Source organism: Zea mays, chromosome 1 (assembly GCF_902167145.1).
Source record: "Zea mays cultivar B73 chromosome 1, Zm-B73-REFERENCE-NAM-5.0, whole genome shotgun sequence".
Lineage (NCBI taxonomy): Eukaryota > Viridiplantae > Streptophyta > Magnoliopsida > Poales > Poaceae > Zea > Zea mays.
Genome location: NC_050096.1, coordinates 174,854,979 through 174,924,921, shown reverse-complemented (window position 1 = coordinate 174,924,921; position 69,943 = coordinate 174,854,979). Strand labels below are relative to the sequence as shown.

General features: G+C 50.4%; 3 protein-coding genes across 6 annotated transcripts; 2 read left to right on the top strand and 1 right to left on the bottom strand.

The window, feature by feature from the left end:
• The first annotated feature begins 28,040 nt into the window (after positions 1-28,040).
• LOC103640577 (serine/threonine-protein kinase Nek2) lies at positions 28,041-32,970 on the top strand. 2 transcript variants are annotated; one of them, XM_008663711.3, is made up of 15 exons: positions 28,041-28,446; positions 29,128-29,276; positions 29,413-29,479; positions 29,745-29,810; positions 29,914-29,960; positions 30,043-30,088; positions 30,182-30,262; positions 30,364-30,406; positions 30,498-30,547; positions 30,627-30,708; positions 30,808-30,857; positions 31,193-31,266; positions 31,370-31,421; positions 31,524-31,997; positions 32,080-32,970. In XM_008663711.3, the coding sequence occupies exons 2-15, from the start codon at positions 29,191-29,193 to the stop codon at positions 32,683-32,685; spliced, it is 1,824 nt and encodes a 607-aa protein (XP_008661933.1). In that variant the 5' UTR covers positions 28,041-28,446; positions 29,128-29,190; the 3' UTR covers positions 32,686-32,970. The 2 variants fall into 2 exon arrangements, with proteins under 2 accessions (XP_008661933.1, XP_035820027.1); XM_035964134.1 differs by having other exon boundaries at positions 28,059-28,446; positions 29,133-29,276; positions 32,080-32,968.
• A 730-nt stretch (positions 32,971-33,700) lies between these two features.
• On the bottom strand, positions 33,701-57,457 carry LOC103645055 (protein ROOT HAIR DEFECTIVE 3 homolog 1). 3 transcript variants are annotated; one of them, XM_020546528.3, is made up of 23 exons: positions 57,095-57,439; positions 55,424-55,490; positions 55,133-55,235; positions 43,049-43,119; positions 42,872-42,935; positions 42,706-42,771; positions 42,534-42,581; positions 42,383-42,445; positions 42,248-42,304; positions 41,961-42,119; positions 38,923-38,991; positions 38,754-38,845; positions 36,972-37,050; positions 36,557-36,722; positions 36,002-36,126; positions 35,624-35,886; positions 35,438-35,534; positions 35,201-35,359; positions 35,010-35,114; positions 34,796-34,890; positions 34,611-34,707; positions 34,036-34,467; positions 33,701-33,957 (listed from the first exon to the last, which is right to left on the bottom strand). In XM_020546528.3, the coding sequence occupies exons 1-22, from the start codon at positions 57,252-57,254 to the stop codon at positions 34,084-34,086; spliced, it is 2,589 nt and encodes an 862-aa protein (XP_020402117.1). In that variant the 5' UTR covers positions 57,255-57,439; the 3' UTR covers positions 33,701-33,957; positions 34,036-34,083. The 3 variants fall into 3 exon arrangements, with proteins under 3 accessions (XP_020402117.1, XP_020402116.1, XP_020402118.1); XM_020546529.2 differs by having other exon boundaries at positions 33,714-33,954; XM_020546527.3 differs by having other exon boundaries at positions 33,701-34,467; positions 57,095-57,457.
• LOC100304353 (uncharacterized) lies at positions 39,220-41,286 on the top strand. Its single transcript, XM_020546530.2, has one exon. The coding sequence runs from the start codon at positions 39,736-39,738 to the stop codon at positions 40,234-40,236; it is 501 nt and encodes a 166-aa protein (XP_020402119.1). The 5' UTR covers positions 39,220-39,735; the 3' UTR covers positions 40,237-41,286.
• Positions 57,458-69,943: the final 12,486 nt, after the last annotated feature.

Sequence of the window (69,943 nt, the reverse complement as noted above, 5' to 3'; positions counted from 1 at the left end):
AATCTACAAGTCGGGTTAGCATTAGAAATAAAAGCGAGTCCGAAAGAGAGGGCGAAAACAAATCACAAGCAAATAAAGAGTGTGACACGGTGATTTGTTTTACCAAGGTTCGGTTCTTGCAAACCTACTCCCTGTTGAGGTGGTCACAAAGACCGAGTCTCTTTCAACCCTTTCCCTCTCTCTCAAACAATCACCTAGACCGAGTGAGCTTTTCTCCTTAATCAATTGGGACACTTAGTCCCCACAAGGACCATCATACAATTGGTGTCTCTTGCTTTGATTACAAAGGTGTTAAGAACAAGAATGGGGAAGAAGAAAAGTGATCCAAGAACAAGAGCTCAAAGAACACGAGCAAAAACTCTCTCTCTAGTCACTATTTGCTTGGAGTGGAAATGGGACTTGGAGAGGCTTTGATTCTATTGGATTTGTGTCTTGTATTGATTGCGCTAGCTCTTGTATTGAATGTGAAGTCCGAAAAACTTGGATGCCTTGGAGTGGTGGTGGTTGGGGGGTATTTATAGCCCCAACCACCAAAGTGGCCGTTGGGGAGGCTGGCTGTCGATGGGCGCACCGGACAGTGTCACTGTCCGGTGCGCCAGACACGTCACCCAACCGTTAGGGTTCGACCGTTGGAGCTCTGACAAGTGGGGCCACCAGATAGTCCGGTGGTGCACCGGACAGTCACTGTTCACTGTCCGGTGCGCCTTCTGGCGCCTGCTCTGACTCTGTGCGAACTGTCCGCGCACTGTAGCGTTGTCAGGCGACCGTTAAACTCGACCGTTGCGCTGGCGACCGTTGCTCCGCTTGGCACAATGGACAGTCCGGTATCACACCGGACAATCCGGTGAATTATAGCGGAGTGGCATTTCCAAAAACCCGAAGCTAAGCAGTTCGAGTTGATCCACCCTGGCACACCGGACACTGTCCGGTGGCACACCGGACAGTCCGATGCGCCAGACCAGGGCAGCCTTTGGTTTCCTTTTGCTCCATTCTTTTGAACCCTTTCTTGGACTTTTTATTGGTTTGTGTTGAACCTTTGGCACCTGTAGAACTTATAATCTAGAGCAAACTAGTTAGTCCAGTTATTTGTGTTGGGCAATTCAACCACCAAAATTATTTAGGAAAAGGTTTGAGCCTATTTCCCTTTCAATCTCCCCCTTTTTGGTGATTGATGCCAACACAAACCAAAGCAAATATATAAGTGCATAATTGAACTAGTTTGCATAAGGTAAGTGCAAAGGTTGCTTGGAATTAAACCAATTAAACTTTCATAAGATATGCATGGATTGCTTTCTTCTTATTTAACATTTTGGACCACGCTTGCACCACTTGTTTTGTTTTTGCAAATTCTTTTGGAAATTCTTTTCAAAGTCTTTTTGCAAATAGTCAAAGGTATATGAATAAGATTTTGAGAAGCATTTTCAAGATTTGAAATTTTCTCCCCCTGTTTCAAATGCTTTTCCTTTGACTAAACAAAACTCCCCCTTAATGAAATTCTCCTCTTAGTGTTCAAGAGGGTTTTTCTTTTTGAAAGAAGATCAAATATTTTAGATACTTATTTTGAAAAACTCCTCCTTTAAAAAGATAGATACCAATGAGATAGAATTTCTTAGAGGAATACTACTTTCAAAGATACCAATTTAAGAACATTTAAAAACTTAAATTTATTTCGAAAAATTTGAAATTGGCGTGGTGCTGGGGTCCTTTTGCTTTGGGCTAATACTCTCTCCCCCTTTGGCATTAATCGCCAAAAACGGAGTCTTTAGAGCCCTTTTCAAGCTTTCTCCCCCTTTGGCAAATAATATATGAGTGAAGGATTATACCCAAGTGGAGAGCGACGTGGAGTGACGGCGAAGGGTAAATAATACGATGGAGTGGAGTGGAAGCCTTGTCTTCGCCGAAGACTCCATTTCCCTTTCAATCTATGACTTAGCATGAAATACTCTTGAAAAGCACATTAGTCATAGCAAATGAAAGAGATATGATCAAAGGTACATAAGTGAGCTATGTGTGCAAAGTATCAATCAAAGTTCCTAGAATCAAGAATGTTTAGCTCATTCCTAAGTTTGGTAAAAGTTTTCTCATCTAATGGTTTGGTATAGATATCGGCTAATTGTTCTTTGGTGCTAACATAAGCAATCTCGATATCCCCCTTTGTTGGTGATCCCTTGGGGTACCAAAGACCAAACTTAGGCGTATGAACTAAATATCTCAAGATTCTTTTCACGGCCCTAAGGTGAACCTCCTTAGGATCGGCTTGGAATCTTGCACACATGCATACAGAAAGCATAATATCCAGTCGAGATGCACATAAATAAAGTAAAGATCCTATCATCGACCGGTATACCTTTTGATCTACGGATTTACCTCCCGTGTCAAGGTCGAGATGCCCATTGGTTCCCATGGCTGTCTTGATGGGCTTGGCATCCTTCATTTCAAACTTGGTGAGTATGTCTTGAATGTACTTCGTTTGGATGATGAAGGTGTCTTCTTGAAGTTGCTTGACTTGAAATCCTAAGAAATACTTCAACTCCCCCATCATAGACATCTCAAATTTTTGAATCATTATCCTACTAACTCTTCACAGGTAGATTTGTTAGTAGACCCAAATATGATATCATCAACATAAATTTGGCTTACAAACAAATCATTTGCAATTGTTTTAGTAAAGACTGTAGGATCGGCTTTGCCGACTTTGAAGCCATTAGTGATAAGAAAATCTCTTAGTGATAAGAAAGCGCCTTAGAGAGTTTATACACATGGTTAGGGTACTCACTATCTTCAAAGCCGGGAGGTTGCTCAACATAGACCTCCTCCTTGATTGGTCCATTGAAGAAGGCACTTTCACGTCCATTTGATAGAGCTTAAAGCTATGGTAAGTAGCATAGGCAAGTAATATACGAATTGACTCAAGCCTAGCTATGGGTGCATAGGTTTCACCGAAATCCAAACCTTCGACTTGTGAATATCCTTTGGCTACAAGTCGGGCTTTGTTCCTTGTCACAACACCATGCTCATCTTGCTTGTTGCGGAAGACCCACTTGGTTCCTACAACATTTTGATTAGGACGTGGAACAAGATGCCATTCCTCATTCCTCGTGAAGTTGTTGAGTTCCTCTTGCATTGCCAACACCCAATCCGAATCCCTTAATGCGTCTTCCACCCTGTATGGCTCAATAGAAGACACAAAGGAGTAATTGTCGGTGTTTTGGACCCACGAGGACCCTCAACCGATGAGTGAATTTGATGCTGCGTGTCCCTGCCCGGATGGATTGATGCAAGATGGAACACAAGAGGGAGGATGAGGCTTATATTATCTTGCATCGGGGTGCTTGTAGTAGGGGTTACAAGCTTCGCGAGAGAGGGAACAGATCCTAGGTCTCCTGAGAGGTCTCATGTTGTGGAGAGAAGGTTTTGTGCCTTGGAGTAAGCCGTCTGAGTTAGCCTTTTTAGCGTGCCGTGGGAAGGCCCTGGGCATCTCCTTTCATAGATACAAGGAGGTGATCCAGCTGTACATATGGGGGTGTAGCTATGTGCTAACGTGGCCGGCGGAGAAGTGCTTGAGCCCTATTGAAGCGTAGCTGGCGGTGCGGCCCCGGGTCCTGCTGACGTTTCTTTGCCTTCGTAGAGAGCTGAGGGCGGTCGACGTCATGGGTGCATGCAGGGAATCATCATTACCTGCTATTGGAGTAATTTGATGTGACACCGATCTTGTTCCTTCATAGCCTGAGGTGGCTAGCTAGGGGAAGGATAGTGTTGTCATCCTGGCTTGCGTTGCTGGCTCGAGGTCATTTCGGGCGAGGTGAAGATCTCCTTCCGAGGCCGAGGCTGAGGCCGAGGCCTAGGTCGGGCGGAGCGAAGACCTCCTCCCGAGGCTAAGGTTGAGGCCTAGGTCGGGCGAAGCGAAGACCTCCTCCTGAGGCCGAGTCTGAGGCCGAGGCCTGGGTCGGGCGTGGCGGTGATTCTTTCCGAGCCCGAGGCTGGGGTCGGGCGAGGCGGAACTTCCTGCTACGTCCGAGGCTGATCTCGGGAGAGGCGGTGACTTACTGTTGTCAGTCTTACCCCGGTGGTTGGCACAGTGGTCTGAACGGGGTAAATAGTGTTGTCATCTGTCAGAACGATCAATAAGAAGGGTGAAGTGATTGCGGTCATTTCGACCTTGCCCACTGAGGCGCGTGTGTTAGGATAAGGTGTCAGGTGATCCCCACATTAAATGAGCACGTGATACGGTCGGTGGTAAGGCGATTTGGCCGAGGTTGCTATACGATAAAGTTTGCCCGAGCTTTTCCTCGGGCGAGCCGGGGGTGCGCTCACTGCCTGAGGGGACCCTCAGGCGAGCCGTGAATCCGTTAAGGACTACTGTTCTTGCCCGAGGCTGGGCTCGGGTGAGACGGGATTGCGTCCCTTGGTAGATGAGGCCTTAACTTTGAGCCGCGCTTACCAGTCTTTATGGTTTGTTTTAAAGATGTTTTCCAGCCATGCTTAGGAGTATTGGGGGTACCCCTAATTATGGTACCCGACAGTAGCCCATGAGCCTCAAAGGGAGTGTAGGCACTCGCTTGGAGGTTCTACCGGATTTTTGCAAGGGGACTGGCCTCTTTCAGTTATATTTTGTTCCGATGGGTGCGCGCGAGCGCACCCGTCGGGTGTAGCCCCCGAGGCCTCGGCGGAGTGGTTTGACTCCTCTGAGGTCTTTAACGTTCTTCTTGTTATCCCTCGGTCGGCTTTGTTGTTCTTTTATGTGGCCTGGCCGCAGTCTAGGTGCATAGTCAGGCTCCGAGTTTTTTTAAGTTAGTTTGTTGACGTGGTCAACAATTTGGCCATAGCCTGGTGCGAGAGCAGCCCCCGAGCCTCTGCACAGAGCGAGAGGACAATCAAGGACTGTCTCGGCTCTTTATTGTACGCCCCTTCGTCGCCTTTCCGCAAGGAGGAAGGGGGGAACGCACCATGTTACCCTCGGTCGGTGCTGAACACGGTGTTTCCAGTGAGTTGCTATCGGGTAATCCGAGCGGACGCCGGAGCCCCGTTCGATAAGGGTCGGCTAGTGGCCCAGAGGCGCGTTCCAAAAGTGCCTGCGGGTGATTTGCTGGACCCAGACCCATTTGATAGGGTCCGAGGGCTCGGTGCCTCCCTTCGGTGGGATTCTATTACAAACTGTTCCCGCTGGTCCCAGAAATGTCTTAGGGTACCTCGGGAGTGTAGCCCGAGCCTTGGCCATGTAACGGACGTACTTAGGGTCATCCCTGACTCTGCATGCTCTGGGGCGGCTGTCGAATCCCTCCGAGGGGCCAGCCTTCGAACCCCTGATCAGTAAAGGGCTCGGAGCCCGAGTGCTCTGGGGCGGTTACCAAACCCCGCAGGGCGCAACCTTTGAACCCCTAATCAGTAGGAGGGCTCGAGGCCCGTTTCCTTTGCTGAGAAGGACTCCTTCAAAATGTCTTCTTTCTCGATCCCTTTTTTCGAGGCGGTCATCATGACGGAGGCGAAACGGCGCCCGCCCGCCTGCCAAAGGAGACGTGTGTCCTGCCAGAGAGTTAATGCGATGGGACGGGCGACTCGCGGGTATCTGTTGCGCGTGCGCAAGTCGTTCGAGGAACGAAAAAACCATTTTGCCTTCAAATTTAAAATTCACGAGGGGTTCGGGCGAAGTTTTGGGTGGATTTCGCCCGGGCCTTTATATTCCTGGAAGAGGGGCCGGCAGTGGTTCTTTACCCTACCACTTGCGCTTGCCTTCCGCTTTTGCTTTCGCAATTTGAGAGTGTAGACAGAGAGAAGAGAAGACCACGCACCTCGTCCCCTCCGCTTCCACCGCTTTCGCTCAGCGATGGCTGACAAGGCGACCGTCATTCCGCCGTGCGACCCGTGGCCCTTCTCCACCGTCACTATGGAGGATCTGCAAGCCCTCGTCGCCGAGGGTTTGCTCCGTCCTCTCTCCGGCGAGCCGTAGCCCGAGTGGTTGGCCCCCGGTAGCGAGGCCGACCCGACTCTGCCACCGGGGTACGTGGTCAGCTTCACCCCCTTTCATGAGCGGGGGTTTGGGATGCCGGTGAGCCGCTTCATGCGGGCGCTCCCGCATTACTATGGGGTGGAGCTTCACAACTTCAACCCCAACTCCATCGCGCAGGTGGCCATTTTCGTGGCGGTTTGCGAGGGTTTTTTGGGGATTGACCCCCACTAGGACCTGTGGACCCATCTCTTCTCCGCGAAATTCTTCGCCGCGTCGACGGACGTGAAGAAGGTCCGTATGGCGGTGCGGGCCGACGCCTGCACCCTCCAGCTGAGATCGGGGCGCGCACAGCAGTACCTCCCTGCCTCCCTTGTGTCTTCGAACAAGGGGTGGCAGAATCGGTGGTTTTATCTTTGGAATGACGACGGGATGCTGCCGCCCTTTTCTCAACGAGTGGTGACCGCCGCCGGTGATAACTGGCGCTGGGGGGCCACACGCGAGAACCAGGAGAAGCTCCAGCCCATTCTTCGTGCCCTGCAGAAGCTCCAAGCCGAAGGCCTTACCGCAGCGGGGGTCGTCGCTGCTATCCACCGCCGGAGGTGCTCCCATTGGCAGAGCGGAGGTTGCGGCTTTCTAAAATGAAGCCGGGGGTTGACTTGGAGGGTTCACAGATGTCCCCGACCCCCCTCTCCACCGACGACCTCCTCAGACGGATAGCGAGCATGGTAGGGAGGCTGGACGCTAGCATCCTTAACCAGCCCCCGATGCGTCCTGACCACGGATATGTGTCTCTAGTAAGTATCCGACCCTTCTCTTGTTTTGTGTCATGTTCTTTACGTTTTTAGTCCTTACCCTTGGGATTTTCGTTCGTCCCCAGGGGTTGAGGAATTTTAAAATCTCCCGGCCACCGGTCCCGGAGGACGTGGCGGGCCGAACCGCACGTAGGCTTGCCGCGGAGAAGGATAAGGAGAAGAAAGACGCGGAAAAGGCCCGAGGTCGCGAGAGGATGCGGGCTCGGAAAGCCTTAGAGAAGCGTCGTCAGAGGCAAGCAAGGGATGGGCTCCCGTTGGAGCCGTCGCCGGACACGCCCAACGACAACGATGATGATGATGATGATGATGACGAGGACGACGACATGGCGGTCCGGCTTGGCCTCAGTCCGGATCCGAGGCTGGGCCAGAGGTCGTCAAGCCAGCCTTCAGGTGGGTCGGCGCCACCAGCGTTTGGGGTCGGGACGCCGGGGTCCCGGTCCGAGGAGCGGAGGTGGGCTGAGGGGGTACTTGGCCCCTTGGCCGAGATAATTGGGGCGACTCCGGGGGGTCTGGTCGAACCGCACGCCCCCCAAGAGCAAGTGCCCATGCCTGCCGTAAGGGAAGTTGGTCCCTCGGCTGTCGTGACATCGCCCGGGCAGGCTGCCCCCTCGGCGCCTCGGGTGTCCGAGGCAGAAGCGGCGTCAAAGCCAGCTGCGGGACAACCCTCGGCAGCGTCTGCGGAGACCGGGGCCCAAGAGGTCTCCCCGCAGGCACGATTGGCCTTGCCCCGGAGCGGGTAAGTATCTGAGGGTACCCCTGTTTCAGTCATTTTTCTGTGTGTGTTGATTTTGCCTTCTCTTCCTTTCAGCAAGCGGAGGCAGGGCTCGGCTGGTTTGGCCCCCATGAAGGCCCTTAAGACGGGGCCGGCCTCTTCAGTCGGAGTTGTGGCGCGCCATGCTGGTTGGTTGGCCTCCGCGCAAGGCGCCCTCCGGCGGGGGGCCCAGGAGGCACGGGCCGTCATGGGGCAAGCTTCCCAGGTCGACCCCCCTGTTGGAGCGGCCATCATGTCGGGGGAGGCCGTTGACGTGGTCGTGGCCTCGAGCCCGCCTGCCTTGTTGCCGGCGCTGACTTTGATTCCTGCCGGGGCCGTCGCTGTTTCGCCCGCGGAGCCGCCCGTTGCCGCCGATGTTGAGATGGCTGAGGTGCCTCCGCCCCCGGCTCCTTCGGTCCTGGTCATCCCCAATCACCCCATTTTCGACCATGAGGAGGGGGCGGCCGTTGTTGTCGAGGTCGGTGAGCGAAGGCTTGTCACCTTGGCCGAGGAGAGGCCCGATGCGTCGACTGCAGGGGGACCGATGCCTCGACCGCGGAGGGACCCGATGCCTCGGCCGCAGGGCGCGCAGAACCATGGCCCGTCGTGGGGAGCAGCGGCCTTATCCCCACGCAGCTCAATCCCAATGAGTGGGGAGGGCAGCCGCTCGTGTTCTGGGCCCGCGATACCTCGGAGCCTCTCCTCGCCCTCAATGATGAGTTGGAGGAAAAGTTGCGGGATAATTTCCGTGAGTATAACGAGGTGGCGATGAGGTCGCTTCGAATGGTCATGGAAATTCTTTCTAAAGACGTTCCCAGGGTCTTCCAGGTAAGGATTTAGATGTACACCTCGTGTGATCAGGGCATTCTTTGCGACATTCTATTTTCCTTTTCAGGAGCTCGCGGACATGAGCACCGCTAAGTCATTGTTCATCCGTCGCGAGAGCGGCGTTTGGGAATCGCTGCGGTCCCAGTGGGTTGCGCTTACCGAGGCCAATGAGCGCCTCGCCCAACAGAGCGCCGAGGCGGCGGACCTTCGGCTGCTCTGTGAGGAGCTGAGGTCGGAGGCAGCGGCGACGCGGACAGAGGCAGCGTCGGCACGGACGAAGGCTTCGTCGGCTCGGGAGCAGGTGGCTTCCCAGGCCGAGGAGATGCAGCAGCGGCAGCTGGAGCTTGGCCAGGTCACCAGCGAGCGGGACCAATTCTGGAGGCAAGCTGCCGAGGCCGTGAGCCGGGCTGAGGCCCTTAGGGGACAGCTAGCTAAGGTTACGGAGCGGCTAGCCGAGGCGACCGCTCGGGCCGGGACCCTTTTGGAGGGCCTGACCGTGGCCGTCGGGTCTGCCTGGTCCGCCCAAGCCATGGCTTCACAGCAGCATGCCCGGGCCAAAGGTATGTTTTGCCTGCTTTGTGATTTTGCTTCAGCTTAACTCTTCTCCTCGTGTTTGAAGAATATTGTCCGGCTATCTTCAGGGTTTGAGACGGCTCTTAACGAGTCCGTCAAGAACTGCAAGGCGCTTGCCCATGCGGCCGAGCAGAAGGAGGCGGACCGCATGGCCATGTCCGAGGCCATCTCGGCCTTCTGCCGGACCTTTGGCCTCAACGATGTCCCCTCGGGCAGCTCCCCCCAGAGCCGCCTGCGGGCCTTGGGAGGCCACGTGCGCAGTAGACTCCGCGGGGCGCCAACGAAGAGGAGGTCGCCCTGGTCGAGGCCCAAAGGCTTGATGCGGCTGCCGAGGGTCCAGGCGCGGTGCTGGCTTCCTTCTTTGAGGTGGAGATCCTTCCGCCTGTGTCGCCGTCTGAGGCCGAGCCACATCCTGCCGCGGGTGGAAACGATGCCGAGGGTGCTACTCCTCCCCCTGCCGACACTTGAGCCTATGGGGAACAATTATTTTAAGTGTGTGTATGTTTCCTGCGACTGTTGAGGCCTAAACATTTTGGGTGTCAGAGTATAAAGATGTGTTTCTTTCCTCTTGTTTCGAGCGTTAGGACTTATTCGGTAGCAGAATCACTTATCCGAGCGCGAGTTACTTTTCGCGGAAGGTGATGAGTGAGGTATCTATATCCTAGAGGCGTAGGAGTCCCTTGGCTCGGTCGGTCTTGCCGTTTGAGGTCTCTCTCGCTCGTTTTTAGGATTCCGTTATCGATATAGTCGAAAGGCACGAAAGTCGTTTTGGTAGAAAACTTTTCAGAGGAAAATTTTGACGCAGAGGGGGTTCCCCCCTTCTAGCCCCCGAGGGAGGGTCGGTTCTTGCTGAGGCTAGGCCGATCCTCCCTTGACGGTTAGAATTTTTTATTTATACATGTAAAGGGACCGAGATACATGAACGACTTGAAACATTTTAAGGGTAAAAGCGACGTAGCTGTTCGATGTTCCAAGCGTTGCTGTAGACCTCGCCTTGATCGTTGGCCAGGTTGTATGTTCCGGGCTTCAATATTTTGGCGATGATGAATGGCCCTTCCCAGGGGGGAGTGAGCTTGTGGCGCCCTCGGGTGTCTTGTCGTAGCCGAAGCACCAAGTCTCCCACTTGGAAGCCTCGGGGCCGAATCCTTCGGGCGTGATAGCGTCACAGGGACTGCTGATACCGTGCTGAGTGTAGTAAGGCTACGTACCGAGCCTCTTCTAGCTGGTCCAATGAATCCTCGCGGCTGGTCTGGTTGTTTTGGTCGTCGTATGCCTTTGTCCTTGGGGAACCATATTCTAAGTCCGTGGGTAGGATGGCCTCGGCCCCATAGACTAGAAAAAATAGCGAGAAACCCGTGGCTCGGCTTGGTGTTGTCCTTAGACTCCAAACCACCGAGGGTAGCTCTTTTATCCACCGCTTGCCAAACTTGTTGAGGTCGTTGTAGATCCTCGGTTTTAGTCCCTGTAAAATCATGCCATTGGCGTGCTCCACCTGCCCATTTGTCATTGGGTGAGCTACGGCGGCCCAGTCCACACGGATGTGGCGGCCTTCGCAGAAGTCTAGGAACTTCTTCCCAGTGAACTGCGTGCCATTGTCGGTGATGATAGAGTTTGGGATCCCAAAGCGGTGGATGATATTTGTAAAGAACGCCACCGCCTGCTCGGACCCGATGCTGGTTAAGGGTCGGACTTCGATCCACTTGAAGAATTTGTCGATGGCGACCAACAGGTGCGTGAAGCCCCCGGGTGCTTTCTGCAAGGGACCGACGAGGTCTAGACCCCACACAGCAAACGACCAAGTGATAGGTATTGTCTGTAGGGCCTGAGCAGGCAGGTGTGTCCGTCTTGCGTAGAATTGACACCCTCGGCAGGAGCGTACAATCCGAGGATTCCTGTGCTCGACAGCAGCGACGAGATCTGCGTCAACGGCGTTGCGTTTTGCTTGCGCCTTCTTCTTGGTCTTCTTCTTCGTGCCACGCTGGACGAACGCCTCGGGGACGACTTCCTTCTGCTTTCCCTAAGGCTGCTTGTCTTTCCGGAAGATGGCTTCGACCGCCTCCTGACCAGAGGCGAACTTGGTGGCTATGTCCATCAATTCGCTTGCCTTGGTGGGAGTCTTGCGTCCCAGTTTGCTGACCAGGTCCCGGCAAGTGGTGCCGGCGAGGAATGCTCTGATGACGTCCGAGTCAGTGATGTTAGGCAACTCGGTGCACTGTTTTGAAAACCGCCGGATGTACTCTCGCAGGGATTCCCCTGGCTGCTGGCGGCAGCTCCGGAGATCCCACGAGTTCCCAGGGCGCACGTACGTACCTTGGAAATTTCCAGCAAAGGCCTTGACTAGGTCATCCCAGTCGAAGATCTGCGCAGGAGACAGATGCTCCAGCCAGGCTCGGGCAGCGTCGGAGAGGAAGAGGGGGAGGTTGCGGATGATGAGGTTGTCGTCATCCATCCCTCCCAACTGGCACGCCAGCAGGTAATCTGTGAGCCATAACTCCGACCTCGTCTCCCCTGAGTACTTGGTGATGGTAGTCGGGGCTCGGAACCGGGCCGGGAACGGCGCCCGTTATATGGCCCAGCTGAAGACTCGCGGGCCTGGTGGTTCGGGTGAGGGGCTCCGATCCTCCTCACTGTCGTAGCGTCCTCCACGTCTGGGGTGGTAGCCTCGGTGCACCCTTTCCTCGAGGCGGGCTCGACGGTCACGACGGTGTTGCTCGTTGCCGAGGCGGTCCAGGGCTGCGGGGGTCCTGTCTCCTATGTGCTCGGTATGGACCGAGGCTTCTCGCATGTGTCGGGAGGACGCGGCGTGATGCTCCGAGGGGCATCCTCGCCTTCAGGAGGCAGAGCTCTCGGCTTGTCGGACTGCGGCATTTTCCAGGATGTTCTTGAGTTTGCCCTGGATACGTCGCCCCTCGGTGGTGGATGGCTCCAGCATTGTTCAGAGTAACATCGCCGCTGTAGCTAGGTTCTGGCCGGCCCCGTTGAAGGTCGGGGGCAGCCCTGCCCTGGCGTCGTCAATAATATGGCGCTGGACGTCCCGGGCTCGATGACGCGCTCCTCCGGCGAGTGCTCGGCCTGCCCACTCTTGCTCGAGGTTTTGTCGGAGCTGCATAAGTCGCACTGTTTCTTCGTCGAGCTTGGCCTGCATTTCGTGGAGTTGTTCAAGCTGCGTGCACTGACCCCCCGCAGGGGCCCGGGCCTCAGCTAGCTCCCGCGGGATCTCAACGCGAGACGCAGGCGCAGGGGCGTCGTCGTTTCTTGGCATGCCGAGGTGGTTGTCTTCGTCGTGATCCTCCTGATCGATGTGGAAGCACTCGCGAGATGGGTCGTAACCCTCGTCGTCAAGGTTGTGTCCATCGCCAGAGTAGCCGGAGAGGCAGTGGTCACATGCGGACACGAAGTCTCGCATGGCCCTGGGATCACGGAGTTCAGAGAAATCCCAACTGAAGTCAGGGTCGTCGTCTTCCTCAGAACCCGCGGGTCTGGAGGCAGAGGCGACCGTCAGAAGGTCCCAAGTTTACCACATGTGGTACCCCGGTAGGTCAGGATATGCCCTTGCGAAAGCGCTTGCCGAAGTGGGGTCGCTTGGCGGATCGAAGCTGAATCTAAAGGGAACAGGATGGAAAACTGATGGTACCTCCTGGTTGGTGGATGGTGGTGAAGTTGCATTGGAGATGGAGCGTGTCGCTATCTCAGGCGCGAGACTAGTGCCCGACAATTCCCTCGCAAGGGTGCTAGCATCATCAGTCCGCCTGGGGTTGGCACGTTCCTGGGAAGCGACACCCGTCGTTGTCCCAGGTGCGAAGATGACACCCGACATGTCCCCCGCAGGGGTGCCGGCGTTGTCGACTCGCTCTGGTCTGACAGCCGATGAGGTGCTGCCCCTTGCCTGGCCATGGTTGCTCCGTCTCCCCCTCCTACGGCGAGGAGGGTGGCAGGGCGAACCCGGGTGTTCCTCTTCGGCCCCGGGGAGATGTCGTCGTCGGGTTCGCCTCCGCCGGGCGAGACGACGACCGTCGTTGCTGTCGTGCTGCGGGGGGAGGAGTACAATGTCGTAGCTGCCGTCGGGGGACATGAACTCGAGACTCCCAAAGCGGAGCACCGTCCCGGGCTGAAGAGGCTGTTGAAGATTGTCCATCTGGAACTTAACTAGAAAGTATTGTCAACACGCAGCGAGCCCCTACCTGGCGCGCCAACTGTCGGTGTTTTGGACCCACGAGGACCCTCAACCGATGAGTGAATTTGATGCTGCGTGTCCCTGCCCAGATGGATTGATGCAAGATGGAACACAAGAGGGAGGATGAGGCTTATATTATCTTGCACCGGGGTGCTTGTAGTAGGGGTTACAAGCTTCGCGAGAGAGGGAACGGATCCTAGGTCTCCTGAGAGGTCTCGTGTTGTGGAGAGAAGGTTTTGTGCCTTGGAGTAAGCCGTCTGAGTTAGCCTTTTTAGCGTGCCGTGGGAAGGCCCTGGCCATCTCCTTTTATAGATACAAGGAGGTGATCCAGCTGTACATATGGGGGTGTAGCTATGTGCTAACGTGGTCGGCGGAGAAGTGCTTGAGCCCTATAGAAGCGTAGCTGGCGGTGCGGCACCGGGACCTACTGACGTTTCTTTGCCTTCGTAGAGAGCTGAGGGCGGCCGACGTCATGGGTGCATGCCGGGAATCATCATTACCTGCTATTGGAGTAATTTGATGTGACACTGGTCTTGTTCCTTCGTAGCCTGAGGTGGCTAGCTAGGGGGAAGGATAGTGTTGTCATCCTGGCTTGCGTAGCTGGCTCGAGGTCGTCTCAGGCGAGGCGAAGATCTCCTCCCGAGGCCGAGGCTGAGGCCGAGGCCTAGGTCGGGCAGAGCGAAGACCTCCTCTCGAGGCCGAGGCCGAGGCCGAGGCCTAGGTCGGGCGAAGCGAAGACCTCCTCTCGAGGCCGAGGCTGAGGCCGAGGCCTGGGTCGGGCGTGGCGGTGATTCTTTCCGAGCCCGAGGCTGGGGTCGGGCGAGGCGGAACTTCCTGCTACGTCCGAGGCTGATCTCGAGAGAGGCGGTGACTTACTGTTGTCAGTCTTACCCCGGTGGTTGGCACAGTGGTCTGAACGTGGTAAATAGTGTTGTCATCCTGTCAGAACGATCAATAAGAAGGGTGAAGTGATTGTGGTCATTTCGACCTTGCCCACTGAGGCACGCGTGTCAGGATAAGGTATCAGGTGATCCCCACATTAAATGCACACGTGATACGGTCGATGGCAAGGCGATTTGGCCGAGGTTGCTATACGAGAAAGTTTGCCCGAGCTTTGCCTCGAGCGAGCCGGGGGTGCGCTCACTGCCTGAGGGGACCCTCAGGCGAGCCGTGAATCCGTTAGGGACTACTATTCTTGCTCGAGGCTGGGCTCGGGTGAGACGGGATTGCGTCCCTTGGTAGATGAGGCCTTAACTTTGAGCCGCGCTTACCAGTCTTTATGGTTTGTTTTAAAGATGTTTTCCAGCCATGCTTAGGAGTATTGGGGGTACCCCTAATTATGGTACCCGACAGTAATGTTCACAAAAATGAGTGGCACGAGATCGAGTGGTTACCCCCTTATGAATATCACCGAGGATGGAGTTCACGGGGTGATCTCGTTGAATCGCTTGGTGGACTCTTGGGTGTGGCGGTCTTGGACCCTCATCATCTTCCTTGTCTTGATCATTGGCATCTCCCCCTTGATCATTGTCCTCCTCTTGAGGTGGCTCCTCTTGATCTTCAGTTTCATCATCTTGAGCTTGATCCTCATCTTGGGTTGGTGGAGATGCTTGCATGGAAGATGAAGGTTGATCTTGTGCTTGTGGAGGCTCTTCGGATTCCTTAGGACACACATCCCCGATGGACATGTTCCTTAGTGCGACACATGGAGCCTCTTCATCATCTAGCTCATCAAGATCAACTTGCTCTACTTGAGAGTCGTTAGTCTCATCAAACACAATGTCACAAGAAACTTCAACTAGTCCAGTGGACTTGTTAAGGACTCTATATGCTCTTGTGTTTGAGTCATAACCAAGTAAAAAGCCTTCTACAGCCTTAGGAGCAAATTTAGATTTTCGATCTCTTTTAACAAGAATAAAACATTTGCTGCCAAAGACTCTAAAATATGAAACATTAGGCTTTTTATCGGTTAGGAGTTCATAGGATGTCTTCTTGAGGATTCGGTGAAGGTAGAGACGGTTGATGGCGTAGTAAACGGTGTTGATTGCTTCCGCCCAAAACCGGTCCGAAGTCTTGTACTCATCAAGCATGGTCCTCGCCATGTCAAGTAGAGTTCTATTCTTCCTCTCCACTACACCATTTTGTTAAGGTGTGTAGGGAGAAGTGAACTCATGCTTGATGCCCTCGTCCTCAAGAAAGCCTTCAATTTGAGAGTTCTTGAACTCCGTTCCATTGTCGCTTCTAATCTTTTTGATCCTTAAGCCAAACTCATTTTGAGCCTATCTCAAGAATCCCTTTAAGGTCTCTTGGGTTTGAGATTTATCCTGCAAAAAGAACACCCAAGTGAAGCGAGAATAATCATCCACAATTACAAGACAATACTTACTCCCGCCGATGCTTATATAAGCGATCGGGCCGAATAGATCCATGTGGAGTAGCTCAAGCGGCTTGTCGGTCGTCATGATGTTCTTGTGTGGATGATGAGCACCAACTTGCTTCCCTGCTTGGCATGCGCTACAAACTCTGTCTTTCTCAAAATGAACATTGGTTAGTCCCAAAATGTGTTCTACCTTTAGAAGCTTGTGAAGATTCTTCATCCCAACATGGGCTAGTTGGCGATGCTAGAGCCAACCCATATTAGTCTTAGCAATTAAGCAAGTATCGAGTTTAGCTCTATTAAAATCAACTAAGTATAGCTGACCCTCGAGTACTCCCTTAAATGCTACCAAATCATCACTTCTTCTAAAGACAGTAACACCTATATCCGTAAAAAGACAATTGTAGCCCATTTTGCATAATTGAGAAACTGAAAGCAAATTGTAATCTAAAGAATCTACAAGAAAAACATTGGAAATAGAATGGTCAGGTGATATAGCAATTTTACCAAGTCCTTTGACCAAACCTTGATTTCCATCCTCGAATGTGATAGCTCTTTGGGGATCATGGTTTTTCTCATAGGAGGAGAACATCATTTTCTCCCCAGTCATGTGGTTTGTGCACCCGCTATCAATGATCCAACTTGAGCCCCTGGATGCATAAACCTACAAAACAAGTTTAGGCCTTGTTCTTAGGTACCCAAACAGTCTTGGGTCCTTTGACATTAGAAACAAGCACCTTGGGTACCCAAACACAAGTCTTTGACCCCTTGTGTTTGCCCCCAACATATTTGGCAACTACTTTGCCTGATTTGTTAGTTAAAACATAGGAAGCATCAAAAGTCTTAAATGAAACATTAGGTTCATTTGATGCAATAGGAGATTTCTTTTTAGGCAATTTAACATGGGTTGATTGCCTAGAGCTAGATGCCTCATTTTTATACATAAAAGCATGATGTGAAACATTATGAGGTTTCCTAGCATGAATTCTCCTAATTTTGTGCTCAGGATAACCAGCAGGATATAAAATGTAACCCTCGTTATCATGTGCCATTGGAGCCTTACCCTTAACAAAATAAGACAATCTTTTAGGGGCATTAAGCTTGACATTGTCTCCCTTTTGGAAGCCAATGCCATCCTTAATGCTAGGGCATCTCCCACTATAGAGCATACTTCTAGCAAATTTAATTTTTTCATTTTCTAAGACATGCTCATTAATTTTAGCACTAAGTTGAGCTATGTGATCATTTTGTTGTTTAATTAAAGCTAGGTGATCATGGATAGCATCAATATTAATGTCTCTACATCTAGTACAAATAGTAACATGATCAACACTAGATGTAGAGGGTTTGCATGCATTTAATTCATCAATCTTAGCATTTAAAATAGCATTTTCATTTCTAAGATTGGAAATGGAAACATTGCAAACATTTAAATCTTTAGCCTTAGACATTAATTTATCATTCTCAATCTTAAGGCTAGAAAGTGATTCATTCAACTTGTCAATTTTAGAAATCAAACTAACATTATCATTTTTTAGTTTGACAAGAGAATCATCACAAACATTTAACTTCTCAACCTTAGTAATTAATTTAGCATTCTCATTTCTAAGGTTGGAAATAGTGTCATGGCAAATGCTAAGCTCACTAGTTAATTTTTCACATTTTTCTACTTCCTGAGCATAAGCATTTTTAACTTTAACATGCTTCTTGTTTTCCTTAATAAGGAAGTCCTCTTGGCTATCCAAGAGTTCATCCTTCTCATCGCTGCCCTTCTTCTTGTAGTATCTCTTCTTTTCCCTCCTCTTTCCCTTCTTGTTGTCGCCCCTGTCACTATCATTAGATAATGGACATTTAGCAATAAAATGACCGGACTTACCACACTTGTAGCAAACCTTCTTGGACGGGGTTTGTAGTCTCTCCCCTTCCTTTGCTTGAGGATTTGGCGGAAACTCTTGATGATGAGTGTCATCTCCTCATTGTCGAGCTTGGAGGCGTCGATGGGGAGCCTACTTGATGTAGACTCTTCTTTCTTCTCCTCCGTCGCTTTGAATGCGACGGGTTGCACCTCGGGTGTGGAGGTGGCGCCTCGCTCAATGATTTGTTTGGAGCCTTTGATCATCAACTCAAAGCTCACAAACTTCCCTATAACCTCCTCGGGAGACATTAGCTTATATCTAGGATCACCACGAATTAATTGAACTTGTGTAGGGTTAAGAAAAACAAGTGATCTTAGAATAACCTTGACCATTTCATGGTCATCCCATTTTGTGCTCCCGAGGTTGCGCACTTGGTTTACCAAGGTCTTGAGCCGGTTGTACATGGCTTGTGGCTCCTCTCCTTGGTTGAGTATAAATCGACCGAGCTCCCCCTTGATCGTTTCCCGCTTGGTGATCTTGGTCACCTCATCTCCTTCGTGCGCGGTTTTGAGCACGTCCCAAATCTCTTTGGCACTCTTCAACCCTTGCACCTTGTTATACTCCTCTCGACTTAGAGAGGCGAGGAGTATAGTAGTGGCTTGGGAGTTGAAGTGCCGGATTTGTTCGACCTCCTCAGAATCATAATCCTTGTCCCCTTCCTTTGGTACCTGCGCTCCATACTCAACAATATCCCATATGCTTTTGTGGAGTGAGGTTAGGTGATGCCTCATTTTATCACTCCACATACAATAATCTTCACCGTCAAAAACCGGCGGTTTGCCTAATGGAATGGAAAGTAATGGAGTGTTTTTTGAAATGCGAGGATAGCGGAGGGGCATCTTACTATACTTCTTGCGCTCATGGCGCTTAGAAGCGGCGATGCCGATTCAGAGCTGGAGGTGGAGGGTGACGAAGAGTCGGTCTCGTAGTAGACCACTTTCTTCTTCATCTTCTTCTTCTTGTCACCTCTCCATTGGGACTTGATGGAGGAAGAGGATTCCTCCTTGTGCTTGTGGGCAGACTCCCTCGAATGGGTTCTCCCCGAGCTTGCGGACTTATCGCCGCCGGTCCCGATCTCCCTCATGGCGGATGCTCCTGACATCACTTCGAGTGGTTAGACTCTAATGAAGTATCGGGCTCTAATACCGATTGAAAGTCGCCTAGAGGGGGTGAATAGGCAAATCTGAAATTTATGAACTTTAAGCACAATCTACAAGTCGGGTTAGCGTTAGAAATAAAAGTGAGTCCGAAAGATAGGGCGAAAACAAATCACAAGCAAATGAAGAGTGTGACACGGTGATTTATTTTACCAAGGTTTGGTTCTTGCAAACCTACTCCCCGTTGAGGTGGTCACAAAGACCGGATCTCTTTCAACCCTTTTCCCTCTCTCAAACGGTCACCTAGACCGAGTGAGCTTTTCTCCTTAATCAATTGGGACACTTAGTCCCCACAAGGACCACCATACAATTGGTGTCTCTTGCTTTGATTACAAAGGTGTTAAGAACAAGAATGGGGAAGAAGAAAAGCGATCCAAGAACAAGAGCTCAAAGAACACGAGCAAAAACTCTCTCTCTAGTCACTATTTGCTTGGAGTGGAAATGGGACTTGGAGAGGCTTTGATTCTATTGGATTTGTGTCTTGTATTGATTGCACTAGCTCTTGTATTGAATGTGAAGTCTGAAAAACTTGGATGCCTTGAAGTGGTGGTGGTTGGGGGGGTATTTATAGCTCCAACCACCAAAGTGGCCGTTGGGGAGGTTGTCTGTCGATGGGCGCACCGGACAGTCCGGTGCGCCACCGGACACTGTCCGGTGCGCTAGCCACGTCACCCAACCGTTAGGGTTCGACCGTTGGAGCTCTGACAAGTGGGGCCACCGGACAGTCCGGTGGTGCACCGGACAGTCACTGTTCACTATCTGGTGCGCCTTCTAGCGCCTGCTCTGACTCTGCGCGAACTGCCCGCGCACTGTAGCGTTGTCAGCCGACCGTTGAACTCGACCGTTGCGCTGGCGACCGTTGCTCCGCTTGGCACACCAGACAGTCCAGTGAATTATAGCAGAGTGGCATTTCCAGAAACCCGAAGCTAAGCAGTTCGAGTTGATCCACCCTGGTGCAATGGACACTGTCCGGTGCGCCAGACCAGGGCAGCCTTCGGTTTCCTTTTGCTCCTTTATTTTGAACCCTTTCTTGGACTTTTTATTGGTTTGTGTTGAACCTTTGGCACCTGTAGAACTTATAATCTAGAGCAAACTAGTTAGTCCAATTATTTGTGTTGGGCAATTCAACCACCAAAATTATTTAGGAAAAGGTTTGAGCCTATTTCCCTTTCAATTTCTGATATGATTGCCCCCCACGCACCATGCTTACTCCGAGCTTATCTTGGAACGCCCCGGCTATTTCCTCCTTCACTATATCGATCGCAGCCGGTGCGAGACCACCGACTCTTTGGTTAAACATAGGTGGGATTGGCTAGATATTAGCATGTTGTCTTTCCCCCATTGGTTTGAGCTATGTGGTGCATTGCCATTTGCCCTATATGGCTCATAGAATTGATCGTTCCTTTCCGGCCTTTTAGGCGGGGCCGGAAAACTTTCCTGGGCTCTGGATTTTGAATTAATGGGCTGATGCATTGCATAGTGTGATGGGAAGTGTTGCTGGGACGGGTGAGGATTCAAGTAACAATCCTCCTCAAAAAGGTCATGCGCGGACTGTCCGGACATTGGTCCGGACCGTCCGTGATTATATGCGGACTGTCCGTCGTTGTATGCGGACCGTCCGACTGGTTAGTTTAGATTCTGTGTCATATGTTGTGGCTCAGGTGCATGTCTAGGTAACTCTTTAAAAATGGGCCCGGCCGTTGCTGGCCCGGACGGTCCGCGCTCACGTGCGTACTGTCCGGGCATGTGCAGATCGACTGATTTACTGCCGATTTGCGGTTGCTCAGGGTATGTGTCCATCGGCATCCCATAAAGGGGTTGTGACTGGTCATGACAACCTATAGCCGATGTATTACGCGTGTTACCCCCTAATTCAACCTCGTGCGAAGGGAAATTTGCAATACTAGATTTATCAAATGCACGTACTAGTCTCCTATAATAGTTTTGCATACCTCCTATGATATTTTGCATTTGTTCTCGCTGTTCATCTACATAATTCTTAAGAGACTGTAGCTCGTCTTTATTATTTACATTGGGGATATCTGGTGTGGGTCGGAGCAAAGCCGGATCCGTCGCCCGTTGTCGAACGACTTTATTGTTCCTGTCCACCTTGAAGTTGGGTAGGAACTTCGCCCTTGCCTCTTGAATCAGCTGCTCCTTATGCTCCTCGAACTAGAGCTGTTCATCAGCCGACAAGGTTTCCCAAGTTGGCTCTATAATGTTGCTGGGGAGACTTCAGAACTATCCCTTGAACCGGCCATTGAGGGCCTATTTGATGGGTTTAGATGTGTTGTCCCCAGTGGAGTCACCAAAAAGTATGTTGACACCTTTTTGGGGCGCCAAACACTCAACAAGAACCAGCAGCAGCGCTCTCTGCACAGGCGCGGACGGTCCGCGGCCAGGGGCCGGACGGTCCGCGACCTGGCGCAGGGCTAGGGTTCCCTGCCTTACGGCCGGACGGTCCGCGCCCTAGGGCCAGATGGTCTGCGCGTGCGTAGGGGGCAGCGAAGGTCGCCGGCGGCGCCTGGATTTCGCTCCCGGGAGGGACCCCATCGGGGAGGAGAGATCCTAGGAGTTGTCTAGGCTCGGGCAGGCCGACCTAGACTCCTCTAATCGACGTAGAGTCGTAGAGAAGAGGAGAATTTGGGGATTGAGAGGCTAAACTAGAACTAGACTAGAACTACTCCTAATTGTACAACAAATATATGCGAGATAGAAGTATTATTGATTCGATTGATGATTACAAATCGGCCGTATACCTCTCTATTTATAGAGAAGGGGGGCTGGACCCTTTACAAACTAATCTCCCGAGCTAATTCCACGAATCTAGCTAAGGGCCTGTTCGGTTGTACCGGAATGAACCAGGATTCATTCCAGCTCATCAACATCTATATAAATTAGAGAAGTAATCCGGCTAGGAATTAATCCGAGGCTTCAATCCGGAACAACCGAATAGGACCTAACAACCGTAGCACAAAACTCGGAACCCTAATCTGCTCTGCGCACGCACGGACCGTCCGGCCTCAGGGCCGGACCGTCCGCAGCTCATTTTGGAGCTCAACAGATTAGTAGCCATATATAGAAAAATAGGGTGCGGAAGATTTGAACCATGTTCGTTTGGCTTTTATTACTGTAACACATATTTATTTGTGTTATATAAATGAAAGATTATTATAAATATATACATATATATTAATAATTTTAAAATAAAAATTATAGTTGTGTTTTAATAAATATCTCATTTAATCAATGTCTACGGCCCTGTTTGGTACAACTGCTGCTTGTTGAAAAAGCAGCTTATCTGATAAGCTGGTAAAAAACAGCTTCTACTTGTTGACTGCTTTTAGTTCATTTTAAGAAACAGCTGAACTGATAAGCTGTTGCAGAAGCTGTCTGTTTGGCAGAACTTTTGCTTAAATTTGTGAACAAGCTGAAAATAACCTGTGCCAAACAGGGCCAATATTTAGAAACTGTAGCAATGTACATTACAACTAACTAGTGAACGTGTTGACGCCTACAGGGAGTCGAGACCTTGAGCGAGGTGGTAAATAAGATGTACGACAGATAACTAGTGGCGTACGTAGGACGAGAATTCACGGGGGGGGGGGGGGGGGGCAAAAAAGCCCTACGCACGATAAAATTAAGCAAGCCCGTAAAAAACTAGTACTACATAGAATTCAAATTTCATGTCAATATATGATACAAATTCAAAAAGAAAACTGTATGAATAAAAGAAGCAAGCATACTGCTAACTTTTTGCAGGCCGAATTCAAACTACGTACCTTTTCAAATATTGATCTATCGATCTTCTCGAATTTTGGGGCCATCGGGAAGGAGGCAAGGTCAGGCGACCTTTTCCGCAGAGAATCAACGCTCGCTAGTTTGCTAAACTCATCGTCTGTCGGAGATGGGGCGTCAGGAAGGGGTCAGGGTCGGACGACAACGCATGTCGAGAAGGTGACAACGGTGGGTAGCATCAGGAATGGGGCATCAGAGTAGATTGGTTCATGTGGTGTTGGAAATAATGGGATCAAACAGGTAGATATAACGACTTGGACTGAGAAGGAGGACGAGAATTAGGAGAGTTGAACTGATCCGAATAGGAGACCTAGGATAGAACTGGTTTGATCTACCTAAAACTTTTATTTTTTTCTATACTTAATAGTAAATGAACATTAGATATAAGAGGTACTAAAAATTGAGGGGGCACAACCCCCTTTGCCCCCCATGTGGATCCACCACTGCAAATAACACTCTCTCTGCAATGCGGTCTTTGACCTCACCTCTATGTTGGAACCTTCTTAAGGCCAAATAATAACGAACCCTAGGGCCCTCTCGTGACGAGCAGGATCTTGGGTTCGGTTCTGTGAGGTGCCGGTAGGTCTGCAATAGGTCATCAGGTCGCCTGGTGGTCCTCCCTGTAGTGGCGCAAATGGTCCGCACCCCTACTGCGAGAGTGGACCTTCTCTACGCATTGACCAGACGGCCCGTGATGGCGTAGAGGGTTTCTTCTCTGCGAAGAACCCTATAACTCACCCCAAGAGAGATCTTGTCAAGGAGGAGAGTTCCAAGGCATGCCCTGGGATCGGCAGACCACCCGAGGCTTCTCTGATCGGCGTCGAGTCGAAGAGAGATGGTTGTGACAGGCCACAAATAGATCTAAACTAAGGCTACACTATGTCTACTCCTAAGACATTAAAGATAAATGTAGATAAATAGATTGCTTTGATAAGAATGTGTTCGGGGTTGTCAATCGGTCGTACCCCTTTATATTTATAGGGGAGGAGGCCTAGACCTGTTTCTAGGCGAGATCCAATAGATTCCCACGGATAAGTTATGATAACCACGCATGGGATAAGTACTCACGCTCGTGCTTACCTAGTCACAGGGGCACAGACTGTCCAGGCTCCAGGGCGGACCGTTCGGCCACTTTTGGTGTTCAACACATGTCCCCTCTGCCTCTTGGTGGAGCTTAGCAAACCAAAAGCACCGGCGCACTTCAGGGAACAATAGATCTTACACGTTATTTTCTTTCCAAAGTAAGAACTCAACTCGATGCCACCGACTATTGTGATAAGATAATATAACTATTTGATAAACTCTGATGCATAGATATCGTTTCAGATTATATCCTTTTCAACCATATTTATCTGATCAACATGTTAATAGGCAAAAACTTGTGGTGTCCTACAGCCTGAATAAGCAAATGAATTGGACCAGTAATACGGATTTATCACCGTACCATCCCCACACTTGAGTAGGACAACACATTGGCGATGAATAGGCTGAAAAGCACCATGACATCCTTTGAGGAGAATGACTAGGCGTTTCAGTGTTCATCAACATGCTCGAACTATCCGACCTTGCTCAGAGCTGATCCACTATTCAGGGAAGACAACGACTGCAGTTGCCCTAGATATGAGTTCATTGACATACCATAATATGGCTGGGATTGAGAAAACCCATTTATTGCAGATGTGTTTGGCGTAGTTGTTTTAATGCCCAATTTATGTGATGGAAAATTAGGCATATGAATTTTTACATGTGCGGTAAACTTATCAATAGACTCACTTAGCTGTTTGAATGTGTCATCACAATAAATCATAAGAGATTGGATGTCGTCGGATGGCACAGTTTTACTCATAGCAAGGGCTGTAGCAATGTCGTCTGGGAAACATGCTCTATTTCCCTCACCTGTACGACCTTCTGATGGCGATCCATCCCGAAGTGCGAGAGGTACCACCTCTCCACCTCCTTCTCTAGCTTCTTCTTATAGTCTTCAAATTTCTGCTGGTCGCTGGCCGACAAACTCTCAAAAGCCAACCTAAGGATGTCGTTGTCTGGGTAACATCACCGAGATCTTTAGGATTGGCCATTGTAGCTCATTTTAATAAATCTAAAACACAGTTGTCCCCATCGGAGTTGCCAAAAAGTGTGTTGATGCCTTTTGGATCAAACACTAACGATCCCTAGATCGCCCTCATAGAGAGTTCAGACCTTGGGATGATCCGTAGGTCTCGCCCACTGGTAGTCAGGACCTTAGGGAGCAAGGTGGTAAATAAAATGTACGACAAATAACACTCTCTGCAATGCGGTCTTTGACCCGACCTCTATATCGGCCAAACAACAACGAACCATAGGGCCTCCTCGTGATGAGAAGGATCTTAGGTTCGGCTCTGTGAGGTCCCAGTAGGTCTGCAATAGGTCATCGGGCCGCCTGGAGGTCCTCCCAGTGGCAGCGCGGGCAGTCCGGGACACTGCTGCAGGAGCAGCTCTTCTCTGCATGCTGAACGAACGGTCCACGCTCTGGGCTAGACGGTCCGCGATGGCGCAGAGGGTCTTCTTCTTTGCGAAGAACCCTAGAACTCGCCCTTGGGAGAGATCCCGTCGAGGAGGAGAGTTCCAATGCGTGCTCCCGGATCGACAGGCCACCCGAGGTGTCTTTGGTCGACGTCGAGTCGAAGAGAGATGGAAAGGTTGCGATATGTCTACTCCTAAGGAATGAAAGATAAATGCAGATAAATAGATTGGTTTGACTGGAATGTGTTCAGGGGTTCTCAATCAGCCATACCCCTTTATATTTATAGGGGAGGAGGTCTTGACCTGTTCCTAGGCAAGATCCAATAAATTCCCATGAATATGTTAGAATAACCATGCAAGTGCAAGTACTCTCGCTCGTGTTTATCTGGTCGCAGGAGCGCAGATCGTCGAGGCTCTAGGGCCGGACCGTTCGACCACTTCTGGTGTTCAACAGAAGGCCTACGTAGGATACGAATAGAAATTAAATTATACTAGCCTGCTTTTGCTATGGTTGTTATATATCAAATAAACAGGTATTGAGATATTTATTCAAATATAATTGTTGTTTATTTCTAAACCCTAAAGTACGTGTGGTCTGTTGGTTAGCCCCAAATTTCTAAAGCAGGGAGCGTGGGTTCGAGTGCTCGCTCTGCATTAAGGCGGAGCTTGTGGGATGGGCTCATAGTGTCAGCACGGAAGGTGAAGCCTTGTTAGCATCAAGCGCCAACATTAGGTTATTAATAGACTAGTATAGATTTTTTACTTAATAATTTATTTTGCTTTGTTTTATGTATCATCAGCTACTAGGTTGGTAGGCAATGACTAGTATACAAGTAATTATTAGGTGTAAATGTACAAGCGAGTCTCTTAGTCCATTAGATCTGGATATCGATATAACTGTAGATACTATCGTAGTTTGTTAGTTTTTTTATATAAAGTTATATTGGTTGTAGAAGAGTTTAAGTGCTAAATACGACATGTGGTTGTTGCCAGGTTTGTTGGTTTGTAATATGTAATAATTAAATGCGTACTTGGAAACACGTAGGCAGGAATTATATTTATTTATCTAAAAAAAGCTAGCATGGGATAATCTAATGCTTAGCCAACTTTATGCAATACAATTCGGTGCGTGCGAAAGCGTTTTTTTTCGGTTTCATATGAGGGATGACGACGACGCGTCAAGCGTTGGAGGTTAGCCTGTTCCTGGTTGAACACCAGGTCATTTTCCAGGATGCTCTCTTTTCAGGGCAAATTTCCAGGGTGACAGCGACTTAACCACCCTTCCTGCCTGCTGTAATCTCGAAAACAAGCACCCACGAACACACAGATTCGGCTGCAAAGAAACATGCTTACGAAGCAGCTTCTATATATTTACCCTGTAGAAATCTTTTATGGACATTTATGCTATGTTTGGGAGACAGAGTAACGGAGAGGACCGAGGGGACAAGAATCCATCGCTATTTTAAAGAGTGAGAGATTTTAGCCCCTGAGCATCCTTCATTATTCTTGCTTTCAAACAAGTATTTAAGATATGTAGACATATATTAAGGTCTTGTTCGGTTATTTCCAATACATATGGATTGAATGTGATTGAAAAAAAACTAAAAAAAGTTTGACTTGTTTGAGATTCAAACCCTCCAATCCCACTCAATCCACATGGATCGAGAGCTAACCGAACAAGCCCTAAAATAGATTTGGAGAATCTTCAACAGTGTCTTAAATCAATGTCATATCTTAAAATATAAAGCTCAACTCATAAAAACAACTTCAGCAGTGTTCTATTTTATAAACTTTTTCTAAAAAAATGTAGGGCACTCTATTAAGTGACCTAAATATACTACACCACCCCAGACTATGCCATATATTTGTTTTCTACATCACTCCCAACATTTTCTTTCCCAGTAATGTAATTCACTTTTAAAAGTACATGATTTAGAGCTTAATTGTTGGAGCGCAATTTGTGTTTTAGTGCCCTAAACACTTTAAATGATGTAGTATTTTAATTTTTAGGGTATTATTTTGAGTCACCTTGTTGGAGATGCTCTTACAGATATAGACATCGTTAATTATAGTATTACTAGTACAATGTCCGTTGCGATGGGCCCACTAAACCAGTGTGGTGATGAACCATATCCACAAAAAATGCTCAAAACCATAAATTTAATATTAAAGTGGATATATAATACACATATCACATAAGAAAGATATGATTTTTTTTAAAAAAATCTAACCTTTTTTTTGTATAGCTTGTTGGGTCGCTCGTAAAACCATTCGTATAACAATCAGTAAGTTGCGTGCCAAAAGAAAGAAAAGACATGTATATATGTATGTACTGTGCAGCTTGAAAGGTTTGCATTTGCCACTCACTCTTGTAAACTGCTCTTTAATCAAATATATATATTTCTTAACAAAAAGAAGTCACTTCACAATCACAAGTTAGTAATAAATTAGCATGCATGCATGCACAGAGCTAGTGGAATAGTTGAACCGAGTGCTGCCTCCCTTTTTCCTTGGTGATTTTCAAATAGTAGTGGTGTGTCATGTATACGTCATTAAACAACTCTTCTTTTTTTTTTAAAAAAACAAGTGGTACGGTGTATAGTATGCAGCTTATTATAAAGCGTGAGGCCCGCACTATCTATTTATTTATTTAGTTATATAAGTATGCAGCCTACACTAAGTACTAGCATCTATAAAAAAACAAAGGTTAGGGCATCTCGAAAAGCCTGTCTAAATTTCACTCTATTTCGAGTCATTGATATAAAAATTATTTTTATATCTTTTCAATCTTCAGCAACTTTTCTATATATCTAACACTAAGTAATGAGTATATTAAATGTCACAAAAAAATAAGTACATTCCTGCAAGAATTCAAACAAGGAGCGATATATAGGTCGGCTAAATAACTTGTCACTTTCCAGTTTCTAGCATTATCTATCTAACACTAGGGCTTCTCTGAAGCAGATGATACTCATGTGATTAGCGATACAATCATGCTCTCCGTAGCGCGCATTAGCTCGTTTAGTATATTCATCTGATGGACTCTTTTTGTTCTCACATCAAATCGGATGCAAATCCAAAAGCAACAGCAGGAAAAAAAAACGAGAATGAGAAAGAAAGAGAGAATATGATAAAAGAAAAAGGACCAATTTGACCACATCATGTGGGCCCCACACAACCCCGTCTCTCTCTCTCTCCTCACTCATCACTCTTCTTCAGTCAGAGCAGAGCCATCACGGCATCCTCGCTCCCTCCCCTCCCTCCCTTCCTCCTTTCCCACCCTTCTCTCTCTCTAGCCGCCGTGCTCTCCTTTTCTATCTCCACGGCAGGCTTCTCCCTCCCTCCCCCTCATCCCCATTGCCTTTGGGAGGCTATATAGGGCGGGACTGGACTGGATTGGATTGGAAAGGGAGCTCCCGGCGAGTTTGAACCCACCCCACCCCACTTTTCTCGCCTCGTCCCCTCGCGCTTCCCGCCGCCGACGCCGCGTCTATCTGGTCTAGGACCAAATGCCGCGAGATCTTCGCGCGTGACGCCGTCCCCCCCGCCGGAGCCGCCCTCCGAGCTCCGGGCCACGGAGCGCTTCGTCCCGGATCTCTCTGGTGGCTCAGGTGAGCTCGCTCGCTCTTGCAACTTGCAAGTGGGCCGGAGCTCCTGGCTCAGGCTCCACCGCTTCAGTTCCAGGCTCTGGAAATCGCAATGCTACTCTACCTCGCTCGCCCTCGAGTGGCTTAGGTGTGTGCGTTTTTGGAGCTGGTGACTCCCGCTCTGCCAACAAAAGAAAAGAAAAGCTGCTTGGATTCGGAGATCATACATTCCGAACATTTCTCGACGCTGCACACTGGAGCTGGCATTTCGGATTCAGCCAATCACTCCCACTGTCAGCGTATTCTTCCAGTGAGGGGTTGGTAGGAGCTGGGGCCGATTTCCTCCCCTCCCCTTCTACCACGACGCGCTCCTGACGCCGACATCTCGGCTCGCAGCTCATTCTTCTCTCTAGCCACCCCCCCCCCCCCCCCCCCCCCCTTCGGTCTTCATAAGCGGGTTTAGGGGCTTGTCGGCAGGTTTTGTCACCGAGCGCTTTGGCATCCGTAATTTCAGGCCGCTTGTCCTTTCTTGCGTTTTCCTTCCTTCCCTTTCGTTTCCGAAACCCCGCACCTTCCCCATTTCATTTCCCCCGCAGAGTAGTAGTTTTTTACTGGAATTTGTACCGGAACCAGGGCTTAATGGATGCTGTTTGCTTGTTAGTTCAGCTTCACCAATTTCTCAACAGTGTGTTTGTTCTTCTCCAGGACAGTAGAAAGGAAAGGAGAAAAGCTTGTTGTGTCTGTGTGTGAGCTGCAGACCCCGAGAGGATGGATCAGTATGAGGTGCTGGAGCAGATTGGGAAAGGAGCATTTGGTTCTGCACTCTTGGTGAGGCACAAGGCCGAGAAGAAGAAGTGAGGCTCACCTGCTCTGTTTATTACTCCGTTCTTTTTTTTTATTTGTCGCGGTTTACAGGAGATAGTACTATTTTTTAATATACAGGCTGAGCTTTTGTTCAGTAGTTTTCACCGCGCTGAATCTGTCTCGCAGGTATGTGCTCAAGAAGATACGGCTCGCGCGGCAGACCGACCGCACACGCCGGTCTGCCCACCAGGAGGTTAGCATCTTCAGCTTCATCCATGCCACCTTTTTCCGGCGTTTGGTACATCGGCAGGATTCCTAGGAATGAAAGGCCCTTTTTTTTCACCAGGCTTGGGTTTTGATGCCATTCTTCTTGGTATAGAATGGTTAGCGGTGCTGATAGTTAATAGTTGCTAAGCTAGGCAAATCACCGTATCCATACCCTCGTAATGATGATGGCGTGCCTAGTTTAGCAAGTCATGAACTGATCTGATACGAGTCTTGTGGAAATTTTCTTGCAGATGCAGCTCATCGCGACGGTCCGGAATCCGTTCATTGTGGAGTACAAAGATTCATGGGTGGAAAAGGTAGGCAAAGGAGCCAAATGGACTTGTTAAGCGGCACTGTTTTAAGTAATTGGGCGAAAACATTTTCCTGTTATGTGCGTCTCATCCGCTTCAAAAATTTCAGGGTTGCTACGTTTGCATTGTCATCGGTTACTGCGAGGGAGGAGACATGTATGTGTTTCTTCAAGGTTAAGTAGTTTGTTTTGTTCACAAACCTTTACTTCCTGGCTAACACAACCTGTATTTGGTTCAGGGCTGAAGCTATCAAAAAAGTCAATGGAAACCATTTCTCGGAGGAGGTGCAGTTCTTGGCCTTGTTTTCACTATTGCCTTCAGTTTCTCTGCTTCAACAAAGGATTCACCCAAGACTGTTTCTTTTTTTTCATTTCTAGAAACTTTGCAAGTGGCTTGTGCAACTTCTCATGGCTCTCGATTATCTGCACGCAAATCACATTCTTCATCGGGATGTGAAGGTCAGTAGCGTCGATTGATTGGTTTGGAGTACATGGTGCTAATGTGCTATCCCCCCCTCTCTTTCTAAGGCGTGTAATTAACACTTCTCGGTTTGTTTCAGTGCTCCAATATATTTATTGCCAGAGATCAAAGCATACGCCTTGGTAAGCGACTTAATCTCAGGAAAAGCACTGTACTTTATGTATGAGTTCAGCAATCCCAGTGACGATCCATTCTGAATCTGTACAAATGCAGGTGACTTTGGTCTTGCGAAAATATTGACTTCGGATGATCTTGCATCCTCTGTAAGTATGCTTGAAACCTTTTGAGTTGTCACGCATTTATTTGATGGTGTTGCTTATTACTGGTTTTGCTCCAACAAAGGTGGTAGGAACACCAAGCTACATGTGCCCAGAACTTCTTGCCGACATACCGTATGGTACTAAATCTGATATTTGGTCTCTAGGTGCGTATCACTTCAGTGTTTAGCGTTTACATAAACCATGTTTCTGCACCTAGATAGTACAAGCCTGCGATCTAATACCTGAAATTTTCTTTTTTACAGGATGTTGTATTTATGAAATGGCAGCTCTCAGACCAGCATTTAAAGCCTTTGTAAGTCCTTGGATTACTATCTTCTTGGAAATTTTATTTAACTAGTTTTTATGTTGGTGCAATTTGATGGTTCAGCTAAAAGCATCACCCCTACTTTTATACTTAACACTCCATATGCTGGCGAGGTTAGGCGGTTGTCTTCCTTGTTTCGGATGTTTATGCCGTTTACGTTAGTAAATCAGGAATTCTCATGGACATATTGCTCTTGCTAGACACCCACTGCATTGTGTGTATGCTGGCGTTTAGTCGTTTTTAGATATTCGTAATTACAAATATATATAGTTGGACTACTATCTCTGTCCTGATAATCACGCAACTCTGTTTTTTTTTGGCAGGACATGCAAGCCCTCATTAGCAAGATCACAAAGTCGATAGTATCGCCGTTGCCCACGAGATATTCTGGTTCCTTGTAAGTTTGTCATTGAGTTAATATTAATACTCCCCTTTACTTACATCTCGTCCATCGTCCTACCTGAATGGAGCATGTTTTTGAAACATTTTGCTTCATGCAGTAGGGGACTCATCAAGAGCATGCTACGGAAAAGCCCAGAACACCGACCAAGCGTACTTTCTCAGTTCCTCTTCTTTTTTTAACTGATGTACCATTCATGCTTATGTACATTTGTTTGCTCAAATAAAAACATTTTTGCATATTTACGTATGCAGGCTGCAGAACTGCTGAAGCACCCACACCTCCAGCCATACGTGCTGCAGGTCCAGCTGAAGTCCAGCCCCTCTCGCACCACGTCCCCAATCTACCAAGCTCTGACGGACAAAGTGAAGAAGATGACGTTCGTGAGCGACACCGCCGATTCCGCGAGGAGGAGGGCTGCGAGACGGAGCTCTCTGGGGAGCGAGAGGACCGTGACGTTCTGCAAGCCATCCCCCGAGCGCAACTCCGTCAGCTCCACGCGGAGCATCAAGGAGTACACGACGACGACCCAGAGTGCCAGGGAGCTCTCTGTCGGCAGCAGCCTGCAGGTCGACGACGAGGTCACGAGTAAGGCTGTTGTGACGAAGACGGCAGGCGTTCTACGGACTCCCAGCAAGAGCCGTGCTCCGGCATCTAAGACGTTGGTGGCGGCTAGAAGCCGGCTGGATCCTCCGAAGACGTCCTATGCCAGAACGAACCGTGCCGAGGTATAGTAGGGATCTTTGTCTGCATCGCTGGTTTGCATGTACATGGCTGTATTGTGACCCATTTTTGTTATATGTTGTGTAGTTGGACTCAAGGACGCCTCTGAGCAAGAGCAGCGCGCGGACGGCAAGGAGAGCATCCCTCCCGCTGGCGGCGTACAGAGCACCCAGCGGCGGCCGCGCCGGTAGCTTCCTGGAGCAGCTGGACTCGCCGGACGTGTCCGTGAACGCGCCGCGGATCGACAGGATCGCGGAGTTCCCCCTAGCCTCGTCCGAGGAGCCCCTGGCGCCCATGAACAAGAAGCTGTCCTGCTCCACGCCTCCCTTCAGCACCCGGTCCATCACGAAGGACAAGTACACGGTGCAGGCGGTGGCGCCGCGCGCGGGCGACGGGGACACCGCCGCGAGCGACTCGTCGGGGCGCAACGCCACGGCTGCGTCCAGCCGTGGGTCCAGCGACTCGTCGTCGAGGCAGCAGCAGCATCACTTGCAGCAGCGGTTCGACACGTCGTCGTACCAGCAGCGCGCCGAGGCGCTGGAGGGCCTGCTGGAGTTCAGCGCGCAGCTGCTGCAGCAGGAGCGGTACGAGGAGCTTGGCATCCTGCTGAAGCCGTTCGGCCCCGAGATGGCTTCCCCCCGGGAGACAGCCATCTGGCTCACCAAGAGCTTCAAGGAGACGGCGCCGTCGTAGCCGTGGGACGAGCGGGAGGAAGGGGTAGGGGTAGGTAGGTAGCTGCCAGTTTTGTAACGTGCGATGTACTACTAGCTCAGGTAGTTTAAGCTAATGTTAGGACATAAAAGTTCTCGTGTTGTATTAGCTATTCTCCAGTTTCCAGTAGGAATTCGAGCGATCAGTGGTAGCATTAGAGAGGACACTGCAAGCTGAGCCCAGGATCTGGCAAAGATCTTGAAACCTTGATGTATCGAATCATGTGTCACTTGCAATGCAATGTGTGTATGTAGTACGTACTAAACAGTCTAAACTGGAGGGCTTGGCCGCTCGGGATGGATATCGAGTAGCAGCAGGCAGCAGGTTGGTCGTCCACTCCAGTTGGGAGAGGTCTACGTCTGCCACTCTTGAATGTCTCACCGTGACCGATGTGCATGTACATGTACATGGGAGACGGTATGCATGAGAATTCAGATACACGTCACGTTTTCACATGATGCCGTGTACCTAGACCGTTTTGCGTATGCTGTGCAGTGCACCCTTGCCTTGGGCGTGCAGCTGGGATGAAACAAGGCACGTCGCGTGGTCTCTCGCGCTCGCAGCCGGCCACAGCCAGCTAGAGCTAGCAGTCTAGCAGACGGCAGCGGCCATGTGAGAGGGGGCAGCGGCGGCCGGACGAATCTCTCCATGTGCCGTTTCCCGTTCCCCCGTATTGGCCACCAGTCAGTCCGGTAGAAGTATATGGGATTTGGCGCGCCAGACGTGGGAGAGCACGGGGCATGTCTTGGCCTCTTGCAGGCGTCCCGGAGGCAACGCCATGTACGCAACAGTACCCCCTCCTGTCCTCTGCGCCGCGTCGCGTCGCGATCTGGATTCGGTGCAGATAGAAGAAAAAAAGTATTTCCATGTGTCGATCCTAGCAAAAAAAAACTTTTTTTTTCTCGTGGGCCTACAAGTCGTAGTAGATAGATTACCGATAGCTATGAAGTAATAAGTCTCGGTACATATCATTGACAGTTGTAGCCAATGAACCGGATAGCGTTTAAACATTAGATTACGGTGTTAGCATATATATAAAAAGAGCTGAATGCGGCTGGGGTATTTCTAGCGCACTTAATTAAACAATGCCTACGACTTTCAGTTTCAAATGGGTAGCTCCTTTCTATACATATGCTGAAAAATGGTGCCAGGTAGCAATTGTCCATCTATGCATTATCCCCTCCCTCTCCTTGCAAAAACTAAAGGATTGCACGGCAGAAGAGGGTCCTGCATTATTTCTGCCTTGATATCCTACTGAAGCATAACGATAATCACTATACATAATGCATTGAAATAGGAGACAGCAGAAGGTCCATAGTTCATACTCCATACCTTGTACCTATAGCAGTCAAACGCGCGCCACGATGGCTGGTGCGTGGATCACACTATCGAGTCGGCGACGGTGGCCTCGTTCTCAGGCGCCCCGACTGCCCCTGGTCTTGGCTTCTGGTCCTCGCCAACGTGCCTAGGGGACGACACGGCAGACGATGACGACGACGAGGATGGCGCCGGCGACGCCACCTTGCGCGGGCTGCGCGGGCTGCGCGGCATGTGCAGCCTCCGCAGCTCGCTCATGGGGCTTCTCGGGCTCAGGAGCAGCGGCGGCGGCTGCATCTGTGGCTGTGGGGGTCCTGGGGCCTGAGTGTGAGGGTGAGGGTGCGGGTGCTGCTGCTGGTGCTCAGCTTGCTGCTCGGCTGCCACTTTGTTCACCAGGTTCTGTATCGCTGGTAGGAGCTTCACCGACACAGAGATTATTCCAGGAACCTGCGTGCACACGATCGGTTTAACTTGTTATGAGCCTAATTCAAAGTGGATAGAGCTGAGGCAACTCATGAACCGATATGACGTTCCTGTTACAATAAGAATGAAGCGACGGCGGAACGTTATATCAAGTGTTCAGATCATACCACTCCATTCTGGAATTCTCTGCTGACATCTAGCTGCATCGCCAAAGCTTTGACCATCAAGTAGCCCACAAATAGCAAGAACAGATAAATGGGATTCCTGCGGACAGTAAGAACATCAGTGCCATGCAATTGTTAAGCTGAACGTAAAGAACTACATAGCATAGTGCTACCAAGTACGGAAGTACCTAATAAGCACCATGATCTCATTGAAACCAAGAATAGCAATGGCCACGATTGCCCAAGGAGGAGGCAGTTTACTATTACCGCGCCTGTGAGCTTGCTGGGGTGAAAAAACAAAAGGTGAAGTAAAATTTTTTTAAAAAGAGATGTAGGTACAGCTTTCACCCTTAGGGCTAGACTGATATCAGAAATCAAAGCTATGTTGTATGAAATGCACACCTGTGTGGATACTGCTTGTGTAATCGTGAACTCAGTTTCTGCTTTAAATTGTTTCCACAGTGACTTGCACTGAGACGGGGTAATCATTGTATGCTTTGGAGCAATCTGTTTCGAGTTTCATAAAGTGGTGTTACATGCACACCTACGCTTCCATTGTTTGCTTGTGCAAGAACAGACCAACACAAAGTTACCTCTTCCCAAGTGGTAGAAGCAAGTGGATCAGCAGAAGCAGCACTTGCAATCTTTGATACAACAGAGCCTTCCAGAAGTGTTGAAGTGAGGATGCTTTCAATCCTATCTGGCTCGTCATCCCAGCGAATGGCCGCCATTACAGACAGAAGTTTGAGAGCCTGAAACATAAGCATAAGTGCATTTTACAAACAGAAAACATAAGACTGAGGATTGTTGGAAGTGTGTGGTTCTTGTACCGCAGATCGAGCTTCCTTTGCTATTGCACGAACATCTTCCTTTCCTGTCCAGACCCTTGGAATTGAATCCTTGTCATGGCTAAACACTGTTGTGAACCTGGCAACAAAGGAAACAGTGTCAGAATCCCCCCTCCCCCCCCCCCCCCCCCCCCCCCCCCCAAAAAAATAACAAAGAATTTTATCAACCTCTCCTTCATATGGATCAATACTTTGCTAGATTCCTCTTTAGCTTTACTTTCCACAACACTCCGGGCGTAATCCTTTAATTTGGATACCATTTCTTCTGCCGGAGCGTATTCCATTTCAAACTGACAAAGGTTATTCAGAAACTCTGGTAGGATGGCATCTGTCTCACGTTTGTAAATGTTTCTTATTGATTGCCAGGTTGTTTGGTCTGCAGCATCAAATAGAGACTCCACAGGTTCAGCAAGTGCTTTTCTTAGTTTGTCCTGCAATTATTACCATATGGTAACCATATAATATCAGATATGCAAATAAATCCAGAAGAAAATTATGCATTGCTAAGCTAGTGATTAAAATCTCTTTCAGCTTGCCATACATAACCTTAGCGTGTCTTGTCATTTCGGATAGCTTGCTTTCACGAATTGAAAGTGCATGATCTTCAATATCACGCCGAACTTTCTCTAGCATTTTAGAGCAGTCCCAGTTCGCTTGCTTGATTATAGCATCTAGAATACAAGTGTGCTTGTCAGATTGACACATCAATTTCACATGAGGGCTTGTTCGTTTTGGTGATAATCCACATGTATTGGGTGTGATTGAGCCGGTTTAAATCCATAACAAGTCAAAATTCATCTCAATCCCACCCAATACACATGTAATATCAATAACCGAACAAGGCCTGAGGCGGATTGCAGTATCAACTTAAGGATTATAAGACGAAAGAAACACATGAAATAAGTAAATGAATGGATAAAAGAGATGTTACAGAATAGAATATAAAAAAAATGATATTCTTTGGATGACACCAGGCTTCTTTAGTAAGTTTCAATATCCAGCACACTACTTTTGAGAACAAATTACTATTTTGAGTGTTTTTAGTAAGGGTTAAATTTTACTGGTGCTTGAGAAGAAATTATACGAGTGTATGATGTTTACCTGCACAGCCTTGTTCAAATTCTTTGAGAGAGCATTCAGTATTGTCTCGAGCAGATACTGCGAATCCTTTTCCACTCTCCAAAGATGAATTAAGACCAGTTTTAAATTTTTCTAGAGCCTTCACACGCAGATGAGTCAACATTTTCTGGAATGCAGGTTGGACAAGCTGCAACAAATTTTAGATTAAATTAGAGGGATAACAGCAAATGGCACTGCAAGAAATATAATGAAACAAAACTACTTATGGATAAGAAAGATTTCAGCATGCACTCTTTAATACCAGAAGTACTTTTCAAAGGACTTCAGCAGCTCAGAAATTTTAATTCACAAGGCCTATAGTACTTTCAGTTAAAAAAGCATAAGATATACTAATCTTGAGCAACAAAATAATAATAAATGTACAAGAAGGCCTTACATTCAGTATTCTGGACTCCAAATGCTGTCGTTTTCCTTTCCTTACAGCTTCATCAAAATAGACAGCTTCTTTGTCATACCTAAAAAATTAAGATTCACAACTCTAAGTTCTATTCATGAGCACAAGTTTCCCGTCATTTCTAAATTATTGGAATGGGAAACCCCTTGATGTATTGCATAGGGAAGGTTACATATATATAGAGACTTAACCCTAACTTTAATGGGCCAACAGCCCAACAGTGGTGCCGACCAACACACAGACACGGTCTAAGTCTAACATTCCCCCGCAGTCGCAACGGCCAACGGGGGCACTGCACACGATGATAATAGAGTAGAAGCCGAAGGTAGGAGACGACGGGTTAAACCCCCCCCCCCCCCCCCACACGCAGTAGCAACGTCGTTAGGGTGCGAATATTGCGGTTGGAGTAGAGACCGTCGTGGACTCTGAGAAGACGATAGCCCGTGGATGATGAGGTAGCCGAAGTCGAGGTGGTCATGGTTAGGATACACGCAGCAGTAGCCTGTTCTTCGGGAGGAGGCGACGTTCGAGCGTCAATGGTCGACAGGGCGACACAACAAAAGAGCACCAGCAGGCAGCATACCGACCTTCTTGCTTCTTCGATCGTCCGGACGTCGAGGGGCCCTGCTAGGGAGGCCGACGACAGTGCACGCGTCTGCGCTGGTCATGGTGGCCGCGCCCGCGGCAGAATAGAAGGGATAACAGTTGATCCGGCCGGGAAGGCCACGACAGCGACGGATCCAGCTACGGCGATTCGGCTAAAGGGACAACGAATCTAGCCGAGAAGGCCGCAACAACGGTGAATCCGGCCGGGAAGGCCGCGACAGCGACGGATCCAGCGAAAGCGATGGGAGAAGCTCGAAGTGGAAGGCGCTGATGCGGCGTTAGCGCGGGCAGTTAGGAGGTGGCCAGCGCGATGATGAGGGGCTGCACGGGAGGGGAGCTTGGCTGCGCAGGAGGGAGAGGTGCCGCGCCGGTGGAGGAAGGGTTGGCCGCCATTGGGGATGGGAGCGCCCGCGAGGCTGCGGCGGCTGTTGCTCCCCTACATCCCGCGGCGGCTGCTGCACGCGTGCCCACGTGGCCACGCCACCGATGAGGAAGGGGAAGGGGCAGGGTCTGGAATGGCAAAGCCCTTAATGTATTGTATAGAAGAAGGTTACATATATATAGAGACTTAACCTTGTGTGTTTGATGGGATAAGACCTAGTGTTTTGATGGTGATCCGAGAAATTGAGGAGTGCAGCTTGTGGTGTCTTGCTGGAAATTCAGAGCTTTGCACGCTGCACGCCAAGATGGGGAACACTTAAGTTGTCTTTCTTAGTATTTTGGTCATATACCTAGAGTGTGCGTGGCATGTTTAATTGGAAGTGTTGGGTTCTGGTCCCTAGGGCCTTTGTTTGTTTATATTTTTCTTCTCCCTTAATGAAATGACACACTGTTCTCCTGCGTCGTTCTAAAAAAACATGTAAGTATTTTTAAATGTGGATTTAATAAAAACAGATAGATATAGTAGTATTAATGTAATAAGCATGTGTTCACTTTCTGTTGAATACAGTTCAGACAGAAAAATTGGTTGTTTAGAAAATTTTCTTATAAGTGCAAGGGTTATTGGCAGATGTATAGAACATAAAAGGCATACACCGTTATTGGCAGATGTATAGAACATAAAAGGCATACACCTGATAGCTTGTAAAGTTGGAAGGACTGGTAATCACGTTGTACAACCATAAGGCTGTCAATGACTCAAATCACTCAAGGGCTTACTCTTGCAAGTGAACGTCGACGATATTGCCAAGTTTTTTTCCAAAACCAGGTACTGGACCAGATTGGACAGCACTCTCCACATCCAACCATTCCTAAAGAAAATAAAACACATTAGTAAAACCCAAAACCTGTACAAAAGTTGAATGGTCATGAACTAGCAAAATCTTACTGTGTCTGAGGTTATGCATCCAAACTTCTCGTTTGCAATTTCATCACATCGAACTGTAGCAACCATTACCTTGCATGGTAAAGCAAATGGAAGTAAATCATGAATAAAAGGGGTTGAGTATTTTATTTTAAAAATTTGTAATACTCCCTTCGCAAATATATGACGCAATTGGCTTTTTCCAACACTTTAATCATTCGTCTTATTAAAAAAACATGAGTTGTCATTTATTTTGTTGTGATTTGTTTTATCACTTTATGATATTCTAAGACTGGTGGAGTAGAGTTGAATGTCAAGTGCCAAAAATTCAGAGAAAATGTTTTAATACGATGGTAATCCTAGTAGCATGGTGGCTCTGGAAACATCGAAATACATTCATGAGGATGCAGCTCTGTGGGGAATGGCTGGAGCTAGAGCCCTTAGAAGTCTTTGGTCTTAAGCTGTTGGCCTTGGACCACTAATGGGTTATAGATGAGTCTTTTGATGTTTTTGTTTTTCTACTTCTGTAAGGAGGTTTTTGTATTTGGTCTCTTCCCAGACCCTTACTCTTTTCTTCTTAATATATTGATAATGCAACTCTTTCGCGAAATAAAGTCACGGGGTAGAGAAGGCTGCAGCTCCCCCGCGTGGGCGACTCGAGCGGCAAAACCCTAGCCGCTACCGCCCCACTGCCCCTTCTCTCTGTCTCACGGCTGCCAGAGGGGTTGGCCGGCATGCCCGCCGGGCCCCCAGGATGGTGGCGGCGACGCATCCGCCCAGTTGGCGTCGCGAGCGCCCAGATCCACGCGGGAGGGAACTCGTGGCCGGGGCGTGGTCATGGTGTTCGTGGCGGTGCCGTGCGCTCGCGTGGGCGTTGCAGGTAGAGGCGCGGTGGCGGTGGTGCAACGGCCCACTGACGGCGTGCACGTGGAAGCTCACCGTGTCGACGAAGTTGGGGGTGAGGAGTGCGACGCCGACCCGAAGCATCACAGGCCGGGAGAGCAACCGCCTCCCACCCGCCGGTCGTCCTCGGCCTCGTTCGCTACCTTCTTCGCGCTGCACGGTCGGTGGCTGCACCGTGCTGCCCGCCGGGGCGCGAGCTGGCGCCGATCGGCAGATGCAGCAACATGTCGTTCAGCTGGCTCTTTGAGCGGCCGTTGTGGCCCTCTTGCGCGGAGCTCCTGGCGGCTCGGGGAGGAGGTGCAGCGACCGTACCTGCACGGCGGTCATCTCCTCGTGGCGGGGGTGAGACCCTCGCAGTGGCCGCGAGTGCCAGGCCGGCGACGACTGCCGGCATCGGCTTCGGCGCGTGATAGCATGACGCACACGGCAAGGTGAAATCGAGCTCCGTGTGCCCTGCTAGAGGGGGTGGCGACCGACGCAGCTTTGAGGCTGTTGCGGTAGCCGATGCGTCGAGCCGTCGATGCCCCTCTAGAAGGGTTTGTGCGGGATCGCAGGGCAGCTACGACGACAAAGACAACTTGCTATGGCCCAGCTTCTTGACCTCACGATGTGTTGGGAGACATCTTGGGCGAAAGTCTCGGCGACGGTGATGTCCGTGGCGCTTCTCTTGTCGAGGGTGTCACATTCCCCAGCATCGTTTTTTTTGGGCGAAAGCTCAATCCATCTCGGACAGGCGATGGAGGTGTCCCCGACGTCATTCCCTTCCTAAAGGCGTCACTATTGAAATTCGTCTTGACCACGACGTCGCATTTAGTTGATGCTTTCGCTTCTCGATGCCCGATATGCGGGTAGAGGAAGGGACTTGCAACGTGAGGTCGGAGCTGCTACGTTAGAGGATGTGACTCGACAATGATGACATGAAGCAAAACCCTCCCTCCTTCGTGGACTGGTTTGCTTTGGAGGTTGGGCATATGTCGGGGGCGGGGCGCCAGATCAAGATTGGAAGTCGGAGCTGCTCCTTGGTTTGAGCTCAACAATGATGGCCTGTTGTGACCTTTCGCTTCGGGCCGCCTGCCTGTTTTCGTTTGGATCATCTAAGATTTGCCATGGTAAGTCAGAGTCGCTGGCTACTTTACAACCATGCTTGGCAATGATAACTCATGGCAGCTTTAGGTGCTCTTCTGCATTGCGTTGGTGGGTTTGCCCTTCGTGGTCTTGTTAGTTTTGGTTGTAGGAGTTGGTTTGTGGTCTGGTGCATGAAGTCGGAGCTGCTAAGCCTCGGTGCTAAGCTCGACAACGATGACTTGAGCCAGGCTTTAGAACTGCTGACGAGGTGAGTGGAGTAGAGCAAAAGTGTTGTGTGGTCATCTGTTGATGTCCCAATCCAACCAGCCCACTTTTGTTGTTTCTAGTTGGTTCGAGTGTTGTGTGGCACATGTTGATGTTCCAATCCAACCATACGCTGTTGTTTGGTCGTTTTGCCTAGTCTGGGTCTCTTCTTCTTTTTAATATAATCGGCATCTCTGCCTAGTTCGTTAAAAAAAAAACAAACGATTAACCATCTGTTGGTTAGATGCGTCTTAACAAGGCACTTCTGGTTTATCCTTCTCCAGCGATTGGGGCTAGTGGCTCTCTCCCCACAGCCCGATGAGGTCTCCTCTTTTTACTTCTTGAATGGTGGCGGCGAGCGTCCATCTTAGTTCCTAACACTCTTCAAAAGGGTTTGAACACCCTAAACACAAGAATGAGTGTGTCTTCAACAGAATTTCCCCTCGCCTATCTACGGTGTTGAGTTTGGCTGGTGACGAAATCTAAAACCATGGTGTAGCAAGAGTCAAGGGCCTATGTTCACTCGTTGCGCCAAGTGAAGAGGTCGAATGGGAATAATGCTCAATTTGTGTTGGCCGCTGTTCTAATGTTTACCCGATTGTATGTAATTTAAACCACCCCTCCCCTTTTTATTGTTTGTGAGGTGTTTATTTTGCCTGTGTTTGCTCTATCCTTCTATTATTGAATAATGCGTACCTCTCCTGCGTTTTCGAGAAAAAAAATTCGTACCTCTCCTGCGTTTTCGAGAAAAAAAATTCTAGAGGACCCCTTCAAAGTGAATTGGTGTAGCGATCTAGCATGGGTCTTATGCAAGCAGGAAAGAGAGGTACCTTGTGAGCAGGAAGATCAAGATCCTTGTTCTCTCGGATAACTTTCCAAATCTGTTGTGAACTAAACAAAAAACCTGAAGCAGGAACTACTCCTCTTCTATCACCTGCAAGACCTCCTGGTGCAATTGAATTTGAAAATCTCTGCCTAAGTTGTTGAACCTGTTCAAGGTAAAAGTAAGGTTCTTGAAAATAATTATTCATTACAAATAGAAACATTTTGCATTACTTTCCCTACAAAAAAAATCTACACAGTACGAGTTTAAACTTTCAAATGATCTTTGAAGTACCTGTTCCCTAAACTGGTCCTCTTTTTCCTCAAAACTGGACAATGCAGTAACTTGCACCTTCACATTGACAAATGACGTTCTAGTAAAAGCATAATCTTATTTTTAAAGATTGTACGACAAAAATATATAGCTTACATTGAAGAATTCATTGATAGGGGTGTCTTTGTGTGCCTCTGGCTTGGCAACAGAGTTCCATATCTGATCAAATCTGTGACAATATTAGAACTAGAGGAAGCCAACAAGCTAGTAAACAAAGATGAATGAATGAAAGAAAGGATGCCATCACCTTTTGTATATCCTCCCTTAGAACTGGTTCTAGATGTTCAAGTGGAGTCTACATAAAAACAATCATGTGCCTGAGATTAGCTAAAAAGCGGAAAAAATATTGTACTCTGAATATATTTCATATTTTTGGATGAATTAATTCAAGAATGCAATGCAACAAAAGAGAGGCAAACCCTGGTTTTATCACGTATAACAAATAGCAGTGTTGTCTTCCGAGGACTAAACAAACGCATCATGACCTACAAACTCAGATGTCCAAGTAACACATCAGATGATCAGGACTATGTATATCAGCTGTGCATAAAGGTAGCCTGGAAGACAGAAATTTAACATCGGTACCTGAAATACTGTCTTTAGGAGTGGTTTATTGGCAGCTTGCTCACGGCCAATATCATGGCACCACCTATACACATACACATAGTGATAACAAAAAGTCTGTAGTAAGTGTGAAAACTAAAGGTTCAACAAATAAGTCCATAAGGGAAGTCATCACAAATATCATATAGGGTGACTCACATGTTAATTAGAACTATATCTGAAATTGCAAGAGCAAATAACGAACTTTGCTTCTCAAATGCAGTGTCATCCTAAATGTGACAAAAAACAGAAAGAGAGAGAGGAGTGTCAGAAAACAAAGTTTACAAATAACCTCCTAAAAGAAACATGCATAAAAGTCATCCACATGCATTATCGAGTCGCTTGAACAAATCACTCATGTAAGGCGCCTTTTATAACGATAGTATTGGAAACCCTAACCCTAACAGGAGTTGGGTGATCTATTAATACAGTAACTGGGCCAGGCCCATTACAGAGGGTGAGAGGGTATTCTAACACCCCCCGCAGTCACAACTCTATCCTGTACAGATGTTGAGACTGGAGCGAAAGTCTGAAAATACACTCGACGGTAACCCCTTGGTGAAGATGTCGGCGAACTGCAGCGTGGTGGGGACGCTGAGAACCCGAACGTCACCGGCGGCGACACGCTCCCGGACGAAGTGCAGGTCGATCTCCACGTGCTTCGTGCGCTGATGCTGCACGGGATTGGTGGAGAGGTAGACAGCGCTGACGTTGTCGCAGTAGACGAGGGTGGCGCGCTGGAGGGGACTGTGGAGCTCGTGGAGGAGCTGTCGCAGCCAGGAGGCCTCTGCCACGCCGTTGGCCACAGCGCGGTACTCGGCCTCAGCACTGGAGCGAGAGACAACAGGCTGCCGCTTGGCGGCCCAGGAGACGAGGTTAGCGCCCAGGAACACGGCGTAACCGGAGGTGGATCGACGCGTGTCCGGACAGCCAGCCCAGTCAGCGTCGGTATAGACCACGAGGTCTGACGTCGGGGATGGCCGGAGAAGGAGGCCGTAGTCGAGGGAGCCGCGGAGGTAGCGTAGGATCCTCTTGAGAGCGGTGAGATGAGGCTCCCGCGGGGCGTGCATATGGAGGCACACCTGCTGAACGGCGTAGGCGATGTCAGGCCTGGAGAAGGTGAGGTACTGGAGCGCGCTGGTGAGGCTCCGGTAGGACGTCGGATCGATGACCGGGGGCCCGTCGTCCTCTGAGAGCTTCGCCTGAGTGTCGACAGGCGTGGAGCAGGCCTTGCAGTCGGACATAACGGCCCGCTCCAGTATGTCGATGGCGTATTGGCGCTGATGGAGGAAGAGACCCTGGGGCCGACGCTCGGCGGTTATGCCGAGGAAGTGGTGGAGGGGCCCCAGGTCCTTCATCGCGAACTCCCGCTGTAGGGCGACGATCGTGCGCTGTAGAAGGTCGGCGGTGGATGCCGTGAGCACAATGTCGTCGACGTAGAGCAGAAGGAAGACGGTGTCGGCGCCGCGTCGGTAGATGAAGAGGGACGTGTCCGACTTGGCCTCGACGAAGCCGATGGAGGCCAAGTAGGAAGCGAAGCGACTGTACCAGGCCCGCGGCGCCTGCTTGAGGCCGTAGAGAGAGCGGTTCAGCCGGCAGACCAGATCCGGACGGGCTTCGTTGACGAAGCCGGTGGGCTGGCTGCAGTAGACAGTCTCCGTCAGAGTGCCGTGGAGGAAGGCATTCTTGACGTCGAGCTGATGGATCGCCCAGTCCCGGGAGAGGGCGAGGGAGAGGACGGTGCGAACAGTGGCGAACTTGACGACGGGGCTAAAGGTCTCGTCGTAGTCCACTCCGGGGCGTTGGGTGAAGCCCCGAAGGACCCAACGGGCCTTGTAGCGGTCGAGGGAGCCGTCCGAGGTAAGTTTGTGGCGAAAGAGCCACTTGCCGGTGACCACGTTGGTGCCTGGTGGACACGGCACCAGGTCCCAGGTGTGGTTGGCCAGGAGGGCCGCGTACTCCTCCTCCATAGCGCGTCGCCAGTGTGGGTCGGCGAGAGCGGTACGAACGGAGGAGGGGACCGGGGAGGCGTCCGGTGGAGTGGCAGTCGTATCAGCTGCCAAGATCAGCCGGTCGGCAGGTCGAAGAATGTCGGCGACGCGCCGGGTCACCATCGGGTGGACGTGCCCGGGGTCGCGGTGGATGGCGACCGGGTGGTACACCGGTGGCTCGGGGCGGCCTGCCGGGACGTCGGGGGCCACGGGCGTGGCCGACTAGCGGCGGTGATAGACGACGGCGGGGTCGGCGAAGCGCACCGGGCTCGTCGACGGGCCCGGGTCGGCAGGTGCCGATGTAGTGACGTGGCGGCGGCGGCGGTAGACGAGCGCGGGGTCGGCGAAGCGAGCCGTGGGCGTCGACGGGGCCGCGCATGGTGCGGGAGGGGTCGGCGGGGCCGCGCGTGGCGCAGGCGTGATCGACGGAGCCGCGCGTGGCGCGGGAATAGGCGCGAGCCGCGGCGTCGGGGCCGCACGGGGTGCGGATAACGGCGCAAGGCGGGTAGGCTGGTAGGGGGTGGGGACCGGATCGGACTCGAGGAGGGAGTCGAGATCGGTAGGTGGGGAGGGGCCAGCAAGGGGAAACACATCCTCGTTGAAGACGACGTGACGAGAGATGATGATGCGGTGGGAGGCGAGGTCCAGACATCGATACCCCTTGTGATCAGATGAGTAGCCAAGGAAGAGGCAGCGGGTGGAGCGAGGAGAAAGCTTATGAGGGGCGGTAGCAGAAGTGTTAGGGTAGCAAACACAGTCGAACACACGAAGGTGGGCGTAGGTGGGGGCGGTGCCGTACAGGGCGAAGTAGGGAGTAGGGTGGCTCACCGCCTTGGAGGGAAGACGGTTCAGAAGGTGGGTGGCGGTGTGTAGGGCCTCTGCACAGTAGCTGGCAGGGAGAGACGCCTGGAAGAGAAGGCAGCGGATCATATTGGTGGTGGTGCGAATCATGCGTTCGGCCCGGCCGTTTTGGGCAGAGGTGTAAGGGCACGAGAGACGCAACTGGACGCCATGAGTGAGAAAGAAAGAGCGGGAGGCGTGATTGTCGAACTCGCGGCCGTTGTCACACTGCAGGGCACGGACCGGGCGGTGAAACTGGGTGGAGACCCAGGCGAAGAAGTGTGTGAGGGTGGCGAATGTGTCGGATTTCAATCTAAGAGGAAAAGTCCAAAGAAAATGGGAAAAATCATCCAAGATCACCAAATAGTATTTATAACCAGAAAGACTGAGTACAGGAGAGGTCCAGAGATCACAATGAACCAGGTCAAAAGCCTGCTCAGCCCGAGAAGAAGTGGTGAACGGGAGGCGAGTATGCCGGCCTAACTGACACACATGACATATGCCTCCAAAATGTCCCCTACTACATGAAGGATCTAGGCTACTGGTAATCTTGGTCATGACGTCAGGTCCGGGATGTCCGAGACGACGATGCCAAGTGGTGGAGGAGGTGGTGGAGACCAGGGCAGGAGGCGGTGACGCGCCGGAGGTGGATGGCCGGAGCGTGTAGAGGGGCCCCGAGCTGTCACAGCGGGCGAGGGGAGTCCTGGTGGCCAGATCCTTCACAGAGAAACCAGAGGGGTCAAACTCAATGGAACAAGAGTTGTCAGTGGTGAAACGACGAACAAAAAGGAGATTATGAGTGATGTGGGGGGCAACGAGAACGTCGTTGAGGTAGAACGGTCCAGGGAGAACCGAGGCACCGACTGAGGTGACGGGCAGAGTGGAACCGTTGTTGGAAACTGAACCCATGACCCTAAACGGGGTAGGGAGTAGTATTAATAGATTAAGTATATGGGCCAGGCCCATTACAGAGAGGGTATGACGGTAATTACAGGGGGAACACCCCAAACCCTAGACGGGTAGTCTAACACCCCCCCGCAGTCACAACTCTATCCTGTACAGATGTTGAGACTGGATCGAAAGTCTAAGAATACACTCGACGGTAGTCCCTTGGTGAAGATGTCAGCGAACTGCAGCGTGGTGGGGACGCTGAGAACCCGAACGTCACCGGCAGCGACACGCTCGCGGACGAAGTGCAGGTCGATCTCGACGTGTTTCGTGCGCTGATGCTGCACGAGGTTGGTGGAGAGGTAGACCGCACTGACGTTGTCGCAGTAGACGAGAGTGGCGCGCTGAAGGGGACTGTGGAGCTCGTGAAGGAGCTGGCGTAGCCAGGAGGCCTCTGCCACACCGTTGGCCACGACACGGTACTCGGCCTCAGCGCTGGAGCGAGAGACGACGGGCTGCCTCTTGGCGGCCCAAGAGACGAGGTTGGCGCCCAGGAACACGGCGTAGCCGGAGGTGGACCGGCGCATGTCAGGGCAGCCAGCCCAGTCAGCATCGGTGTAGACCACGAGCTCCGACGTCGGGGATGGGCGGAGTAGGAGGCCGTAGTCGAGGGAGCCGCGGAGGTAGCGCAGAATCCGCTTGAGCGCAGTGAGATGGGGCTCACGCGGAGTGTGCATATGCAGGCACACCTGCTGGACGGCGTAAGCGATGTCGGGCCTGGAGAACATGAGGTACTGGAGCGCGCCGGTGAGGCTCCGGTATGACGTCGCGTCGGCGACCGGAGGCCCGTCGTCCTCAGAGAGCTTCGCCTGAGTGTCGACAGGCGTGGGGCAGGGCTTGCAGTCAGACATGCCAGCCCGCTCCAGGATGTCGATGGCGTACTGGCGCTGGTGGAGGAAGAGACCCTGAGGCCGACGTTCGGCGGTGATGCCGAGGAAGTGGTGTAGGGGCCCCAGGTCCTTCATCGCGAACTCCCGCTGAAGGGCGACGATCGTGCGGTGTAGAAGGTCGGCGGTGGATGCCGTGAGTACAATGTCGTCGACGTAGAGCAGGAGGTAGACGGTGTCGTCGCCGCGCCGGAAGATGAACAGGGACGTGTCCGACTTGGCCTCGACGAAGCCGATGGAGGCCAGGTAGGAGGCGAAGCGACTGTACCAAGCCCGAGGCGCCTGTTTGAGGCCGTACAGGGACCGATTCAGCCGGCAAACCAGATCCGGACGGTCAGCGTCGACGAAGCCGGTGGGCTGGCTGCAGTAGACCGTCTCCGTCAGAGTGCCATGGAGAAAGGCATTCTTGACATCGAGCTGATGGTAGCCCAGTCGCGGGAGAGGGCGAGGGAGAGGACGGCGCGAACAGTGGCGAACTTGACGACAGGGCTGAAGGTCTCGTCGTAGTCCACTCTGGGGCGCTGGGTGAAGCCCCGAAGGACCCAACGGGCCTTGTAGCGGTCGAGGGAGCCGTCCGAGGTCAGCTTGTGGCGATATAGCCACTTGCCGGTGACCACGTTGGTGCCTGGTGGACGTGGCACCAGGTCCCAGGTGTGGTTGGCCAAGAGGGCCGCGTACTCCTCCTCCATAGCACAACGCCAATGTGGGTCGGCGAACGGAGGAGGGCACCGGGGAAGCGTCGGGTGGAGTGCTAGATGTAGCAGCTGCCAGGATCAGCCGGTCGACGGGGCGGAGAACGCCAGCAGCGCGCCGAGTCACCATCGGGTGGACGTGCCCGGGGTCGCGGTGGATGGCGACCGGGTGGTAAACGGACGACTCGGAGCGAACCGCCGGAACGTCGAGAGCGGCGGGGGTGGCCGGTTCGCGGCGGTGATAGACGACGGCAGGGTCGGCGAAACGGGCCGAGCTCGTCGACGGGCCCGATTGGGGGGCGCCGAGGTAGTGGCGTGGCCGCGGCGATGGTAGACGAGTGCGAGGTTGGCGAAGCTAGCCGGGGTCGACGGGGCCGCGCGTGGCACAGGCGGGGTCGACGGGGCCGCGCGTGGCGCAGGCGTGGTCGACGGGGCCGTGTGTGGCGCAGGCGGGGTCGACGGGGCCGTGCGTGGCGCAGGCGGGGTCGACGGGGCCGCGCGTGGCGCAGGTGTGGTCGACGTGGCCGCGCGGGGCGCAGGCATGATTGACGGGGCCGCGCGTGGCGCAGGCGGGGTCGACGGAGTCGCGCGTGGCGCGGGAGAGGTCGTCGAGACCGCACGAGGAGCAGGTAACGGTGCAAGACGGGAAGCCGGAGGTGGGGGAGGAATCGGATCGGACTCGAGGAGGGAGTCAAGATCGGTGGGTGGGGTTGAGCCAGCGAGGGGAAACACATCTTCGTCGAAGATGACATGACGAGAGATGATGATGCGGTGGGAGGTGAGGTCCAGACACTGGTACCCCTTGTGGTCAGGAGAGTAGCCAAGGAATAGACAACGGGTGGAGCGAGGAGAAAGCTTATGTGGAGCGGTGGCGGAAGTGTTAAGGTAGCAGGCACAGCCGAACACACGAAGGTGGTCATAGGAAGGGGGTGTGCCGTATAGCGAAGTGGGGGGTAGGGTGGCGCACCGCCTTCGAGGGAAGACGGTTGAGGAGGTGGGTGGCAGTGTGCAGGGCCTCTGCCCAGTAGCTGGCAGGGAGAGACGCCTGGAAGAGGAGGCAGCGGAGCATATTGGTGGTGGTGCGGATCATGCGTTCGGCACGGCCGTTCTATGCAGAGGTGTAGGGGCACGAGAGACGTAACTGGACGCCATGAGTGAGGAAGAAAGAGCGAGAGGCGTTGTTATCGAACTCGCGGCCATTGTCACACTGCAGAGCACGGACCGGGCGACGAAACTGAGTGGATACCCAGGTGAAGAAGTGTGTGAGGGTGGTGAATGTGTCTGACTTCAACCGAAGCGGGAAGGTCCAGAGAAAATGGGAAAAATCATCCAGAATCACCAAATAGTATTTATAACCAGAAAGACTGAGTACAGGGAAGGTCCAAAGATCACAATGAACCAGGTCAAAAGCCTGCTCAGCCCGAGAAGAAGAAGTAGTAAATGGGAGACGAGTGTGTCGGCCTAACTGACAAGCATGACAGAGACCCTCAAAATGTCCCCTACTACATGAAGGATCTAGACTACTGGTAATCTTGGTCATGACGTCGGGTCCAGGGTGGCTGAGACGACGATGCCAAGTGGTGGAGGAGGTGGTGGAGACCAGGACAGGAGGTGAAGACATGCCGGCGGTGGAGGGCTGGAGCGTGTAGAGCGGCCCCGAGCTGTCACAGCGGGCGAGAAGGGTCCTGGTGGCCAGATCCTTCACAGAAAAACCAGAGGGGTCAAACTCAATGGAGCAGGAGTTGTCAGTGGTGAATCGACGAACAGAAAGAAGATTGTGAGTGATGTGGGGAGCTACGAGAACATCGTTGAGGTAAAACGGCCCAGGGAGAACCGAGGCACCTACTGAGGTGACAGGCAGAGTGGAACCGTTTCCAACAACGATTGAGGATGGGTGAGAGGGGAGGGGGGATGGGAGCGAGAGAGCGTGCCTGTCGTGGGAGTGGTGTGGTACGAGGCACCGGAGTCGATCACTCAGCCGGCGGGGACCAAGGCGTCGAGGTGTGTGTCCCCGAGGGCAGGAGCGCGGGCGGAGCCTGGGGCACGACGGGCACACCGTAAGGAGGCGTCGGGGGCATGCCGTAGTGAGGTGTAGTCAGGAGGGCCGGCGCCGGGGGACGGGAGGCACTGGGTGCCTGGCCCGGCCACATGGCGATGGTCCCGGTCCAGGGGTTGTAGACGGACGGCCACGCGTGGCCGCCACCCCGGCCGGAGGGACCACCACGAGAGGATCCGCCACCCCCACGGCCGCCCTTGCGGGAGCGACGACCCCCGTCGGTCGTGGAAGTCAGACGAGGGGCCGCCGGGACGGCGGGTGGAGGGCGGGTAGGAGCCCCGATCGACGGAGGGCGGGTGGCCTGGCCCCCTGAAGGCGGCTGACCGCTGGTAGGAGCGCTGTAGAGAGCCTAGGCAGGAGTGGGTGCCTCATTCGCCATGGTGAGCTCCTCGAGGAGAAGCTCGTTCCGCACGACGTGGAAGGTGGGGAAAGGCACACTCCTCTTGATGAGAGCCTTCAGGTGGCCGTAGCGGGGGCTGAGGCCACGCAGGAGGTTCAGCACCAGGGTACGATCGGCAACAGGCTCGCCGAGATCGCGGAGAGAGTCAGCCAGGCCCTTCATCTGGCGGCAGTATTCTCCCACGGAGAGGTCCCCATGAGAGAACAGGTGGAACTGGGCGTCGAGGTGGAGCGCCCGCGCATCCCGATTCCCGAGGAACTGGTCCTCGAGAGCGAGCCACGCCTGGCGCGCAGTGTCCGCCTGGTCGCGGATGATGTCCTGGAGCTCAACGGTGATGGTGTCGTGGAGCCACGAGAGGACAACGCTATCCATGAGGCACCAGAAGCGAGGCGGCGGAGCGTCGTGGTCGATGAGGACGTGATCGTCGAGGACGAACCTCCGCAGCGTGAGAAGGACCTGTCCTCGCCAACGGGGGTAGTGGGGAGACGCCGGATCCAACACCACGGACACGAGAGCCCGGATGTTGTGCAGACCTGCGGCTTGAGCGTGGAGTGCAGCGATGAGGTCGGCGTCGAGGTCAGAGGCGAGGGGGTCCTCCGGGGGTTCCACAGGGGCGACTGGCGGGCGGCCGAGGAGGCGCTGCGTGGTGACCATCTGGGTGGTCAGAGCGGCACCCAGGGCACGCTCACGCTCCAGGGCGAGGGAGGCGGCGCGCTCGCGCTCCCACGAGGCCGTCACAGCCGCCTGGATCGTAGTGAGGGTGTTGCCGAGTGAGGAGTCGGTACCGGCGGGTGCCGCGAGGGCAGGAAACCCCGGTGGAGAGCCACGACGGAGGGCCGGAGAAGAGACGTCGCGGAGTGGCCTGAGGCCGGTGATGTAGGGAGCCTCGGCATCTGCGTGTGCGCTGTGGGGAGTGAGGAGTCCGGCCAGGGAGCGGCCGGGGCCCATGGGGTGGGTCTGGCCGGCAGCAGGGAGGCCCAGGGAGGGGTTGCCGGCGGCCAGGGGAGCGGGGGCCGCGCCCAGGCCCGCGGCCAGGGGCGGGTGCGCCAGGCCAGCGGTGGTGTGCAGGCCCGCGACCAGGGGCGGGGGCGCCAGGCCGGAGGTGGCGTGCGCGTCCGGGGGGAGGTCCGCCATGGGCCAGAAGGCGCGGCGGCGGCGCGGTCGGGCGCGGACGTCGGGGCGGCGCACGCTGTAGGGCGCGGACGGGCGTGGTGCTCGGCTGCTCGGCGCGGACGGGCGCGGGCACTGCGCTGCACGGCGGCGTTCCTGGCAGCGGCCGCGCAGAAGCGGCGGGAAGCAGCGGCGGCCGGCGGCTGCAGGGGAGAGGTGGGAGAGGAGCCGGCGGCTGGGGTCGGCGGCTGCAGGGGAGAGGAAGCCCCTGGCGGCTGTAGGACAGGAAACCTAAACCTAGGCTGATGATACCATGTTGGAAACTGAACCCATGACCCTAAACGGGGTAGGGAGTAGTATTAATAGATTAAGTATATGGGCCAGGCCCATTACAGAGAGGGTATGACGGTAATTACAGGGGGAACACCCCAAACCCTAGACAGGTAGTCTAACAACCGTTCCCAACGACGATCGATGAAGGATGAGAGGAGTGGGGGGATGGGAGCGAGAGAGCGTGCCTGTAGTGGGAGTGGTGTGGTAGGAGGCACCAGAGTCGATCACCCAGTCGGAGGAAGGGGGGGTCATCGCCATGGTGCTGAAAGCAGCGGCGACGGAGGCGTTGTCGATAGCGGGGACCAAGTCGTCGTGGGGGTCCCCGGGGGCAGGAGGTGGGGCGGAGCCGGATGTGATGCAGGCACGCCATAGGGAGGCGTGGGAGGCACGCCGTAGGGTGGCACAGTCAGGAGGGCTGGCACCGGAGGACGGGAGGCACGTGGTGCCTGACCCGGCCACATGGCGATGGTCCCGGTCCAAGGGTTATAGAATGACGGTCACGCCTGGCCGCCACCCCGGCCGGGGGGACCACCACGAGAGGAGCCGCCACCCCCACGACCACCCTTGCGGGAACGACGACTGCCGTCAGCGGCGGACGCCTGACGAGGGGCCGCAGGGACGACAGGTGTGGGGCGGGTAGGGGCCCCAGTCGACGGAGGGCGAGGGGCCTGTCCCCCGGAAGGTGCCTGATCACCGGGAGGAGCGCTGTAGAGCGCCGGAGCAAGAGCAGTGGCCTCATGTGCCATGGTGAGCTCCTCGAGGAGAAGCTCGTTCCTGACGGCATGGAATGTGGGAAAAGGAACGGTCCTCTTGATGAGAGCCTTCAGGTGGCCATAGCGGGGGCTGAGGCCACGCAGAAGGTTCAACACCAAGGTCCGGTCGACGACAGGCTCGCCGAGGTCGCGGAGAGAGTCCGCCATGCCCTTCATCTGGCGACAGTACTCGTCCACAGAGAGGCCCCCCTGAGAGAACAGGTGGAACTGGGCGTCGAGGTGCAGAGCGCGAGCGTCCCGGTTCCCGAGGAACTGTTCTTCGAGGGCGAGCCACGCCTGGCGACCTGTGTCCGCCTGGTCACGGATGATGTCCTGGAGCTCGACGGTGATGGTTCCGTGGAGCCAGGAGAGGACCACGGAGTCCATCAGGGACCAGGCCCGGGATGGCGGGGTGGCGACGTCGTCGAGGACGTGGTCGTCGAGGGCGTAGCGCCGCAGGGTGAGAAGGACCTGCCCCCTCCAGCGAGGGTAGTGGGAGGACGCCGGGTCCAGAACGACGGACACGAGGGACCGGATGTTCTGAAGTCCGGCCGCCTGGGCGTGGAGAGCGGCGATGTGGTCGACATCGAGTCCAGAGGCGTGGGGAGCCTCTGGGGTGGGCAGGGGTGTCTCCTGGTCGACCGGAGGAGGGCCGATGACGATGCGCTGCGCGGTGGTCATCTGGGCGGTCAGTGTGGCAGCCAGGGCGCGCTCCTGTTCCAGGGCGCGGGACGCGGCGCGCTCGCGCTCCTGAGAGGCGGCTAGGGCAGCCTGGATGGCCGCGATAGCCGATGACACAGTGGAGTCGGTGGAGAGCGTCGTGGAAGCCCAGGTGGTGTCGGCAACGAGCGGCCGAGTGGGGGAGAATCCAGGGGGCGGGTGTCGGGGAAGACGTGTCGGCGAGAGAAGACCGTGAGGACACCGGTGCGCGTCGGGTTGCCCGGTAGGCCAAATCCGGAGGTGATGGGGCCGGCGGCACGCGTGCTGACCGCGGTGGTGGCACCGGCAGCGCTGGGCAAGGGGAATCCGAGCTCGGAGTCGACGGAGTGGGCCGGGTCAACGGCTGCAGTCGCGACGGTGGTCATGGCGGCGGTTGGGGGGAGGGACGCCATGGAGCACGGGGAGCAGGGCCGCAGTCGGAGCGCGAGGAGCCAGCAGCGGGCGCGGCCGGCAGGGAGACGAGACGGTGACGGACCGGAGCAGAAGGGCGCGGCTGACTTCGGCGAGCGGCCAGGCGCGCGGGTCGCGCGGACCAGGTCGGTCGGGCGTCGGGGCGGATGAGCAGGGCGGTCCTCGGCGGCGTCCTGGCGCCGGGCTGCTGCGAGGAAGAGAGCAGGAGAGAGAGAGCCGGTGGGAGAGAGAGGAGGTGACGACGGGTGGAGCAGAGGAGGCGGCGGCGGCCGGAGCAGAGGGGGGCAGGGTCGGCGGCGGCCGGCGCGGGTAGAGGTCCGGCGCTGGAGGAGCAGGGCCGCGCGGAACCGGCGGTGCAGGAGGGCAGCGCAGGTGCTCAGCCCAGGCGGCCCGCGCGGAGGAGGCAGCCGGCGGCGCAGTGGAGGCAGGGGAGAGCAGAGGAAGGTGGCGGCGGCTGCTGTGGGAGAGAGGAGGGAAAAAAACTGGCTCTATACCATATTGGAAACTCTAACCCTAACAGGGGTTGGGTGATCTATTAATACAGTAACTGGGCCAGGCCCATTACAGAGGGTGAGAGGGTATTCTAACAGATAGTACAAATCAAGAAGGTGAAATTCACTGGAAGATATATTCATTTCTTATTACTTCAATACGAGAAACTTATGCAGCAATCCCATGTCAAAGCAATCACAACAGGAGGACAGAGTCTAATACTGGGTGAGTCTGAATTTTGTAATAACCTTTTCCTCAAATAAAAAATCTTCGCGATTAGAATTATCTGATGACTGTCATGTAGTACTTAAGCAAAAAATAAAGAGGAACCTCTTCTGTTAATATCAAAGTATAGACCAGGTTTTACACTTGCCTTGTACAATCTAAATTCAAGATTGGTAGGCTAGGCACTAAATCAAAGAAGACCAAAAAAATTGAAAAAAAAAGAGTTAACTGTCATGCAGTAAATCAAGGAACCAAAAAAAATGTTAACTGCCATGCATAACTACCCGAACTTCAGAAAAATTCTACCATGCACACTACCACTTGAAGGGTTTGCTAATTCACACTATACATTATAATTGACCTGTGTAGTGTGTACAGAGCGTTACCTCTCCTCTCTCTCTTCCATCGGTACCCTCAAGATCCAATACAACAGTACAAGGCTCAACACCAACACAGCGTGCTATCCAGATACCTTTAGTAGTTTGACTCCTAATAAGAAAAATAGAACAGCAACAATTTTTCTATCAACATAAATAAATAATAGCAGCAGCATGTGTTTTCATGATAAGGTTAGGGGTGATAATGGGTATAAAAAAATGACAAGAAATTAGTTAATAAATTATTTATATATGAATGAATAAACAAAGATAATCAAGGGGGGAGCAAATGTTACATACCTTCCTCTGAATGCATCCATCTCCCTAAAATTGGTACCAAATAATTGATTCAACAAGGTACTCTTTCCTGCTCAAAATAAAAAAAAAGGTATGATGAAAAATAAATGCTTATTACTAAACGTATATAAATTACTTGCTCAAAGTTTACCAAAAGCATACAAGTGTCTTTTTTGTGAAAAGGAGCAGAGATCCCAATATATAAGGCTCTCAGCCTCAGTCGAAGAACATGAAGTGAAAGCAAAACTTACAGTTCGGTATCAGAAAAGACAGTAAAGGTTTTCCAGGCTGCCTAAGTTGAAACACAACAACTCTTAGTGTGAAGTCAGGTACTTGGGAACATTGCCCAAAGTCAAATTAGATCATTAAGAAAATATATTTTCATGATGTATCTTGTTATACTAAAAAAACTCGTCGGGGAGGGAAAGACCGCTCTCCCGGTATTATATTAAGAAGAGACCAAAACATGATCCCGGTCGAGAAAATCTTCAAATCCTACCCCCATCACTAGCGGGCCATCACCGCCCACTCTGCAACGACCCAGCCGGAGGGTGGCGCGCAAGACGTAACCCAGGAGGGTGCGGGGCACGACGATGAGATTTTTTTTAACCAAGCCAGAAATTCGCCCCCGAGGACCGAGGGGGATCGAACCCAGGACTTGGAGGTGCTACTCGGAAGTCTTAACCATTACGCTAGAGGCCCTTTCGCTTATCTTGTGATACTGATTTGGTGTCATAAATGTTGATGCTCTTTTCTATAATTTTGGTTAAAGTTAAAATAATTTGACTTAGGACAACTTAGAAGTTGATCTAATTTGGTAAGGAGGGAGTATAACATATGCCATGTACAGGAACCTGGAACCGTTCTTTGAAGTCCAAGTATGTGCCAATTTTTTTTCAGGATACCAACAAGCCACAGTTAGCAAAATCAACAATGGACTGTCCAAAAGTACGGTAGAAAACAAGGATGGATCAGAAAAATAAGGCTTAGTTCCACTGCTACTGTAGCTTGCTGAAGCAGCATAGCACTGCGTAGTGCATACTATGCATTAGGAGGACCATTAGTAGCAAAGTTGCTAGAACAAAGCCATCAAATTGGCAAGACAAGGTCCACAAATGAGTGCAGGTGTTTATGTTCGAGAAGCCAGTTTTAGTTACCTAGGTTTCGGGTGGCCAAAATACCAGCCAGTGAGGTCCGCAGTTTTGAGGATGCACAAATTCATTCTCCATTACCAAATTAATATATGCATAACATGAGAGGGCAATTAATGCATTGTTTAAAATTAAAGCAGAATACTACGAGTACTACACATACACACACCACTTAATAAGTGCACCGTCGGCCACAAATCAACTGAACCGCCCGTTAGCACCAACAACCACAATTCATGCGACGCCAACGCAAATACTCAAGGCGATGTCTGACGCGGGCAAAGCCCTACACGGTCGCCGAATTGTTCGATGACAGTCATTTAGCCCAGACATTAGAGCCGCATGATCGACGGCGCACGCAGCATTCCATCGAACAGGCGGCCAGCGCGGACGCACGCATGGCCCTGCCGGAGATCGAGCTCGGGATCAGAGTATCGGACCAACCCAACCGCCTTGGTGGATGGACCGTCGAGCGCGGGACGGGAACGGTGCTGACTGCGGAGGCGGTGCAAGCAAAGCGTACCGCTGCTCTGTGGCCCCATGATGGAGACGACGGCGTAGGAGAGCCCGCACCCGGCGACGCCGGCGGCCGCCATGAACCGCTCCGCCCCCTCGGCCGCGAACTCGCCCTCGCCGTCGATCAGCTGCACCGCCACCCCCTCCGCCGCGTCGCTCTCCTCCATCTCCGGTTCCGTGCCGCCGTGGACGCGCCTAGGGCTCGTGGGGGAAATGGGATGGATGGGATGCGACGATGGGGGGCCGGGGCCGGTCGATCGTGGCCGCGCTTCACTTGTCCGGCCGCTCGGCTTTCGCGGAGCACCATGCGCGCGCGGCGAAAGCCCCCACTCCTGGTTTACACTTGTACCCCGCGGCCCCTAACCGCCGTGTGCCCGTGTGCGCCCGTGCCTTGGTCTTGCTAATGGTTTTTTCGCTAATGCCCCTGGATAGGAATTTTATATTGCGGTTTGGATCGGTTTACACTTTTTTACGAGGCTTTGGCCCCGAGAATAATACTCCTAAGAAACAATTCAAATTGTTTGGGTTATTAGGGTCACAAATTGCAAAATATGATTATAAATTACTTTTAAAATATGGGTTTTTGTTCTTTTTTGTTACTTTTTATCCAATCTTCGTGTAACAAACTTTCTATGTTATTTTCATAGGAATTTATACAAATTCTATAGGAACCAATTAACAATTTTGTCTTCTATTGTTCATCCGTTCTTTTTCATTTATCGTGTTTTAGTTAAAAAATGAACTAGCCGACGACAAATATTCGAGAACGGAGTATTAATTTTTAAGTATTTCGTTGACAATTGTATCAATAGCGGCAATCATATCATTGTAGGGCTTTGAAAACTTGCCAAAGGACTAAAACTAGTATGGTGTTGTTGTAAACTCCTCGTTAGCAATCTTGTTATTCACCTCTTCTTCGTCGTTGGACTTTGACAGTGATCGTCCATCCTTAACAATACTCTTTTTGTCCCATAATATAAGGTGTAACCATTTTTTTTGCCTTGGAACCAGAGGTGGTTATGTCTTGGGACACAGGGGTGCATAGTAAACTATATGTTATTGAACCAAGCAACATGTACGCATATGCTCACAAATGATATTACAAGCTATCATTGTTGTTTGTGAAATAAAGGCAGAATTGCATAGTGAATTTTTATCCCAAATGAGTGCATCAAGAGGCTTATGATGAGTTCCTTCATCTCAGTAAACTTCATCAAATTAAACTTATAATAAAATCATTCTCGTGTCCAACCATTGGGACACTGCTCCAATAGGCCAATAGTAGACGAAGATAATGTCTCAGTGGTATTGAAAGTTATAGGAGACGAAGTTAATGTACAAGCCTTCTTTATCGTGGGCTTTTGTCTAATAGTGCCATCCATGAACTCGGTAGAAGCGAGCTTTGGCTAGTTGGCTTCAGACGGTTGTTGGTATCGATTGACACGTGGTCAAGCGGGCTTAAACGACGGGGAAAGGGGGTATTCATGTGCTCAATAAACAGTAGGTATGGAACTGTAGTGTCTTGTTAAGCATGTCCTATCAATGTACATTGCAGGAGTATTTATAGACAACCAGATGGGTGAATGTGCCCTTCTAAGTACAATTATGCCCTTGGTTACCTGCTACAGCCCCAAAATATTCCACATACGAGGTCATTACAGCGATGTTAGCTACAACTTGATCAAATACACAGTAAACTCTACCCCAGGGAGGGGCTTACAAACGGGGCCGAGTGACAGCCAGACGTGGCGTGGGCCCCACCATTGGGCGGTGTGGTCCTCGCCCGTGCGTGGCACCCTTCACCCTGAGGCGTCGGGTCTTCGATCCTTGGCAAGGCTATAGCTCGGAACCACCTGAGCTGACGAGGTCGCCTTCGCGAAGCCATGGGGAGCCCCCGCCTTAAACGGTAGATCCTTCGCTTCAATGCCTTCGGCGGTTCTTGGACAAAGACCTTGACTCCGATAATAGTCGAACTACACTTCGCCTCATGTGTCTGCGACAAAACTTGTCCAATTGATGTTAAAGAAAACTGATCGAAGGGACGGATGATCTTTGCTCCAACAACGGTCTAGATGAATACCCCAAGCCACATCACATCGCTTGGAGTTAGTTGATGGAAGTATATATCACATTTTTCAATGCTTTTGAAACCATGGGTTGTATGGGAAACTGGAGCCATGTCTAAAATAATATTTTATAGGTGACAATCTTGTCTTTTCGTGGTTATGATTTCTCATTGTTGTCGCCAAGACAGATAAGCCTAATGTTGTCAATATAGCCAAGCTTTCTATACACCTTCAGGTGTCCCTCCTTCAGTGTAGATATCATATTGTCTAAATAGCTCGGCTTTTAAGGCCTCTCAGCACTTTCATCACATCAACATCCTCTGACATTAGATTCTTCATCTTTAGGTTAAGTCTCTTCAATATTAGGCCTTCCCTTTCCATGGCCCGTGGTGGGCTTTCGATAACATCCTCCACATACTCTTCCTTTTCGATGCTACTGCTTATGTTTTCCCGCTAAAGGTCTTTAGAAGATGTAGTAGTGGCAACCGAAATAGTCATTCGAACATGGTCCATCTCAAAAAAGTTTGAGATGGAGCTAAACAATAAAACAATTGAGTCCAAAGTAAAGCTTAAAAACTTTGGAGGTGCAAGTGAGAAATGGCATAGGCGTCTCATCACTCTTCCTCTCTTTATATAGCTGGAATAGTTCACCAATCAAGGGCCAAGTGTAAAAGCACATGCGGCTATTAATTATGCCCCAAAATGCAAACATGTCTTTGTTGGTAATTCATGTATTTCAATTTTATGTATTTGTTTTCGATAATGAACTCAAAGGGGTGCATTTTTTAGGGCTTCGACTTGGAGCCTTTCAGAACCAAAATGGTGGTATGATCTCGTTATAAAAAATAAACTAATCATACAAGGGGCTATATTTGGGAAAAAGATCTCCAGTCGAAGGTCCAAGAAAATAAAAAAAGAATTTCTAGCTATTGTTTTAGGACAAGAAGATTGAAATGGTACTAAGGACTTCAACCTTCATCCACTGACCCTCGTTAGATTGCTTCATCTACCTAGTTGTAAGTTGAAAGCAAATAATGCCGAAGATGATGAAAGCGGAGCTTCAGTGGCAACAAAAAAATGAAGAGCTTTGTTAAGAATCGGTGCCCAAAGAAAGCCTTGATTGAGAGAAGACGTGTATGACACGTAAGCACAATGAAAAGTTAGAAGTGTACCCCTCTGATGGCGAAGCATTACGATATAAGGAGGTGTTTGGTTCGGTTAATTGTAACGTAATCAGATTACAAAGGGGAATATATATATATATCAATACAGATGTTTGGTTTGGCTCAACCTGGAATCAAATATCCTGTAATCTGATAACGGTCTATGTATTTGTGATCCCGCCTGACTTCAGTTGTTAACAGGAACTATCGCGTGCGTAACTTTTCCTTTAGCTGCCCTTGAAATCAAACCAAACAAAACATGTTATTCGATGCAATGTAACTGGTAGCGGTGTTTTCTATTTCCATTTACGTTATGGATCCCTGTAACCAACCAAACATCACCTAAAAGGGAGAGGTAAAAATGTAGTTTTACACAATGTTGTACAAGAGCTCAACTCTATTTAATATGACTGCCAAAATGGTCGTATTCGCATCTAGCATTATCGCGTGCCATCTAAGATCTTCCAAAGGTATAACACTATTTTCGAAGCTCCCATCTGTATTCTTTTGTATCTTTCACTATTCTTTCATATCTGAAGCTTGTATATTCTAATGGCATATACTTTTTCTTTGATTTGTTTCTTACTCTAGCGATTTCTTTTTTTGTACAAGGGTAAATATATAAACGTATTCGAAAGTTGGGTATCATACTTATTAGATATTATAAAAAAATCGAAAATCCCTTATAATACCTTCTAACTCCGAAGCATGGAGGGAGAAAAAGACCTAACAAAATAATTGTGCTGTCTTGTTGTTATTCTATTTGTGTTTGAAAGGGAAATAGGCTTACACCTATTTCCTAAATGATTTTGGTGGTTGAATTGCCCAACACAAATAATTGGACTAACTAGTTTGCTCTAGTCAAAAAGTTATACAGGTGCCAAAGGTTCACACTAAGCCAATAAAAATACCAAGGAAAGGGTTCAACAAAAGAGAGCAAGGGACAACCGAAGGCTGCCCTGGTGTGGCACACCGGACTGTCCGTGTGCCACCGGACAGTGTCTGGTGCACCAGGGGACTCCAAGCCAAACTTCGCACCTTCGGGAATTTTCAGAGGCGTTTCGCTATAATTCACCGGACATGTCCGGTGCTCCAGAGGAGAGCGACTCTGAACTCGCCAGCTTCGGATTTCCGCTCCGCTATAATTCACCGGACATGTCCGGTGCACACCGGACTGTCCAGTGAGCCAGCGGAGCAACGACTACTTCGCGCCAACGGTCGACTGCAACGCATTAAATGCGCGCCAGCGCGCGCAGAGGAGCAGAGCACGCGCAGGTGGCACACCGGACAGCCTACAGGGCTTGTCCGGTGCACCACCGGACAGTCAGGCGGGCCCACACGTTAGAGCTCCAACGGTCGGAACCCAACGGCCTGGTGACGTGGCTGGCGCACCGGACTGTCCGGTGCGCCATGCGACAGCAGCCTCCACCAAATGGCTAGTTTGGTGGTTGGGGTTATAAATACCCCCAACCACCCCACATTCAAGTTATCCAAGTTTCTCAACTTCCAACCACTTACAAGAGCTAGGCATTCAATACAAGACACACCCAAGTGATCAAATCCTCTCCCAAATTCCACAAAAGCTTTAGTGTTAAGTGAGAGAGATTTGTTGTGTTCTTTTGAGCTCTTGCGCTTGGATTGCTTTCTTCTTTCTCATTCTTTGCTTGTGATCAAAACTCAATTGTAACCAAGGCAAGAGACACCAATTGTGTGGTGGTCCTTGCGGGGAAGTTTTGTTCCCGGTTGATTTGAGAAGAGAAAGCTCACTCGGTCTGAGGGACCGTTTGAGAGAGGGAAATGGTTGAAAGAGACCCGGTCTTTGTGACCGCCTCAACGGGGAGTAGGTTTGCGAGAACCGAACCTCGGTAAAACAAATCCGCGTGTCACACTCTTTATTTGCTTGCGATTTGTTTTGCACCCTCTCTCGCGGACTCGATTATATTTCTAACGCTAACCTGGCTTGTAGTTGTGATTAACTTTATAAATTTCAGTTTCGCCCTATTCACCCCCCCTCTAGGCGACTTTCAATTGGTATCGGAGCACGGTGCTTCATTAGAGCCTAACCGCTCGAAGTGATGTCGGGAGAACACGCCAAGAAGGAGATGGAGACCGGCAACAAGCCCACTACAAGCCACGGGAAGGCTTCATCGGAAGAGTCCCGCAAAAAGGGGAAGGGGAAGGAGAAGAAAGCCTCTTCCCACAAGTCGCATCGAAGTGGCGACAAGAAAAAGAAGATGAGGAAGGTGGTCTACTACGAGACCGATACTTCATCACCTTCCACCTTCGGCTCCGACGCGCCCTCTGTAACTTCTAAGCGCCATGAGCGAAAGAAGTTTAGTAAGATCCCCTTACACTATCCTCGCACTTCTAGACATACTCCATTACTTTCCATTCCATTAGGCAAACCGCCAACCTTTGACGGTGAAGATTATGCTAGGTGGAGTGATTTAATGAAATTTCATCTAACCTCACTCCACAAAAGTATATGGAATGTTGTTGAGTTTGGAGCACAGGTACCATCCGTAGGGGATGAGGATTATGATGAGGACGAGGTGACCCAAATCGAGCACTTCAACTCCCAAGCCACAACCATACTCCTCGCTTCTCTAAGTAGGGAGGAGTACAACAAGGTGCAAGGATTAAAGAGCGCCAAGGAAGTTTGGGACGTGCTCAAGACCGCGCACGAGGGTGATGAACTAACCAAGATCACCAAGCGGGAAACGATTGAGGGGGAGCTCGGTCGCTTCCGTCTTCGCCAAGGGGAGGAGCCTCAAGACATGTACAACCGGCTCAAAACCTTGGTGAATCAAGTGCGCAACCTCGGGAGCAAGAAATGGGATGACCACGAGGTGGTTAAGGTTATTTTAAGATCACTTATTTTCCTTAACCCTACTCAAGTCCAATTAATTCGTGGCAATCCTAGATACACACTAATGACTCCCGAGGAAGTAATCGGGAATTTTGTGAGCTTTGAGTTTATGATTAAAGGCTCAAGGAAGATCAACGAGCTTGACGACCCCTCCACGTCCGAAGCACAACCGGTTGCATTTAAGGCGACGGAGGAGAAGAAGGAGGAGTCTACACCGAGTAGAACACCCATCGATGCCTCCAAGCTCGACAACGAGGAAATGGCGCTTGTCATCAAAAGCTTCCGCCAAATCCTCAAGCAAAGGAGGGGGAAAGACTACAAACCCCGCTCCAAGAAGGTTTGCTACAAGTGTGGTAAGCCCGGTCACTTTATAGCAAAATGTCCTATTTCTAGTGACAGTGACAGGGGCGACGACAAGAAGGGGAGAAGAAAGGAGAAGAAGAAATACTACAAGAAGAAGGGTGGCGATGCCCATGTTTGTCGCGAGTGGGACTCCGATGAAAGCTCTAGCGACTCCTCCGACGACGAGGACGCCGCCAACATCACCGTCACCAAGGGACTTCTCTTCCCCAACATCGGCCACAAGTGCCTCATGGCAAAGGACGGCAAAAAGAAGAAGGTTAAATCCAAACCCTCCACTAGATATGAGTCTTCTAGCGATGATAATGCTAGTGATGAGGAAGATACTTTGCGTACACTTTTTGCCAACCTAAACATGCAAAAAAAGGAAAAATTAAATGAATTGATTAGTGCTATACATGAGAAGGATGATCTCTTGGACTCCCAAGAGGACTTCCTTATTAAAGAAAACAAGAAGCATGTTAAGGTTAAAAATGCTTACGCTCTAGAAGTAGAAAAGTGTGAAAAACTATCTAGTGAGCTAAGCACTTGCCATGAGACTATAGACAACCTTAGAAATGAAAATGCTAATTTGTTAGCTAAGGTTGATTCACATGTTTGTGATGTTTCAATTCCCAATCTTAGAAATGATAATGATGATTTGCTTGCTAGGATTGAAGAATTGAACATTTCTCTTGCTAGCCTTAGAAATGAAAATGAAAAATTGCTTGCTAATTCTAAAGATTTTGATGTTTGCAATGCTACCATTTCCAACCTTAGAAGTAAAAATGATATATTGCATGCTAAGGTTGTAGAATTAAAATCTTGCAAACCATCTACATCTACCATTGAGCACACTTCTATTTGTACTAGATGTAGAGATGTTGATATTAATGCTATTCATGATCACATGGCTTTAATTAAACAACAAAATGATCATACAACAAAATTAGATGCTAAAATTGCCGAGCATGAACTTGAAAATGAAAAATTTAAATTTGCTCGTAGTATGCTTTATAGTGGGAGACGCCCTGGCATCAAGGATGGCATTGGGTTCCAAAAGGGGGACAATGTCAAACTTAATTCCCCTCCTAAGAAATTGTCTAATTTTGTTAAGGGCAAGGCTCCCATGCCTCAAGATAACGAGGGTTACATTTTGTACCTTGCCGGTTATCCTGAGAGCAAAATTAGGAGAATTCATTCTAGGAAGTCTCACTCTGGCCCTAACCATGCATTTATGTATAAGGGTGAGACATCTAGCTCTAGGCAACCAACCCATGCTAAGTTGCCTAAGAAGAAAACTCCTAGTGCATCAAATGAACATAGCATTTCATTTAAAACTTTTGATGCATCTTATGTGTTAACTAACAAATCCGGCAAGGTAGTTGCCAAGTATGTTGGGGGCAAGCACAAGGGGTCAAAGACTTGTGTTTGGGTACCCAAAGTTCTTGTATCTAATGCCAAAGGACCCAAAACCATTTGGGTACCTAAAGTGAAGAACTAAACTTGTTTTTGTAGGTTTATGCATCCGGGGGCTCAAGTTGGATAATCAACAGCGGGTGCACAAACCACATGACAGGGGAGAAGAAGATGTTCTCCTCCTACGAGAAAAACCAAGATCCCCAAAGAGCGATCACATTCGGGGATGGAAATCAAGGTTTGGTCAAAGGATTGGGTAAAATTGCTATATCTCCTGATCATTCTATTTCCAATGTTTTGCTTGTAAATTCATTAGATTACAATTTGCTTTCCGTTTCTCAATTATGTCAAATGGGCTACAACTGTCTATTTACTGATGTAGGTGTCACTGTCTTTAGAAGAAGTGATGATTCAATAGCAGTTAAGGGAGTGTTAGAGGGTCAGCTATACTTGGTAGATTTTGATAGAACTGAACTCGACACTTGCTTAATTGCTAAGACTAACATGGGTTGGCTGTGGCATCGCCGACTAGCCCATGTTGGGATGAAGAATCTTCATAAGCTTCTAAAGGGAGAGCACATTTTAGGATTAACAAATGTTCATTTTGAGAAAGACAGAATTTGTAGCGCATGCCAAGCAGGGAAGCAAGTTGGTGCCCATCATCCACACAAGAACATCATGACGACTGACAGACCACTAGAGCTCCTACATATGGATCTATTCGGCCCGATAGCTTATATAAGCATCGGCGGGAGTAAGTACTGTCTAGTTATTGTGGATGATTATTCTCGCTTCACTTGGGTATTCTTTTTGCAGGAAAAATCTCATACCCAAGAGACATTAAAAGGATTCTTGAGACGGGCTCAAAATGAGTTCGGCTTAAGGATCAAAAAGATTAGAAGCGACAACGGGACGGAGTTCAAGAACTCTCAAATTGAAGGCTTCCTTGAGGAGGAGGGGATCAAGCATGAGTTCTCTTCTCCCTACACGCCATAACAAAATGGTGTAGTGGAGAGAAAGAATAGAACTCTATTGGACATGGCAAGAACCATGCTTGATGAGTACAAGACTTCGGATCGGTTTTGGGCCGAGGCGGTCAACACCGCTTGCTACGCCATCAACCGATTATATCTACACCGAATCCTCAAGAAGACATCATACGAACTCCTAACCGGTAAAAAGCCCAATATTTCATATTTTAGAGTCTTTGGTAGCAAATGTTTTATTCTTGTTAAAAGAAGTAGAAAATCTAAATTTGCTCCTAAGACTGTAGAAGGCTTTTTACTAGGATATGATTCAAACACAAGGGCATATAGAGTCTTTAACAAGTCCACTGGACAAGTTGAAGTTTCTTGTGACGTTGTGTTTGATGAGACTAACAGCTCTCAAGTAGAGCAAGTTGATCTTGATGAGATAGGTGTTGAAGAGGCTCCATGCATCGCACTAAGGAACATGTCCATTGGGGATGTGTGTCCTAAGGAATCCGAAGAGCCTCCAAATGCACAAGATCAACCATCCTCCTCCACGCAAGCATCTCCACCAACTCAAAATGAGGATGAGGCTCAAATTGATGAAGGAGAAGATCAAGCAAATGAGCCACATCAAGATGACGACAATGATCAAGGGGGAGATGCAAATGATCAAGACAAGGAGGATGAAGAACCAAGGCCGCCACACCCAAGAGTCCACCAAGCAATCCAACGAGATCACCCCGTCGATACCATCCTAGGCGACATTCATAAGGGGGTAACCACTAGATCTCGTGTTGCTCATTTTTGTGAACATTACTCCTTTGTTTCCTCTATTGAGCCACACAAGGTAGAGGAAGCAGTTCAAGATTCGGATTGGGTGGTGGCGATGCAAGAGGAGCTCAACAACTTCACTAGGAACAAGGTATGGCATTTAGTTCCACATCCTAATCAAAATGTTGTAGGAACCAAGTGGGTCTTCCGCAACAAGCAAGATGAGCATGGTGTGGTGACAAGGAACAAAGCCCGACTTGTGGCCAAAGGATACTCCCAAGTCGAAGGTTTGGATTTCGGTGAAACCTGTGCACCCGTAGCTAGGCTTGAGTCAATTCGTATATTATTGGCCTATGCTACTTACCATGGCTTCAAGCTTTATCAAATGGACGTGAAGAGTGCCTTCCTCAACGGACCGATCAAGGAAGAGGTCTATGTTGAGCAACCTCCCGGCTTTGAAGATAGTGAGTACCCTAACCATGTTTATAAACTCTCTAAGGCGCTTTATGGGCTCAAGCAAGCCCCAAGAGCATGGTATGAATGCCTTAGAGATTTCCTTATCACTAATGGCTTCAAAGTCGGAAAGGACGATCCTACTCTATTCACTAAAACTCTTGACAATGATTTGTTTGTATGCCAAATTTATGTTGATGATATTATATTTGGGTCTACTAACGAATCTACATGTGAAGAATTTAGTAGGATCATGACACAAAAATTCGAGATGTCTATGATGGGGGAGTTGAAGTATTTCTTAGGATTTCAAGTAAGACAACTCCAAGAGGGCACCTTCATTAGCAAAACAAAGTATACTCAAGACATTCTAAATAAGTTTGGGATGAAGGATGCCAAGCCCATCAAGACACCCATGGGAATCAATGGGCATCTCGACCTCGACACGGAAGGTAAGTCCGTGGATCAAAAGGTATACCGGTCGATGATAGGCTCTTTGCTATATTTATGTGCATCTTGACCGGATATAATGCTTTCCGTATGCATGTGTGCAAGATTCCAAGCCGACCATAAGGAAGCTCACCTTACGGCCGTAAAACGAATCTTGAGATATTTAGTTTATACTCCTAAGTTTGGGCTTTGGTATCCTAGGGGATCCACATTTGATTTAATTGGTTATTCCGATGCCGATTGGGCGGGGTGTAAAATTAATAGAAAGAGCACATCGGGGACTTGCCAGTTCTTGGGAAGATCCTTGGTGTCTTGGGCTTCAAAGAAGCAAAATTCCGTCGCTCTTTCTACCGCCGAAGCCAAGTACATTGCCGCAGGCCATTGTTGCGCGCAACTACTTTGGATGAGGCAAACCCTTAGGGACTATGGTTACAAATTAACCAAAGTTCCTCTTCTATGTGATAATGAGAGTGCAATCCGCATGGCGGATAATCCCGTTGAGCATAGCCGCACTAAACACATAGCCATTCGGTATCACTTTTTAAGGGATCACCAACAAAAGGGAGATATCGAAATTTCATACATTAATACTAAAGATCAATTAGCCAATATCTTTACCAAGCCTCTTGATGAACAAACTTTTAACAAACTTAGGCATGAGCTAAATATTCTTGATTCTAGGAACTTCTTTTGTTGATTTGCACACATAGCTCATTCATATACCTTTGATCATGTCTCTTTCATGTGCTATGACCAATGTGTTTTCAAGTCTATTTTAAACCAAGTCATAGGTGCATTGAAAGGGAATTGTGTCTTCGGCGAAGACAAAGGCTTCCTCTCCGTAACTCATCCTTCGCCGTCGCTCTGAGCTACTCTCCATCTTTGGGGGAGAGAGCATAAGTCCAAAGCAAAAGGACTCCGGCTTTGGTATAATCTTCACTCAAATGTTTTATTTGCCAAAGGGGAGAACATAGTTTAAAGAAAGTGCTCTAATGATTCCGTTTTTGGCGATTTATGCCAAAGGGGGAGAGAGCATGAGCCCAAAGCAAAAGGACCGCACCACCACCCATTTAAAAATATTGGTTTTCAATTGGTACTAATTTTAGAAAGAGTTTTTCAATTGGTATGATTTTCAAATTGGTATTTCATTGTGTTAAAAAAGGGAAGAGAGTTGTATTTTCAAAATCAATATCTTAAAACCCTCTTGAACACTAAGAGGAGGAATTTATCAAGGGGAAGTTTTGTTTAGTCAAAGGAAAAGCATTTGAAACAGGGGGAGAAAATTTTAAATCTTGAAAATGCTTCGCAAAATCTTATTCATTTACCTTTGACTATTTGCAAAAGGACTTTGAAAAGAATTTACAAAAGAATTTGCAAAAACAAAACATGTGGTGCAAGCGTGGTCCAAAATGTCAAAAATAAAAGAAACAATCCATGCATATCTTATAAGTATTTATATTGGCTCAATTCCAAGTAACCTCTGCACTTACATTATGCAAACTAGTTCAATTATGCACTTCTATATTTGCTTTGGTTTGTGTTGGCATCAATCACCAAAAAGGGGGAGATTGAAAGGGAATTAGGCTTACACCTATTTCCTAAATGATTTTGGTGGTTGAATTGCCCAACACAAATAATTGGACTAACTAGTTTGCTCTAGTCAAAAAGTTATACAGGTGCCAAAGGTTCACACTAAGCCAATAAAAATACCAAGGAAAGGGTTCAACAAAAGAGAGCAAGGGACAACCGAAGGCTGCCCTGGTGTGGCACACCGGACTGTCCGGTGTGCCACCGGACAGTGTCCGGTGCACCAGGGGACTCCAAGCCAAACTTCGCACCTTCGGGAATTTTCAGAGGCGTTTCGCTATAATTCACCGGACATGTCCGGTGCACACCGGACAGTGTCCGGTGCTCCAGAGGAGAGCGACTCTGAACTCGCTAGCTTCGGATTTCCGCTCCGCTATAATTCACCGGACATGTCCGGTGCACACCGGACTGTCCGGTGAGCCAGCGGAGCAACGACTACTTCGCGCCAACGGTCGACTGCAACGCATTAAATGCGCGCCAGCGCGCGCAGAGGAGCAGAGCACGCGCAGGTGGCACACCGGACAGCCTACAGGGCTTGTCCGGTGCACCATCGGACAGTCAGGCGGGCCCACACGTCAGAGCTCCAACGGTCGGAACCCAACGGCCTGGTGACGTGGCTGGCGCACCGGACTGTCCGGTGCGCCATGCGACAACAGCCTCCACCAAACGGCTAGTTTGGTAGTTGGGGTTATAAATGCCCCCAACCACCCCACATTCAAGTTATCCAAGTTTCTCAACTTCCAACCACTTACAAGAGCTAGGCATTCA

Bases quoted from the DNA above. Each gene is read 5' to 3' on its own strand.
- LOC103640577 (XM_008663711.3), top strand. From the start codon at position 29,191: ATGGATCAGTATGAGGTGCTGGAGCAGATTGGGAAAGGAGCATTTGGT. The intron at 29,277-29,412 runs GTGAGGCTCACC...TCTGTCTCGCAG, and splicing joins CACAAGGCCGAGAAGAAGAA to GTATGTGCTCAAGAAGATAC. The intron at 30,548-30,626 runs GTAAGTATGCTT...GCTCCAACAAAG, and splicing joins CGGATGATCTTGCATCCTCT to GTGGTAGGAACACCAAGCTA.
- LOC100304353 (XM_020546530.2), top strand. From the start codon at position 39,736: ATGGTGTTCGTGGCGGTGCCGTGCGCTCGCGTGGGCGTTGCAGGTAGA.
- LOC103645055 (XM_020546527.3), bottom strand. From the start codon at position 57,254: ATGGAGGAGAGCGACGCGGCGGAGGGGGTGGCGGTGCAGCTGATCGAC. The intron at 38,846-38,922 runs GTAAGATTTTGC...TATTTTCTTTAG, and splicing joins GATGCATAACCTCAGACACA to GAATGGTTGGATGTGGAGAG. The intron at 34,468-34,610 runs GTATGATCTGAA...GTGTGCACGCAG, and splicing joins GAGAATTCCAGAATGGAGTG to GTTCCTGGAATAATCTCTGT.